Below are 72,089 nucleotides of genomic sequence, written 5' to 3'. Positions count from 1 at the left end.
GCTTTAGTGTTACACGTGTAGAGGTCAATCTTGGAGTTGAACGCCAGTTTGTAACGTATTTCTGGCGTTCAACTCTGGCTTGTGATGTATTTCTGGCGTTTAACTCCAGATAGCAGCGTAGAACTGGCGTTCAATGCCCTTTTATGTCGTCTAAAATCGGCCAAAGTATAGACTATTATATATTGCTGGAAAGCCCTAGATGTCTACTTTCCAACGCAATTGGAAGCGCGCCATGTTGAGTTCTGTAGCTCCAGAAAATCCACTTTGAGTGCAGGGAGGTCAGAATCCAACAGCATCAGCAGTCTTTCTTCAACCTCTGAATCTGATTTTTGCTCAAGTCCCTCAATTTCAGCCAGAAAATACCTGAAATCACAGAAAAGCACACAAACTCATAGTAAAGTCTAGAAATGTGAATTTAACATAAAAACTAATGAAAACATCCCTAAAAGTAACTAGATTCTACTAAAAACATACTAAAAACAATGCCAAAAAGCGTATAAATTATCCGCTCATCAAAGTGGAATGTTCACCAGTCTCTCTGTGAGAATACACCAAACAAGCAAAGCGAGATCCACCGTGAAGGATGACTTGTGGGTGCTAGGTAGCACATAGTGGGAAAGGATCTGGGCCCAAGCTCTAGCTTCTACAATGAGGAAGCGAGCGTCAATGCCCTTGGGCCTCATCCTGAATCGACCATGGGTCCAAAATGTCTCTGGTTCAGCAATGACTCGGAGGATCGAGTCCCAATCAAATCCAAACTTTTCTCGCTAACGTAAGACCTCTTGGTAGCCATCCGTGTTACTTGGTACTGGTAAGACATTAAGCACATGCTGAATAGCCTCTTCTGAAACTGAGACTTGCTTCCGGCGCACGTATACCGATTGAAGAGAGGGAAGATGGTAGTTAGTGTAGAATTCTACCACCCACGAGAGGCTGACCTCTTATGGTTTTCTCAGAAGAAACTCCCATCCTCGTCGTTCAATGCGGGGTAGAATACAAGGAGCAACCTTGTCCGGCGGAGCGAGTAGATGCTCAGCATGATAGTTCCTCTCAACCATGGCGGGGAACACAAGTTCACAGAAGCGGTTGGGGGAACTTTGAAGAATCCCTTGCCAGTTTGCTCTTCTCGTTTTCATCAATAGGAGTGGGTGTCTTCGTCTTCTTAGATAAGGGTTTGGCTCCTAACGAAGAGTGTGTTTTAGGGTTTGACCTTTGGGATGCCCTCTTTGCGGCCGGTTTCCTTGAAGCTTTCTCCTTGCCTTTCTTGGTGGCCATCCTAAAAAAGGAAGGGAAAAAGGAAAGTATTAAACCCAAAGAATCATCTCAACAAAAACATGCAAGTGAAAGATAGTGCCCGAAAGAAATATTGCAACAAAGTAATCATAGAAACATGGGTCACAACACTTGGCATGGGATGCAAGAGGGAGTGAAGCATGCAATATGGCATGAGAAGAATAATCTCAAGCATCCATAACAAAGAGCAAGTCATGTTCAATGAGTATCTAATTAGCAAGTATGAAGCAAAGTGGATTCAATGCACTTAGAAGAGGGTAAGTGAATGAGGAGGAAGCACCAAATTGAAGATACATGATTAAAGTAAACCAAAATGGCATTCGTGCATTTCCTCGAACACTTGGTATGCAACTATCAAGCAATGAGCAATAATGAGATACTCAACCAATTTGAATCCCAAAATGAAAGAACAATCATCACACAACATCACTTACATGACAAAGACAATGAAAGACAACAAGAAGATCTATTAAAGCAAATTAAAACTCAAATTCAACATCCATGGAAAAATGAAAAAAAGGAAAAGTAAACAAACAAAAAGCAAGTGGTATAATCATGTAACTAAAAGAGAAAATAAGTAAATCAACAAGAAAAATCTAACCAGAAGAAGAGATTATGCAAATAAAGTAATAGATGAGATATGGAAGAAGTAGAACCTTGAGAAGTGTAAAAGAATAAAGTAAAGTTCTCTCCTTGGGAAAATGAGAAGGAGAGAAGAGGTGTAGGGCCACCAGAAGTGGTGGTGGTCACCGGTAAGTAGCCGAAGACGGTGGTGGTAGATTGTGGAAGAGAAAGAAGAGAAGAGAGGTGATGGAGAAGGAAGAAGAAAGAAATAAGAAAGAAGGTGGGATAGGGGTAGAAGTAGGGCGCGCAGCTTTAAAACTAGTTCGCGCGACCGGCGCGCGCGTGCACGATGCACTGGCGTGTTGGTGAAGGTGGAGCGAGGGCCACGTACGTGTCATCGGTGCGTACGCGTGAATACAGCTGTGTCCCTGGCACAGGATTGGCACAAAGTTGGCTTAAGTCTCGGGTAATTTGTACCAGAGTTGGCATGCAGCACAGGTGCGCAGACGCGCACAGTGCACGGATGCGTGCATGAGTGGATTGGCGACCGGCGCGGGCACGCGCAGTGCGCGGACGCATCGGTGTGGGCACAGGCTAGGCACAAGTGTGGCACAACTCTCTGGTTTTTGTACCAGAGAGTTCATATAGCGCCATCGGCGCGCGCAGGCGGCACGTACGCTGGAGCGTGGGTGCCTAGCACGAAATAGGCACAAAGTGGGCATGAATCTCGGGTTTTTGGCCCAAGAGTATGAAATGCACTACCGGCGTGCGCGCACAGTGCGCTCGTGCGCGGATGTCCTTTTTCCTTGCTTTTTTTTTTTGAACACAATATAGAAAAAGCTATTCTAACAATTTTTGGCAGGTGTTCAAGCTAGTAGTCAAGAGAACACACTCAAATTCATGCACTATTTAAAACATAGCATTCTCTTTACTTCAACAATTTATCTATGCCAAAATGAGAAAAACTATATGAACATCCTAATTATCCAACAAGATCAACAAAACTAGCAATCCTATGCAATCAACAACATCAAGAAGTCACAAAATTCACAAGAATATAAAGCTAAAAACAAGAAGGTATACACAAGGAAGATCTTACCACGGTGGGGTGCTTCCCACCAAGCACTTTCCTTTAACGTCCTTAAGTTGGACGGTCCTTTGCTTAAGCTTCCTCTCCCTTTGGTGCATCCTCAAGTAGGATTACTTCCACTTCTCTTGGTGACTTGTAGCCATGGTACTTCTTCAGTCTATGTCCATTCACTTTGAAAATTGTGTCACTTTGATGGTCAAACAATTCTACCACTCCATAGGGTTTTATCTCCTTCACCTTGAAGGGTCCTTCCCATCTAGAACGGAGCTTGCCAGGCATAAATTGCAGCCTCGAGTTGTAGAGGAGAACCTCATCACCTTCTTGAAGATCCTTCTTCCGGATGTGGTGATCATGAAAGACTTTAGTCTTCTCCTTGTATATCCGGGCATTCTCATATGCCTCCATCCTCAAGCACTCGAGCTCCTCTAGTTGTAATTTTCTGGCTACACCCGCCTTGGTTGGATCCATGTTGCACTGCTTTACCGCCCAATAGGCTCTATGCTCAATTTCCACCAGAAGGTGGCATACCTTACCATAGATGATCCGGAAGGGACTCATCCCTAACGGAGTCTTGTAGGCCGTCCTATACGCACACAGTGCATCTCCTAATCGGAGGCTCCAATCCTTCCTTTGTGGATTGACCACTTTCTCCAAGATTCTCTTAATCTCCCGTTTGGACACTTCTGCTTGTCCATTGGTTTGCGGATGATAAGCAGTGGCAACCTTATTCAATACCCCATAGCGCTTGAGCAGTGCCTCTACTTTCCTGTTACAAAAGTGGGATCCTTGGTCGCTCACGATTGCTCGTGGCGACCCATAACGGCATTGATGAGCGAAAAATTTATACGCTTTTTGGCATTTTTTTTAGGTAGTTTTTAGTATGATTTATCTACTTTTTAGTATATTTTTATTAGTTTTCAAGCAAAATTCACATTTCTGGACTTTACTATGAGTTTGTGTGTTTTTCTGTGATTTCAGGTATTTTCTGGCTGAAATTGAGGGACCTGAGCAAAAATTTGATTCAGAGGCTGAAAAAAGACTGCAGATGCTGTTGGATTCTAACCTCCCTACACTCGAAATGGATTTTCTGGAGCTACAGAAACCCAATTTGGCGCGCTCTCAATTGCGTTGGAAAGTAGACATCCTGGCTTTCCAGCAAAATATAATAGTCCATACTTTGCTCGAGTTTTGATAACGCAAACTGGCGTTTGAACGCCCACTTTCTACCCTATTCTGGCGTTAAACGCCAGAACTGGCATAAAAGCTGGAGTTAAACGCCCAAACTAGCACCAGAGCTGGCGTTTAACTCCAAGAAAAGTCTCTACATGTGAAAGCTTCAATGCTCAGCCCAAGTACACACCAAGTGGGCCCGGAAGTGGATTTTTGCACTATCTGCACTTAGTTACTTATTTTCCGTAACCCTAGCTACTAGTTTAGTATAAAAACTACTTTTAGTGATTTATTTTATATCCTTGATCATTTTTATCTTATTGAGAGATCATATTGTACACGTTTGGGGGCTGGCCATTCGGCCATGCCTAGACCTTTCACTTATGTATTTTCAATGATGGAGTTTCTACACCCCATAGTTTAAGGTGTGGAGCTCTGTTGTTCCTCAGGATTTAATACAAAATACTATTATTTTTCTATTCAACTCAAGCTTATTCTTATTCTAAGATATTCACTCCCACTTCAACTTGATGAATGTGATGATCCGTGACACTCATCATCATTCTCACCTAGGAACGCGTGCCTGACAACCACTTCCGTTCTATTTGTACTAGCTTGAGTGTGTATCTCTTAGCCTCCTGGTTCACAATCAGAGTCTTCGTGGAATAGGCTAGAATTATTGGCGGCCATTCTTGAGTTCCGAAAAGTCTAAACCTTGTCTGTGGTATTCCAAGTAGGATCTGAGAAGGGATGACTGTGACGAGCTTCAAACTCGCGAGTGTTGGGCGTAGTGACAGACGCAAAAGTATCAATGGATCCTATTCCAACATGAGTGAGAACCGACAGATGATTAGCCATGCGGTGACAGCGCATTTGGACCATTTTCACTGAGAGGACGGACGGTAGCCATTGACAACGGTGATCCCCCAACATACAGCTTGCCATGGAAAGGAGTATGAATGATTGAATGAAGACAGTAGGAAAGCAGAGGTTCAGAAGGAACAAAGCGTCTTCATACGCTTATCTGAAATCCCACCAATGAATTACATAAGTATTTCTATCTTATTTTATATTTTATTTATATTTTAAATTCTCAAAACTTTATAACCATTTGAATCTGCGTGACTGAGATTTACAAGGATGACCATAGCTTGCTTCAAGCCGACAATCTCCGTGGGATCGACCCTTACTTATGTAAGGTTTATTACTTGGACGACCCAGTGCACTTGCTGGTTAGTTGTGCGGAGTTGTGAAAAAGAGTTGAGATTAAGATCGTGCGTACCAAGTTTTTGGCGCCGTTTCAGAGATCATAATTTCATGCACCAAGTTTTTGGCATCGTTGCCGGGGATTATTCAAGTTTGGACAACTGACGGTTTATCTTGTTGCTCAGATTAGGTAATTTTATTTTAATTTTAAGCTTTTTGTTTTTATTTTTATTTTCAAAAAAATTTAAAAGAAAAATTATTCTATATCTTCAGAATTTTTAAGAACAAATTCTAGAGTTTCATGATGATTTGTTGAGGTCTGGCTGGTTGTGAAACCATGTCTAAACTTTTGGACCGAGGTTTCAACTTATCATCACAAGAGCTTGTTGATTTCTATCAATCTTGCTGTTGAATGTAATGATCTGCTAAAGCTTGGCTGGCCATTGGCCATATCTAGTGTTTTGGACCGGAGCTTTCACTGAAAGCTTGGCTGGCTAGTAAGCCATGTCTAATTCCTGGACCGGAGTTCTAGACTAACATTGCATGATTCCTGGAATTCTTATTAAGAATTTTGAATTCCCTATTTTCTTTTTCCAATTAATTTTTGAAAAATACAAAATTTTTTTTTATAAAACCATAAAATCAAAAATAATTTGTGTTTCTTGTTTGAGTCTAGTGTCAGATTTTAAGTTTGGTGTCAATTGCATGTTTTTCTTTCTTTTGCATCTTTCGAAATCTCATGCATTATGTTCTTTGTTGATCTTCAAGTTGTTCTTGATAATTTTCGTTGTTCTGATCTTTAAACTATTCTATTTGGTGTCTTTTGTTGTTTCTCATATGCATTTTCAAATTGTTATTATCCCTAGTATACAAACTTCTAAGTTTGGTGTCTTGCATGCATTATTTGTTTTGATCTTGATTTTCTATGTTTAATTTCATTTTGTTGTTTTTCATCATTAAAAATTCAAAAAAATTTTCAAAATTTTTGTCTTTTCAAGTCAATAATACAGAGAATTAAAGATTCAGAACATACAGTAGAGGAATCACAGAGAAAAAGCTGGGCGTTCAAAACGCCCAATGAAGAAGGAAAACTGGCATTTAAACGCCAGCCAGGGTACCTGGCTGGGCGTTTAACGCCAGGATGGCACAAGAGGGGAGATTTTGTTTTCAATTCAAATCTTTTTCAAATCTTCAAAATTTTTCAAAATCAAATCTTTTCCAAATCATATTTTTTTATCATATCTTTTTCAAACTCAAATCCTTTCCATTTTTCTCCCGCTATTTTTGAAAATCCTTGCTACCAATTAATAGTTTGATTCAAAAATTTCAAGTTTGTTACTTCTTTGTTAAGAAAGGTTCAATATTTGAATTTTAGAATCATATCTTTTAAATTTATTGTTAGCCAAGTCATTAATTTTAAAAATCAAATCTTTTTAAATTGTTTTTCAATCATATCTTCTCAATCACATCTTTTTCAAAATAAATTTCAATCATATCTTTTTTATTGCCAATTTCAAAATCTTTTTCAAAATCACTTAACCACTTTCTCACTTTTAATTTCCGAAAACCATCATCCACTTTTTCAAAATTCTTTTTAATTATTTTAAAATTTTTAGTTTTATTTAAAAATTTATTTTTGAATATTTTTCCCTCCTCACCTTTTTCTATTTAAGACTAACACTTCTCCTTCATTAGCAATTCGGAATCACTCCCTCTCTATAAGTTCGAATTCTCCTCTCTACCTTATTCTTCTATTCTTCTTTTCCTCTGACACCTCATGGAATCTCTATACTGTGACATAGAGGATTCTATACTTTCTTTGTCTTCTTCTCTATCATATGAGCAGGAATAAAGATAAAGGCATTCTTGTTGAAACTGATCCTGAACCTGAAAGGACCTTGAAGAGAAAGCTAAGAGAAGCTAAAGCACAAAACTCTGAAGAAGACCTGACAAAAATTTTCGAAAAGGAAGCAGACAAAACAAACATGGCCGAACCCAACAACAATGGTGGAGATGCAAGGAAGATGCTTGGTGACTTTATTGCACCCTCTTCTGACTTCTGTGGAAGGAGCATCTCCTGCAATTGGAGCAAACAACTTTGAGCTTAAGCCTCAATTAGTTTCTCTAATGCAGCAGAATTGCAAGTATCATGGACTTCCAATGGAAGATCCTCATCAGTTTTTAGCTGAGTTCTTGCAAATCTATGACACTGTTAAGACTCATGGGGTTGACCCTGAGATCTACAAACTTATGCTTTTCCCTTTTGCTGTAAGAGACAGAGCTAGGACATGGTTGGACTCACAACCTAAGGACAGCCTGAACTCTTGGGAAAAACTGGTCAATGCCTTCTTGGCAAAGTTCTTTCCACCTCAAAAATTGAGTAAGCTTAGAGTAGAAGTCCAGACCTTCAGACAGAAGAAAGGCGAATCCCTCTATGAAGCTTGGGAAGGATATAAGCAGTTGATCAGAAGATGTCCTTCTGGTATGCTTTCAGACTGGAGCATCATATGCATATTCTATGATGGTCTGTCTGAACTGTCACTACAAAAAAATTGGTTAAAATGGCATTTATATTACGCGGTTCCAAAAAATTGCCATAATATTCGGGTATTATGGCATTGTATCTTAGTGCCATAATTAACTTGTATAAAATGGCAGTTTTAAGAGATTTTGGCGGTTCTAAACCGCCATTATCTGTGCTCATTATTTAAAACTGATTCAACCCTAGAATTACATACCAAAACAAAAATGACGCTGCCACTGTGTTAGTGTTAGAGGAAGGACGAAAACGATGTTGTCACTGTGATCTGCTCCGGCGACGATCTGCTCCAACGCCGATCTTCTCAACGGTGTTCTCCTCTGACTTGAATCTCCTCTCCATCGAGATTCTGTGTTGTGAACCAAAACTCTCTCCGTATCTCCTTTAGTGACGATCTCTCCAACGATAATCTCCTATGGCGATGTTCTCCTCTGGCGGTGTGTTCTCCTCCTCCGTCAAGATTTTCTCCAGATCTGTGAGCTTCTCCTCCTTTTTCGAGCTTCTGCTCTGCTAGCTTCTCCTCATGCATTAAGGTGCCTTCTCCTCCTCGATCTATTTCTCAGTTTACGTTCTAACTTCTCACTTCTAGATCTGTAACTAAATTCACATCCTCTTGTTTTAATTACTTTAATGATTGCAGGAATGATGCATAGGATAGATCAATGGTGGCGTGAATTTGATTCACAAACATTTAGTAATAATGTACTGATTGCACTCTATGTGTTTGTTATTTTACTTCTTAGAAATTGCTTCTTAGTTTTTCTTTTTATTTCTCCCTTTTTCATTTCCTAATGACATTCCCGGAGTGTTAAACTCGTCAAAGAATAGATCAAGATATAAGCACCTACTTTTTGATATAATTTATGTTCACATTGTAGTGTTATTAAACTAAATTAATTCCTCGTGATCTCTATTCTTTAGATTTGTGAAAAAGAGTTGAATACTGCTGCATCCTTGTTCTCTAGTCCAATGGTGAACTTCTTTTTGGATCTTGTAGCTTGTTGCGGGGCATAAATAAAATTATGCAAGGATCAGGAATGTTTATACACAGGCGCATTTTCTAAATTGATTAATATGCACTGATTAATGGTAATTAATATTAGTTGCTAGAATTGGAATTAGCATGGTATATGTAGCAGCGAACTATAGGTTTTTGCAAAATTCATAGTTTTCTTTTTGATACAATTTACAACTGTAAAGAGAGAACTATTTGGATCTGAAATTCCTGTGTTGACTAAAAGTTGCTAATGGATCAGGGGAGGAAACAACATACACACAACATATCTGAAAAGTTTTGTCGTTCAAATGATTACATTATTTTCAAGGTTTTACAATATGATGATAACTGGCATAAGGAATGGTGAGTTTAAAAGATTTTTACATGATTAAGGACCTAAAAAGCATGTTTTCACACTTAAGCACAAATTAGGAGACAATCATGAAATATGCTATTTCATTGAATAAATATAGGTAAAAGGTCATAAAGTTCCCTAAATTAAGCACAAGATAAACCCTAAAAATGGGGTTTATCAACCTCCCCACACTTAAACCATAGCATGTCCTCATGCTTAAACCAAGAGAGAGACAAGGGTATAACATTTATTAAAATGTAAACTAACTAAATACAACTACCTATATGCAACTATCTAGATGAATGCAATTGCTTGGTCAAAATAAATCAATTCCCAAGAGAACATATATAGGCACAAGGGCTAATAGCCATAGCAAATCTAATCCACAATTGAATTGAGTTATTAAATATTTTTATAAACTTGCAAGAAAAGTAATGATCATAGGTAAGGACATGTAATTGAGCAATCGAACCCTCACCGGAAGTGTTTGCACTCTAGTCGCTAAAGTGTTTAAGGTCGATTCTCTCAATTCTCCCCTAATCATGCTTTCCAAGATTTGTTTGTCATCTAACAATCAACATTTATTTTATGCATGCATACAATTATCATGAGGTCTTTTCATAGGTTGTAATGGGGCTAGGGTCAAGGTAGGATGCATATTTGGTCAAGTGAGCTTGAAATTTGAATCTTTGATTAACTTAAACTTCCCACCTAACCTATGACAACCTATACAATTCAAAACTAACCTAAGTATCCATTTTTCACTTTTTCACATACTCATGCATTTTTTTTCCTTTTGGTTACAACACATATACATTGATTATTATGAGCTTCACTTGGGGTATTTTGTCCCATTTTTATTACTTTTTTTTTCTTTTTCTTTTCTTTCTATTTTTTTCCTTTTTTTTTTTCTTTTGATATCTACATATATTTTTTTCTTTCTTTTTATTTTCTCATTTTTTTCTTTTGCAATAAAGTATATACAATAGCATCAATGCATATGGTTTTACATTTAATTAACACATGAGCATGTACCCAATTTCCAAATATAGAAATACAAAACAAAAACACCCTTTTCTCACAACCAATGTCCCAAGTTTTCCACACTTGAATGACACACACACACTACACTACAAGAAAAAGGCGCATTTGTAACAAAAAATATTGTTATAAAACGTCGAAATTTTGATACAAAAGTTTTTTGTAACAAAAAAAGGATCCATTGCAGTAAGTCCCGTTACAAAAAGTTTTTGTAACGAAAAATGGAATTGTTACAATTCAATACCATATTTTGTAACAATTTTTTCTGATACAAAAAACCAGAAGCCGTTACAAAAGTGGTAACAAATTTTGATCTTGAAGGTATTTTTCGTGACAGTCAATTTTTTTCCTATCAAAAAATTTTGTTACAAAATGTAACATGATTTTGTAACATTTTTTTTCTTTAGTTACGAAAGCAAATTAATTATTTTGTAACAACTTTTTTTTATTACAAATTACATGCATAATTTACTAAATTATTTTTTAAATTAACTAATATATTAACGATTTTAATAAGCAAGTTTACATGTATATAATATGCAAAAACATACATAAGTCAAACAAGATCCTTTTAGCTAAAATTGTCTTGAAACAAAATAACATTAGCTAGTGAGTACACTGATTAGTTCAACCAAAACGTAAAAGTTCAACCAAAACATAAAAGTTCTAACATAGATTAGTGTCTCTATGCATCAAAACATTCTTGAGCCCTCAAGGTAGCATATGGTCACCATTTCAGCACTCCTGTAAATAAGAAAAATCGAAACAAAAAAGTTAGAAACAAGATATAACACTAACTATAATTTTTTCACTGAGTTTTATCCAAAATGTTTAGAAAATTTTTGACAAAACCTCCCCTAAAACTTGGATATTTCCACCATCCACGGTTCCAACAAACACAACCAATTCACAACTTATGTCTCACCCAAACCCAACCAAATTTATCAAACCAAATAATAGGACATTTATCATTTTTCAACCATGACACAAGTAAAATGTGATAAATAGATCCATATACAAATTAAAGTATACTAATATAAAATGGGAATCATCTACGAGTTCAAAACTTAGAAGTTAAAATCAACTAATTCCTTAAGAATATATTCTTAGAGTTCAAAACTAGCCAATCAAAAATGTAAATTATCAAGAATTAATAATTCAATATATAAACTTGGGCTAACTAATCACAATTCAATCACAACTTAGTGAAAAAATTTATTAAATTTACATAAGTATTAATTGTCAAACAATCAAATTTAGGACGCATATAACAGAGGGCGGCATAGTTGATGATCCATCAGTGTCAGCAAACTAAGATAAAGAAATCAGATGATGTGCAATAATGTTCAATTATTGAAGGAATACAATTAAAACACAATAAAGGCTCAAATAAGGCTTTTTTAAACCTGCTGAAGAAACTCTAAAAGATCAATATCATTTAAGTTGACACCTAAAATACAAGGTAACTACAAGCAATTACATAACACCACGCATCAGTAATATACTAATATGTAAAACATGGAATGCATTTAGCACTTCTTGCAAATTGAATTTAAATGAAGTTTATAATAATAAATGCATGGCTCGATGCAGTTCATTCTAAATAATTATTCAGTATTTTACCCAAACCAATGATATTGTTAAACCTTATATTCTAAATAATTTTTTAAAACAAAGTATGAGAATCACAAGTTCCCATGTACAAGCCATAATAAGTAATTAAACATGACTTGAAATATAAGCAGGAAACAAAAAATTCAGCAGCTAAGAAACAGAAGCGAAGTATATCATGAAGCTCTCTAGCAGAAAAGTAAGCAATGTTTGCCGAAATCAATATCCTACTTAGTCCATCAGTCGGAAGGGCAAAAGAAAATGTAAAATGTGAAATAGTAATGTGATACACTTATACACTCAAACTTCCATTATTGAAATGAAGGTACCTTTGAAAGCCTTTGTATACGCGACGCTGTAGCTTTGCGAACCACAACAGCATCAGATACCACTTCCAGTACATCCTCGACTAGCAAAGAGTAAGTACTCACCTAAAAGTATGGCAATCAAGAATTATAATTTGTAGACTAAACCCCTTAGGAGTCACAAATGATCAAAATGAAAGAATTATGACTTGGATTTGTTAACATAGGATGTAGACTTTCATTTCCAATTGGATTGGCAAAAATTGCATGCTATTTTGAGTTATGAACTTGGTTTTATTAACCTTACAAAGAGGCACTAACTTACCAAACTTGAAGGCATAATTGATAGTCCAAATGAATCAAGCTCAAGTTCTTCAACAGCACCTGAATTGAGGCTGAACGTGTATCTACGCACCTAAGAGTTTAGACTTCCCTTATCAAAGTTTAGACTTCAACAGCACCTGAATTTAGGTTTTATCCATTGAAGATGAAAGCAGAATTTGCATCAAGAGATATTATAGATCAGACTAACATTCAAACAAAACACATAAGAGAGACAAATATATGATGTCTAGTAGTATCATATCTAAAAAAGAAAATATTGTACAGGAGCTATCCTAAATGCATTTGCAGTTTATAAGATTATAATTATTCTTAGTCACATTAGAGGTGAACAAGTGCATTAGTACCTTAGAATAATACTCAATTGCATTTTTGAAGTCCTTGTCTCCAAATGCAATATCTCCAAACTTTTTTGTGTTCAACATATCTTGCACTTGTTGTGTCCACTCTTGAAAGAAAGCTGCAACAACATTCTCAGTTAATTGACAAGAGAAACCACAAAGAAGTTGGCAGAACAAGATATACAATTATAGTCTTGTGAGAAATTACTAAGGCTTTGTGCTAATCAACATCTCAGTACAAATAGAAGAAGAAAAAACAACAACCAACATAGAAAGTGGATCCAACCTTGTACACAAATTTATAGTCATTGAGAAAAGCAAACAAAACATATAACAAATTAATGGCTTAAGAAAAATGTGAAACGTTAAAACAAGAACAAAAAAAACTAAGACATGGAAATTGAACATTTTTGTACCCCCTCTCTCCCTCCGCGAGCTCGCACCGGTGACGGCCTCCTCGCGGCTCCATGATGGCGATGATGGAAAGCCTGCAGCAGACGCAATAGCAGCTCTCTCTCCCTCGGCGATCTCTGGCCTGACCCATGGCTTTTCTCTCCACGCATCTTATCCCGGCAAAATCGATGGCAATGGCGAGGCATGTGATAGCGGCTTCCGATGGTGACTGCAGCGGACATGAACGACGCTGGTGGCAGCTGGCTTGACGGTGACGACTTTTCTCCTCTGTTCGTGCTTCCAGTGGCGGCGGCAAGGACGGGTTCGACGTCAGAGACCCGACGAAGCTGGCAGCGTTGGCTTCCCCCATGCCCGCGAGCACAACGGCAGTAATTCGTGGTGAGGGCGAAGGCAAAACGGTGAGGCGACGAGGAAAGCTCCCTGCGTTCGACCTCTCTCTCTCCTCTTCGTCGACAACGCAACAACCTTGGCAGCGCGGCGGTGGTGTGCGACGGCGGCGGCGGCGGTGAGCTGCTCCCTCCCCTCTTCTCTCTCAACCCGCACTCTCTTTTCTTTTTCCTTTCTTTCTGTTCTTCTTTCTGTTCTTTGTGTGTGTGGGTGAGTTGTGTGTGTACCGTGGGTGAGGGTGAGTGTGAGAGATGAGTGTAGTGTTAGGGTTTAGGGTGGTGTGGGGTAGTTTAGGTATTTTTATTAAAAGTAGGGTTAGTAGTGTAATTTTATGAAATAATTAAAAAAATAAAATAATAATTAAAAATCAAATTAAATATAAAATTTTTATCTTAAAAATACTTTTCAAATTCAATTTGTAATTTATTTTCACTCAAATGCTAATTTAAAAAAAATATTAGATATAAGTAAATTAATTTTTCTTTATTTATAAAATAAGGTTAAAAATCTGAATATTTAAAATTAAGACATATAAAATATTCACTATTTTTCAATTATAAGAACTCTAAATAAAAAATAAGAGTTTACTCAACTTTTATATAAAAATCTCTGAAATACAGTCTTAAATAAATATAACGCATCATAAATAATTAATTAATAACTTTTAAAAATTTAGGGGTCTTACAGATTCTCTACTAGACCTTCAAAAACCTGTCATATACAAACATAACCTAGTCTTTTAGTTAAAACAACTTATACAACTTATCTCTCAAAGTAAGCCTCTAGGGAAACAGAGTATTTTCTTATTTTTCAATTACTAAAATTACGCAAAATATTCAATTATAATAAAATTACTTAAGAATCTTAATTGATTTATAATAAAATTATCTCCGAACCTATTTAATTATTTCTAATAAAATAATTTCTAAAATTATAAAGTTTAAATTTAATAAAATAAAATCACAATTTATTTATATTTAGATTTTCAAAAATGCAGGATGTTACAAAATAAAATTATTTTGAAAGAAATATATACACAATTTTTTTTACTCTTAAAGTGTTGAACATTTTGAAAAAAAATTGTTATAAAATATATTTATATTTTGTGACAAATTAATTTTTTGTTAGAAAATAATTAGAGTTTTTGAAACAAAAAGTTGTTTTGTTACAAAACAATTGGAGTTTTTGAAACAAAAAACAAAGTTTGTTACAAAATATTTTGAAATTTTGTAACCTTTTTTTTTTGTTACAAAATATTACAATATTTTGTAACAAAACACCATCTCGTTACAAAAACTAACATAATTTGTAACAAAATAAAACAAGTTGTTACAAAATATTATCATGTTTTGCAACAATTTGTAATGTTGTTGCAAAACATTATTCTTTTGTAATAATCATATATTATTATTACAAAATACTATTTTTTGTAATAATTTTAAATTTGATACAAATTTTTTGTTACAAATGTTCCATTTTCTTGTAGTGCTAGCCTAAGCTAATCAAAGATCCAAATTAAGGACATTTATTGTTTTTCGCTTCAAGGCTTGTAATGTGCTAAAATTAAGAACAAAGTGGGTTAATCGTAGGCTCAAATTGGCTAACAATGGAAGATAAAAGGTAAGGCTATTTGGGTGAGTGAGCTATTTGAAATGATGGCCTCAATCATATAAGTGCATGTCTACACAAAATAATGGACATAAAGAATTAAACAAATCAAAGATTACAATCATAGAAAGAGAACAATGCACACAAGAAGGAAGATAAGTGGTTATAAGATGTAACCACACCATTAGGCTCAAAACTCACATGGTTGTGTGTTCTTGGCTCAAAAATCATGTTCCACAATATATATATATTTCAAGCAAGTTCAATGAAAAGTTTTCACTCAAATCAATCGGGATGTCCTATAGATAAAAATCTTGAAAATTTTCATTATTTTGACTAAGCTTATTATGTATATATATGCAAAATTAAGAAAATGAAACTAAAAATCCTAAAAGACATAAAAATGAAATGTAAAAGTGTTGGGATTAAAAACTTGTCACCCGAAATGCTGACTGGTCGGACGACCTCCCCACACTTAAAAGTTTGCACCATCCTCGGTGCATTCAAAGATGAGCAAGGGGGTACGGCGACTCTCTGGATTGCTACCTTCAGCTGGTAGATCAACCGGTTGCTGCATGTAATGAGTCATCCTGAAAATAGGAGACAGGATAGTAAGAAAAGTAAATGCAAAAGCAAAAAAGCATACCTTGTTGGTATGAGATAAATCACTAGAATGGAGTGAGTGACCAAATGTGTGACATTAATGACAAATGGGTGTGTAAGTTCTAAGATGCATGCGGTCTAGAACACACACTATCATAAAAAGGCCCATGTCACAATTACACAAAAAGGAACATATACTTCACTCATCCTAGTGTGCTTGAGATGCTCTAAACTTGTGGGTTAAGACAATAAAGAAGCATGAAAGCATTCAAGCCAAAAACAACATATGGATACATATGATTATGAAACACAATGCATTGAGATAAATGCACAACATCCATCAAGAAATTGCCTAATCAAAGAAAAGAATTCAAATCACATGGTGGCCAAATCATGCAATTCAAAAGAATTAAGAAGCTTGAAAGGCAATTCTCATTCACTTGGTTAAGCATTAAAGAATCAAAACCAAGTAGAAAAATACAACCTCAACAATAGAATCCAACAACGAATGACAAAAATGATTATGCTAAAATAGCATTCAATTAGTAATAAGCAGCAGTATATATAGGAAATAGAATCAATAATCCAACACTTATCATGAAAAATGGAAAATTAAAATAATGGTTGATGGTGTATGGCAGTATTGGATGAGGTATAGGAGAAGGGAGGAAGAAAGGAGAAGAGAAGAAATGGAAAGATAATGAGAAAAAAAGATGGCTGAAATAAGGGCATCCACGCGTACGCGTACATCACGCGTGCGCGTGGGAATGGTGTAGTGGAAACGACGCGTACGCATATATCACGCGTGCGCGTCGATGGCTTATTTGGAGAGTGACGCGTACGCGTGAGTAACTTTCCGCCAAAGGCACAATGTTCGCGTGATGCAGGCACAACTCTCGGGAAAAATGGCTTGGAAAGTGAAATTTTGTATCCACGCATACGCGTGGGTGACGTGTGCGCGTGGGTTGGCTAAAAAGCTTGGGACACGCGTACGCGTGTAGCACGCGTACACGTGGGTTGGTGCTCTGTTTTTCAAAATTTTTCATGTTCTTGCACCAAACCAAGCATTCCAAACCTCCAAACAGCTACCAAAACACCATAAAACCTTATTCAACAAACTAAACTACCAAATAAACTCAACAAACTAATTAAACATGAAATTAAACTAATTTTACTAATATATAAAAAAGAGAAAAAAGAAGGATTTTACCAAGGTGGGGTGTCTCCCACCTAGCACTTTTGTTTATTGTCCTTAAGTTGGACTTTTGGGGAGCTCCTTATCATCAAGATGGCTTGTGCTTAAAGCTATCTTTGAACATCCACCAATGCTTGAGTCTCCAATAAGTTCCATTCTTCAAATTTAATGCCTTCAAGCTTTGATGGAGTTCTTCACAAACCATGAGCTCCCAAAGTCGATTTTTCTTGTGCGATCCGGGATCCCACACTTTGTTTTGACACATGTCTTCAAATTGATTATCATTATTCCATCCGGCTGGTGAGCAAGATGAATTCTCAATGAAGTGACCAAACACCCTTCTAGACCCATCTAGTTGAGCACTATTCCAACCTTTATATTTCATGTTTGATGTATCAACCATAATGAGCCTTGATTTGCAACGCCAACCACAAAACATTTTTCGCTTACGCTTCATCCCACAAAGTTCCCACTAAGACTTGATGCTTGATCTTCATCACCAAGGAAACTCAATTCTTGCTCTATCCCGTCCAATTCTTCATATAGAATATGCCTTGGAGGTTGTGCACATTCCCCCTTAGCATCAAATTCAATCATCTTGGAGGGGTTTTCTTCAACTCTAGGTTCCCATGGAGGTTCCGCATCTCCTAAGTCTTCAACCACATCTTCCTTGTCTTCATCAATCATAGGTTCCTCCATTTGTTCCAATACAAAACAACTTCCCTCATTTTCCACTGGAGTTCCCAATCTCTCCTTCATGCTATGCTCTGATTCTCCACATTTTGCCATGGGAGTTCCTTGAGTGTCCAAGCATTGGGAGGCTAATCAGTTTACTACCTCGGCCAAGACGGCCGTGAATTCTAGTACCTCCCTTTTCATCTCTTCTTGCCCTTGAACAAGAACATCAAGGATGTCATCCATTGGAGGTTGGGATGGATGGAAGGGTTCATCATTTTGGAAGAAAGACTCAAAGTAGGAAGGTGGTTCTTCTTGGTAGGGTTGTGGCGATTCAACACTCTCCACTTTTTTCACTTGTTGCACAACACGCTCCATGGTTGCTTGAAGTTGACCCAATGTTTTCTTGAGACGATCCCTTGACTCTTGTTCCGCTTGGATAACATGATTAGGATCATATGGCTCTTGGATTGATGGACATTAATATTCCTCCATGGAAGGTTGTGGTGTAAGGTAGAATTCATATTATGGTTGAAAACTTTCAAACATTGGAGGTGGTTCATCTTGATAATAGTATGGAGGGGGTGGTTCTTGGAATTGTTGAGGTTGGAATGGTGGTGGTTCTATGTATGGTTCATATGGCTCATATGGTTGTTGGTATGGTGGATATGGGTTAGGGTCATATAGAGGTGTTTGGTGGAAAGGGGCTCGTGAGTATGGTTGAGGGTTATGTTGAGGATAAGGTTCATAGGCACATGGTGGGGGTTCTTGAAAGTCACAAGGAATTTCACCATAGCCATTGGATTGATATGCATCATAGAATGGCTCTTGTTCATAGTGCATTGGTGGGGGTTGTTACCAATAAGATTGATCATATGCATATGGCTCCTCCCACCTTTGATTGTCCCATCCTTGATACACATCCTCATTGAAGCTTCCATTTCCTACAACATAGTTAAAACTAAACTCATAGCAAAAGTGAGAATTCATAATGAAAAGAGAAACTAGAAATAAAAGCTAATAAGAAATAATGAAACAAAGTCCTAAAGCTAGCAAAAACTAAGAAGCAATCCAAAAATCAAGCTATTCACATATATACAATAACCAATAACATAACACCATTGCAGTTCCCCGACAACGGTGCCATTTTAATGAATGGATTTTTGACGGTTTAGAATTTCAAAAATGAAATCTCGTTGCAAGTATAGTTTCTAAACCAACAATAATCCTTTCATACAAAATTTTGGTTGTCACAAGTAACAAACCTTTATAAGATAACCGAAGTATTCAAACCTCGGGTCGTTCTCCCTAGGAATTACAATAAAGTGTTCTTATTATTGGTTAGAAGTATGTTTTGGGGTTTTTGGGATAAGAAACAAGAAATATAAATGGCAAAGGAAATAAACTAACAACTAATAAAGCTCTTGACAAGGTATGAGAACTAGAAGTCCTATCCTATTTATCCTCCTCAATTGTGACCACAATTGCCCATTACTCCAACTTAGTTAACCACTAACCATGGAGGAAAGTCAAGTGGATGGATTAACTTGATTCCATAAGTCCTAGCCTAATCCTAAAGGAAAGACTAGCTTTAGTGGCATTCAAGTCAATTAGCAACTTCTAATTATCAATCAACAAAGGAATTAGATAAGTCAAGAGTCACTTACTCTACTAAAACCAAGAGGAGAAAAATTTATTCTACAATCCAACCAAGCATTTTATCAAACACTTGGAGTGCATAAAAGGAAAGTAAAAGGAATTAAAGCAAATCAACAATAAAGGAAATCAAAGCATGAATTGCGTTAAAAAGAAAATAGAAGAACAAAAATGCATCAACATAGAAGTAAAGAATTACAAGAATTAAATGCTAAACTATAGAGAGAAAAGGTAGAAGAAGAAGAATTACAAAAGAAAAAGTAAAGCAAAGCATGAATAAACCTAGATCTAATAAATCCTAATCTAGATCTAAGCTAATCCTAATTCTAGAGAGAGGTGAGAGCTTCTCGCTCTAGAAACTAACTTTTCCTCCAAAACTAAAATAAACTAAAACTAAATAGTTCAAAAGTTCCTAGATGATTGATTCCCCTTCAGTCCTTGGGTTAAATAGCATCAGAGAATAGTTGGATTTGGGCCTGGGAAGCCCAGAATTCGCCCCCAGCGGATTCACTTTAAGTGGGTCACGTGCGAACACCAACGCATACACGTACAGCACGCGTACGCGTCTCTTGACAAATTGTTATCCACACGTACGCGTCATGTGCATGTACGCGTCGCCATGCGACCTCATCGTTTCACGCGTGCGCGTCTGTTGCGCATGCGCATGGAGTGAATTTCTCCCAATCCTTGATTTTCCATGGTTTCTCCACTTTGCATGCTTTTCTCTTCATTCCTTTAATCCATTCCTAGCCTTTTCAACCTGTAATCACTAACAAACATATCAAGGCATCTAGTGGAATCAAAGGTGAATCAAAATTAGCAATTAAGGACCTAAAAAGCATGTTTTCACACTTAAGCACAAATTAGGAGACAATCATGAAACCATGCTATTTCATTGAATAAATGTGGGTAAAAGATCATAAAGTCCCCTAAATTAAGCACAAGATAAACCCTAAAAATGAGGTTTATTAACGCGGATGTGTGGGTGTCGCATACGCGTGACAAGTGCTAAAAACAGTGATGACACGTGTAAGAACCGCAATTAATCCACCGGTTAATTAAGTGATTATATTGCCCCAAATTAGAATTCGAAAAGTTAGAGTGAGAATTTGAGAATTTAAAGGTGATTTTTGGACTCAGTGGGTCTTTCTGAGTCCGAAAATGTGTTTTCTGCAAAAAACCGTGAAAAACCATGAACCGGTTCAAGTCTGCCAGGTACCACATGAGAAAAAGTAAAAACTAGCAAAAACCTTAGAAAAACGTTAGCAATGGAAGACCGGGCGTTAGTGTTAAAGGTTTGGCCCAAAGTTGGGCCGAACGGGCTAAAAACGCTAATGGGTTGGACCAAGCCCAAATTGGGTCCAAGTCCAACATATATAAGGGTTCGTTAATGAACCCTTCACCCATAAACACACACACACCAGCTGCAAAGAAGAGAGGAGAAGAGAGAAGAGCATTATTCACTTCTCCATTCAATCTACGATATCTTGAGCTACGGTGCTCTGATTCGCATGCCGTCAGTGGCTACTAGAAGTTCTCGCTAAGCCCGTCCTTTCTATCTAAGCACTGTGGTAAGTTTCTCGAGTTTCCCTGCCCAGTTTTTGTGTCTTTGAGAATTTCGAGTTTTAGGGTTCGGTTTTGAGTGAAATCTTGTGTCTTGGGTGTTTTAGGTACACTCTAGCACTTGATTGTTAGTGGTTTTGGCTTCCAAAACTGTTGGACATGGTAAGAGCTCTTGGAACCTTTGTTAGATTATGTTTATGTTGAGCCCTAGTTTGATTAGTGATGTTTGGTGTGTATATAGCTTGTTTGTTGTGAGTTTGGAGCTTGTGGGTGATTGATTGGAAGCTTGAATTGTGTTGGAAATCATGTCGGTGATCTTTGTAGTACTCGTTGTGAGCTAAAGGCATATTGGGAATCGGCCAAGGTATGGTTTCGGTTTCCTCTATATAGTATATAATATTCATGGACACTTAGGCTAGTAACCTATAGGATAGGTATGGATGATAATGGTTGATGAGTTGCGAATGTTGATTATGATGATTTATCATGAATTAGTGATGATATGGTGATGATGATTGATTGTGTGAATTTGATAAGTGAAATACTATGATAAAATGTGTGATGTTGGAATTGATGAATTGGTAAGTGGTTGGAAAATGTGAGAGAAGATTGATTAGAATGGGTATTATGTGATATATTGATGTTTAGTAGGAGGAGGATGATATGTGAAGGAAAATGTGGTAATGTTGGTGTATTAGGGCACAACAGGTTGATTTTGATGAAAGAAGGAGTTTTTGAATGTTTGGTATGAGTTGAAATGTGTTTGGTTAGAAGTTGTGTAAATTGTTAAGTTTGGTAAATTTGGGATTTTGATGAACTTTGTTCGATCATAATTTCTGCCTCGGTTTTCAAAACTGATTAAAATTTGTTTAGAATTAAAGATCTTTGAAAACTCTTTAAATCGACATAAAATTTGTGAAAATTGGAATTTGGTAGAGGAAGTTATGATCCTTCAAAGTTGGTGTTAAAAATCTGAAATTCTGCAAAGTTGCAGAATTTCATGATTTCTAATATGTGCAGGCGCACACCCTCGTGCGGACGCACACCCTGCAAATATTTTGACCTGTGCGGATGCACACATCTGTGCGCACGCACAGGCAGGGAAGTGCGCTCTGTTCGCAGTGCTAGCACAGCTTGTGCGCGCACATATCTAAGGAAAAACTTCAACCTGTGCGGATGCACAGGTCTGTGCGGACGTACATGTCAGGAAGGTCAGTCTGTTGGGGGCACTGGCACACGTTGTGTGAGTGAACGGATTCTGAAAATTTTGTCACCGGTACGTACGCACGCCCCTATGCGTACGCACACATTTTAAAATTTCCTGGGCGTGCGCACGCACACATCCCTGTGCAGCCGCACACGTCCTGTTTCTTAAATTTTTCTTGTTTTTCAACTATTCTACCTTCCCAATAAAGTTGTAAGCTTCTAAAACACCATTTTAAGACTTATGGGCTTAATTTTGAGTATTTGAACATGGGATATAACTTAAGGTGTCTACAACACGGTTTTATGATAAATTAGAAAACGGAGTCCTAGGTTTCTAGTGTACTAAGAATGGGTTGGGTGGAAATTAAAGAAGAATTGGTATATGAGATGAGAACTGACGAATTATGAGTTCGGAATGGAAATCATGAATTAAGGACAGTTGAGATGAGTCGAGGACTCGAAGAGAAATGATGATATTGATGAATATTGAGAATGGATAACTAAAAGTGATTTGAGACGAGGAATGGTAATGTCTGGTGATGATTTGATGAGGAGGAAATGATTGGATTTTATAAGAGTGTACGGAGCCTATATCTCTAGCGTAGCAGCTTGTTCTCCTGCATGGCTAGTTTTTATTGAGAGTGTACAGAGCCTATATCTCTAGCGTGGCGGATGGTTCTACTGCATGATTTGTTGGATGTTGAGAGTGTGCGGGGCTTATATCCCCGGCGTAGCAGATTGTTCTGCTGCATGATTTGTTGTGGATGGTTCTTTCTCTGCTGTAAGAAGTGTGCAGGGCCTATATCCCCAGTGTAGTAGACTCCTTATTACATGAGTGTGCAGGGCACTATATCCCTGACGTGATAGAAAAGGCTACATCCGGGAGAATGTGTCGGGTTGGCAATTACGGACTGACAAGTGATATCACGAGCCAATAGGATAGACATTCATCATATGCATCTCTTATGTGCTTGTTTGCTTTGATTACTTGAGTTTGCCTAAATGTATAATATGCTTACTTGCTTCTTGAATTACTTGTTATATATTTGAATATTACCTGTGTTTTACTTGCTTGTATTAGCTGGGTTTGTATGGACTTCGAGGAGGTTAGGTAGGTGGTGGCAATGGGATCGCACGCAAGGTAGGATAGCGAAGGTTGTGGGACAGCGATGAATAGTTTAGTTAGTAATCCCCTAAGATAGATTTCCCTCTATATGCTATTAAGGCTGTCAAGATAAGAATTATGTATATATATGCTTTATGGATCTAGTATGCTTTAAGATGAAACATTGTGATGGATATGGATCTTAGGATTGCCTTCGGTGTCCCGGGGTCTTATATCCTACATTAATGGGCACTGTTACCATACTTAGAACCCCCGGTTCTCATACCATATCTTTGTTGTGTTTTTCAGATGCAGAACGCAACCCACCTCGGTGAGTTGATTTGGATGGTGACAGATGCAGAGGATCTTGGATTCTTTTGGAGTCTTTTTGGTTTATCTTCTTTATATATTTCTCTTTTGTATTTTGTCGTTGCCTAGAGGCTTGTCTTATGAGAGAACAACTTATATAAGCTGCTTTTAAACTGTCAGGTTTCTGTATGGTTCTGTATATATGTATATGGCTAGCCGGCTTAAACTCCGCGAGTCGATGCTAGTTTTCTATGATATTATATACTTATATTTTGTTGTATCTTATCTGTTTCTTGTGCCTTAAGCTAGTAGCTTCGTTAGTACGTTTTGCGCTTTTGAAATCCTGTTTTTGAGCTATATCTTTCATCGGGCTTCTAGATTATACTATTATTTCTATATATTATACGTATGAGCTTTAGAATTGTCGTAATCTCTAATTAACCTTTGCTTTACAGCGCGAGGTAAGGCTTACGGTAATTAGGGTGTTACAACACGTACGCGTGAGTACATGAGTGCTACGCCCTCTTAAAAATGCTACGCTCTCCTGGGAGCAGAATTTTTCATGAACCAAAATGCCCACTTTGAAGAATTTTCAAGTACACCTGAAGAAGCAAGTACACTAGTATAAATGGGTGGCATCTTGAATTATTTGGGGCTTCGGCTGGATCTTCTTTTTCAGCTTCTTTTTCCTTTAGATCGTTTTGTACTTTTGCACTTTACTTTCTGCTAAGACTTTATATCACTTTCAGTTTTCACTTTTGATTTACAGTTTTCTTTTCTTTTCATTCTGATGCTTAGTTTAATTTCCAATTTTAGATTTCTATTTGTACTTTGAGCTATGAGTCACTAAACCCCATTTTCACTAGGGGGAGGAGCTCTCTTGGTTTTCAATGAATTAATACTTCTTCTTTTCTTCTCATTTCAAGTTGATTTATCTAGGAGGAGACTCTTGTTCTTCATAGATTCAATTACTATCGAGAGAGGGATTGAATCTATTTGAATTGTGTGATGAACTTGAGAAAGGAGTCATAGAATTTAGTTTGGAGTTTATCCTCACATAATTCTCTTGATTGATATATTCTGGGTAGGTAGTGAGATGTAACCACCCTGAATTGAAATCCTGGGAATTGTGTGGCATTTGGGATTAGCGATTAATCTTCACCTCTTCTCATGAGCAATTAGATCAAGAGATTGGCAATTGTTTGTGATAAGAGAAATTGAATCACCAAGAGATTGGGATTCAATTATTCACAATCCGCCATAGATCTATTCACATGATTAAGAAGGAATTGATCACCATTAATTCATGAGCTCTGATCCCTAGTGATCTCACCCATCATAATTCTTTACTTCTGTTCTTTTAAATTCATAATTACCCACTACCTAAATCCCTTGTTTACATTCCTGCAATTTAACATTTTTGCCATTTACATTTCAGCTTTTACTTTCTTGCAATTTATGCTTCTGCTATTTACATTTCAATTCTTACTTTCTTGCACTTTAAGTTTCTGTTATTACCAAGGTTCCAAAAACCGGACCGGTCATCAAACCGCTCTAGTCACTGGTTTATTGGTTTATTGGTCCAACCGGTTCAACCGAAAAAACTGTTTTAGAATAAAATAATATATAAATTATAAATAAACATCCTAAAATATCTTCCAAATTTAAAACACTACACAAAAAATCATCAACCAAAAAGGATTTCAGATTAACCAGATTAACTTTGTGATAAAGTATCAGAAATTTAATGAATTTCAGACTAATAACATTTATTTTTTCATCTTTACAGATGATATTAAATTCCGTATACATATACTATATATGGGTTTATTTTTTATTTTTTGGACCGAGTATTAGAAGCATTAATTATCACACACTGCACTCTTTTCCGCTACTGTTTATTGAGCTTAGCCAATAGCACTTTCAAGTTTCAATTTGTCTACCAATTAGCAGTGATTTTCTAATAACAAAGTCAAAAACCAATTAGTTGTTTTTGGTCTTTCATCATGTATGTAAGTATGTTAATTAACAGGGACAAAGCAAGGTTCTGAATAACAAAATTGTTAGCACAAAAATTAATAAAGATTAACAAAGATAAACATAAGATTGATTATAATGAATAAGTAATAGTTTCACAATTTTAACATGGCCTGAAATGATCTTAGTGGATGATCATGAACAAACTCTACTAAAAAATAGGATGAAAAACCAAAAAGAAAGGAAAACTTGGAATGCTAGAACACTGTAATTGCTATTTAGAAAATCAATATAGTAACAATGTTATTGAGTTTACACATATATGTTCAAGACTTATCCCAAGACTCCTTTTTAACAAAACTAATCTCAATTGATATACCAGATATATATATTTTCTATAACTAACAGAACTTAATTTTATTAAGTGATTTCACTATCTTTTGTACCCTTTGTCAATATAAATTAACTAATTTAGTTAATACATAGCTCCAAACACAGCAAGTAATATGCTTCATACACTCTTCAATAACAGTGAACTATGCTTCATAAAAAACTTAAATTCTCAAAATCATATTTCAAGAAATACATAATTTATCAAGCATGGCAAAGCTAAGTTCTCAAATAAAATTTTAATTGAACAGAGTATATCACAACATAACAGAGCACAAAATATAGCAGAGTATATCACAACAGCATTGAGCAAAGCTAATCAATAATCAATTAAACATTCAATAATCAATCAATCATTCAATAATCAATATAATATCTGAACAAAAAATAAAAACAAAAAGAAAAACAAGCATTAGCAGTGAGCAGAGAAGCCACTGCCTTCTTCGATCTGAGCAGTCTAGGCAGAGTATGAGGAAAAGTGGTTGAGCGCGATGGACGACTGTGACCAGGCGACAAGCACGATGACAGACGACGGCAAAAGCGTGGCTGAGCAGAGGTAGACCAGACGACGAACGTGGAGAATGAGGAAGAAGCTGTGATTGGTGAATGAGGAGATGAGTTGGAGACTTGGATCACGACGACAACGACCAGACAAGGACAGAAGCTCCTGAGCGCGACGGACGGCGGCGGAAGCTATTGTAAGCTAGGGTTTCTTTTTGGGGGAAGATAGCTTCGTTTAAGAGAGTGAGAGTTAAGAGGAGTTGGAGTGAACAGAGGTTGCAGAGCTCAAGAACGACGACGGCGCGACGGATGGCGGCAGTGTCTCCTTCCTTGCAGCGGCGGTGGAGCCTACTGCTAGGGTTTTGTTTTTTATTTGAGTGAGTTTGAGAGGAGGAGGAGACTGAAGGCCGAACGCTTTTCCTTGTTGTTTTTATCCGAAACCCAAAACGGCACCGTTTCAGCAAAACCGGCCAGGTCCCAGTTCGGTCTGATTGGCCGGTTCTCGACCGGTTCAACGGTTTTTAGGCGGTTTTTAAATTAACGGTCTTATAAGTTAAACCAAACCGTAATGAGTCCCGGTTTGCGGTTCAACCGGTTGGACAGGCCGGTCTGGTCCGGTTTTTAGAACCTTGGTTATTACATTTCCAGTCATTTAATTCATTCTCTTTTACTTTCAGTCAATTTCTTGTCATTTATAATTCTGCACTTTACTTTCATGTTGAATATATCAAGAAATCATAAATTGTTTGCCTAACTAGAGTGTCATTTAACTAAAATTGCTTAATCCACCAATCTCCGTGGGATCGACCTCACTCTTGTGAGTCTTACTACTTGATACGATCTGGTATACTTGCCGGTAATTACGTGAAATTAAATTTTTTCGTATCAAGTTTTTGGCACCGTTGCCGGGGATTGGTAAATATTGACAATGATTAAGTTAGTGGTAGTCTAGATTAGGTATTTTTCTTTCATTTTGTTTAAAGCACTCTAACTATTTGACACTTTGTGTCATCTAACCCTCTAACAGCACTCTAGCATTAGAGTGTCCATTTTTTAATTGGTTTGTTTGTGATTGTGCATGCCAGGAGGAAGGAGAGGACCTTCTACTTCCTTTGATTCTGAGCCTGAAAGAACCTTCCTAAGACTTAGAAGAGAGGCAAGGGGGAAGGGTGTAGTTGGTGAAGAAGACTCAGAAGAAGCAGATCATGTTATGGAGGACAATATGCATAACCCACCTGAGGATGTTGCTAATAACAATTGACCACCTAGAAGGGTGTTGGCTTCATATACCATTCCTAACCCAAGAAACTGTGGAAGCAACATACTCACTCCAAATGTCCATACCAATAACTTTGAGTTGAAGCCTCAACTCATCACTTTGGTGCAGAACAATTGCTCTTATGGAGGGGGTCCTCTTGAAGACCCTAATCAACACCTGTCTGTCTTCCTGAGAATATGCGAAACAGTTAAGACAAATGGTGTCCACCCAAACATATACAAGTTGCTATTGTTTCCATTTTCTCTGAGGGATAAGGCATTTCAATGGATAGAGATATTTCCCAAAGAAAGCATCAATAACTAGGATGATTTGATGAGCAAATTTCTAGCTAAGTTTTACCCACCTCAAAGAATCATTAAGTTGAAAACAGAGGTGCAAACCTTCACACAAATGAATGGAGAGTCACTCTATGAGGCATGGGAGAGATACAAAGCTTTGATAAGGAAGTGCCCATCTAACATGTTCAGTGAGTGGGTAAAACTCCAGAACTTCTATGAGGGCCTAACTTTAAAAGCATAAGAGGCTTTGGATTACTCTGCAGGAGGCTCACTCCAGTTGATGAAAATAGCCGAAAAAGCCCAAGATCTCATAGACATTGTAGCCAACAATCAATACTCCTATTCTTCTCAAAGGCAACGCAACCCAGTTCCAAGGAAGGGTGTATTAGAACTTGAGGGTGTAGATATAATTTTGGCACAGAAGAAAGTAATGCATCAACAAATCCAACAGCAAATAAAAATGATGGTAAAAAGAATAGATGGACTCCAGCTAGCTGTAGTGAGCACAGCAAGCCAACCTTCAAATGGGTGGGGCCAATGTGAAGAAGGTTTTGAGAAATGCAATAATGAGCAGCAACCTGAGCAGGTTCAATACATGCATAACACCTCAAGTTCGTCTCAAAATGATTTCCATGGTAATACATACAATTCATCATGGAGGAATCAACCTAACTTGAGGTGGGGGTGATAATCAAAATCAATGGCAGAGGAACCACATCTCCAATAATTCCCGCAATACAAACAACCAAAATCACTCATCCAATAACACTAACCAATACAAAAACCCACAAAACACATATCATCAATCCCACAATAACTCACAAGCCCACTAGAATAACTTATCCACACCCACATTCTACCCACAGAATATCCCTGCAAATAACTCAAACAACTTCCAGCAACAACCACCGCATTTCGCACAACCACTACCAAATCTAGAATCTCAGAGAATCTCTAGCCTAGAGATAATGATGGAAAAACTTATCAAAAATCAGGAGATGACCAAACAAGATCAAGCCATGGCAAGCAAAAACCAAGAGGCCTCAATCAGAAACCTTGAAAGATAAATGGGACAAATGGCTAAACAAATCACAGAGATAGGTGAGAAGCGAGCAAATGCCTTCCCTAGTGACACTGAGAACAACCCAAGAGACATAGAAAAAGCCATAAAATGGGAGGAGTGTAAAGTAATCACTTTGAGAAGTGGAAAGAAGGTGGAGAAAGAAGCCATAACTTAGGACGAGCACAACAAAAAAGGCTTAAAAGAAGAAGTGAAGGAGCAAAAGCAGGAGCAAAATATTTCTACACAGAGTGATAATTCAACCAAGAAGGAGGCAGTGAAAGCATACCAACTAATGATACCATATCCTTAAAGGTTCAAGGGAGAAAACAAAGAGAAGCAGTACTCTAAATTTTTGGAAACATTCAAGACACTGCACATCAACATCCCCTTCATAGAAGCACTTGAACAGATGCCACTATATGCTAAGTTCATGAAGGAATTGTTGACAAAGAAAAGATCCTTGAAAGAAGGACAAATGGTTGTTATGACCAAGGAGCGTAGTGCCATCATCCAGAGAGAATTGCCAAGGAAGAGAAAGGACCCAGGGAGCTTTCATATCCCCTGCACTATAGGCAACATGATAATTGAGAGAGCATTTTGTGACCTTGGTGCAAGTATAAGTCTGATGCCTCTATCCTTGATGAAAAAGCTCCAAATCCATGAATTGAAACACACACAAATAGCCCTCTAAATGGCTAACAAATTCATTAAGCAAGCACTTGGAGTTGTAGAGAATGTATTGGTAAAAGTGGGAAAAATTTTTCTCCCAGTTGACCTCGTCATTCTAGACATGGAAGAAGATCATAACACTCCCATCATTCTAGGGAGACTGATAAACCACTATTTTATGGTTTATCTTGTGCTAATTTGAGTGGTTTCTATCAAGTCTTCGCACACTTATTCATACAAATTGCATGATTTTACAAATCCTTCCTATTTCTGTGATATAATTGAAAACTTACTTCCTAAGCCTTTAAATTGTGTATTTTATTTCCCCTTTATACCATTCGATGTCGTGATCTGTGTGTTAAGTGTTTTCAGGCTATATAAGAAAAGAATGGCTTAGAGTATGAAGAGAAAGCTTGCAAAAATGGAAGGAGCACAAGAAATAAAGGAGATAAATAGCGAGGAGCGACGCGCATGCATGGCTCACGCGTGCGTATTAATTGGATATTTGCACAGCGACGCGTGCGCGTACCTGACGCGTACGCGTGACACGCAAAAAAGACCAGCGACACGTACGCGTGGCTGACGCGTACGCGTGACATGCGCCACGTGCAGAAAGCGCAGAAGACGCTGGGGGCGATTTTGGGCTGAGTTTGGACCCAGTTTTCGGCCCAGAAACACAGACTAGAGCCAGGGGACAAGCAGAGACTCAACACACATTCTCATTCGCATAGTTTTTAGTTTTAGTTTTGAATCTTAGAGAGAAATCACTACTTCCTCTAGGTTTTTCTTCACATTCATAGTTTTAGAGTTTATGTTTTTGATTTGGATATTGAGGAGAGTTACTACTTCCGTAGAAGTTGCCATTATTCTAGTTTGTTTCCTTATTCCTTTACTCTTTTTTATCACCCATTAACCCTGTTCAGATACGTGTGTTTATGATTTTGGGATTTATTAATGCAAAGAACTATTTTTATCTTTAACTGATTTTCAGTTATTATTTTATTTAGTTTATCATGTCTTCTTTTCTTCCCCTTTTATCATTTATGAAAATTGTATTCATGTCAATGGAGTAGACTCCCAACTTGACTTGGGAGTTGATTAAAAAGAGACCCTTGAGTTGGAATACTCAAGTGTCAATTGGGAATTGGAAGTTGTTGGATGACTCTCTAGTCTCTAACTCTAATCCTTCCTTAGGAGAGGATTAGGAATTGGGAATCAGAGTTGGTTAGTTGCTTGACTTTCTTTTATTCAGTAGAGGATAACTAAGTAGAAACAACACACTTGGAAAAATTCAACAAGGATAGAAATTTCAATTAATCTTCTCCCAGTCAAGGCTTTTTATTTTGATTATATAAATTCTCTTGCTAATTTTCATTGCTTTAAATTTACAATCACTTATTTTTCTATTCTCCAACCCTTGAATTTTCTCGGAAAACTCCTGACTAATAAAATAGCACTCTCTTGTCAACTCGTTGGGAGACGACCTGTGATTTCTACTCCCAGTATTTTTATTCTAAATTTGTGACAACTCTTTTAAATTGATAAGCGGATTTTCGTCGGTTAAGAACTGTACTTGCAACCCTGTTCTATATTAAAATTCTTAATCGGCAGAGACCCTTCTTAGCTACGGGCAGAGCATTGATAGATGTTAAAAAAGGAGAATTGATGCTAAGAGTGCACGAAGAGCATATAGTGTTTCATATCTTCAAGAGTTTGCAAGATCCCAATCAAGAAGAAGAGTGTATGAAGATTGATTTGAGAGATCCAAACTTGAAAAAGGCACCTGATGAGTCACTCCCAATGCACTTAAACTCATGCTGGAAAGGAAGGGAAGAGGTAGAAGTAATGCAACAAGCTCAAGGAATCGAGAAGAAACTACAACCAAAGCCTCCATTTGAGATTCTCAGCAAGAACCTTCCAAATATTGAGACCCCAAAACATGAACCACCTCCTGGAAAAGAAAAGAGTCCCAAAAAGAAAGTGCCAAAAGGGTGGAGAAACAAAAAAATTCCCACTGAAGGCTTCATACTAGGGGATAAAGTGATGCTAAATTACCAACCAATGGAAACATCTCTACATTCCTCTGGATACTACACAGTGAATAAAATCCTCTCACTTGAACATATGAAAATCATCAAGAAGGATACTAGAAGAAAGCTCACGGTGAGAGGGGAAGGGCTAAGGCACTATGTTCATCATCCTCCCTAACAAGGGACAACTGTCAAGCTAGTGACGATAAAAGAATGCTTGTTGGGAGGCAACCCAACCTTAGGTAACTCTTTCATACTCTTCTCAGAATAAATGGTTTGTTAAATTTCTATGTATTGCAAGGAATTAAGTTTGGTGTTCCACACTAATGTGATTGTATCAACAGAGAAACAAAATCAAGGGTGAATGTATGGTACTAAGTTTGGTGGTCCACCATTGGCATCAATTGAGCACAAAGTAACCCTTGAAACAATCATGAAAGGTCACAAATTCCAAACAATCATAGAAATTGACTAAACTTGCATTTCACTTGTTTACCTTTTAGTTCCGTAAGTTCATCTCCTCATAGGTTTCAAGCACATGATGCAGTATACATGTATGAAAGATGCACTCTGATTTGGCATATAGAAGTAAGCAAGAAACTAAGTTTGGTGTTCAGACACCACTTTTAGTTCAATAATTCATAAGCATACATGCATGATAACTATCTTTCAAGTGCTTAGGGACAAGCAACTTTCAAAGTTCATTATAGGCAATCACTTCAGTTTTTGAAAGAACTATGCATCATCAACTAAAGAGACAAAGAGGGATACAAAGACCAACAATGATGATGATAAGGAGTAAAGCAAGTGAACACCAAGAGGTTGTATTGTTAAGTGATTGTCTTGTATTCAAATTGATATGATTGAAATTGATATTGTGCCCCTGTTTGTTTGCTTAGAATAGTTTCCTTGTGGGTTAATAACCATGATGCTAGATATCTCATAGCACCATACTCTTAAAAAATTGCTTGCACTCAATATCTCTAGGAATGCAATAGAGAACATTTCTTTGAAAAGAAGGATTGAGGAATCTTAAAAATGTTGAGACAAGCAAAAGATTAAGAGAAATGGTGGTTCTGATTGTATGATTGTGTATTGAGGTTGCATGTTTGTGAAAACCTGCATGGGAGCTCATAGACAGGAAATGAAGTTTAGAGAAGTATTGTGGAAATTCTCAAACATCTATTGATCCAAGAAGCAGCAACAAAAGAAAACAAAAGAAATAGAAAAAAAAACAAGGTCCAAGGCTCTGAGTATCAATTACTAGGAAGAAAAAGAAAAAAAAAAACAAGAACTCAAAAAGTTATTATCCTAGTTAAATGCTTGTGGTAGATTTGTGTCAAAGAGAGAGGCATGACCAAGTAAATCCTAAGGGGGTGCTTCAACACCTAATACCTTAGACCAACTGGTTTGGGAGTACTAATTGAAAGCTTATTCATCACATCAGAAATGGGCCTAGAGACCCCTAAAATACGAGTGCACGTGCATTTTTAATGAAGGCACGCACTGGGACCTGTGCGGACGCACAGACGTGTGCGTCCGCACACCTCACTGAATTTCCACTTGTGCGTACGTGACGATCTGAATTAACTGTTAGTAAAGAATTTTATAAAAATAATTGCGTTGTAAGTATAGTTTCTAAACCAACAGAGAATCCTTTCATACAAAATTTTGTTTGTCACAAGTAACAAAACCCAATAAAATTTATAATCGAAGTATTTAAACCTCGGGTCGTCTTCTCAAGGAATTGCAGGGAGATATGATTTATTATTGGTTATGAAAAAAGTATATTTTGTTTTGGGTTTTTAAAATAAGGAACAAGTAATTTAAATGACGAGAAAAATAAATTAATAATTGGAAAAACTCTTGGCAGGGTATGAGAACTGGAAATCCTATCCTAGTTATCCTTACCAGGTATGATGAGAACTGCATTTTGCTCCCACTTAGTTAACCCTTACTAAATAAAGGAAAGTCAAGTGGACTAATTAACTTGATCCCTCAAGTCCTAGTCAACTCCTATGGAAAGACTAACTTTAGAGGGATCCAAATCAATCAGCAATCCCAATTTCCAATCAACTGCTGAGTTTGATAACTCAAGTGTCACCAATTACTCAACCAAAGCCAAAAGGAAAGAAAATCTACTCGAATAAAAATGCCTTCAGATTGGGAGCAGCAGTAACATAAATAAAAGAAAGAAATCTTAAATCTGAAATACCTCGAATTGTATTAATTAAGAAAATCAATCCTAACATGGAGTTCATAAACCAAATTGAAAAGATAAATAACAATTAAAGTAATAGAATAAATAAAAGTATAAAATAAATTAAAGGAACATTGAACCTGTGATTGAAGAGAAGTAGCCTAATCATAATAGAAATCATAAATCTAAATCCTAATCCTAAATCCTAAGAGAGAGGAGAGAGCCTCTCTCTCTAAAAGCTACATCTAAACCTAAAATTGTGAATTATAAATGTTGTATATGTTGTATGAATGAATAGATTGATTCCCCCACTTTATAGCCTCTAATCTGTGTTTTCTGGGCCGAAAACTGGGCCAGAAACAGCCTAGAAATCGCTGGGAATGAATTTTGCCACGCTGATTTTCTGCAGAACGACGCGTCTGCGTGATTCACGCGTGCGCGTCATTTTTCTGTATGGAAACCATAACGAATTATATATCATTTTGAAGCCCCGAATGTTAGCTTTCCAATGCAACTGAAACTGCATCATTTAGATCTCTGTAACTCAAGTTATGGTCGATTGAGTGCGAAGAGGTCAAGCTGGACAGCTTAGCAATTTCTTCAACTTCTTGTATTCCTTCCACTTTTGCATGCTTCCTTTCCATCCTCTAAGCCATTCCTGCCCTATAATCTCTAAAAACACTTAACACACATATCAAGGCATCAAATGGCAATAAGACAGGATTAAACATAGGAAATTTAAGACCAAAGAAACATGTTTCCAATCATAGCACAAAATCAGGAAGAAAAAATGTAAACTCATGCAATTAGTATGAATAAGTGAGTAAAGAATTGATATAAACCACTCAATTGAGCATAAGATAAACCATAAAATAGTATTTTATCAATCTCCCCACACTTAAACATTAGCATGTCCTCATGCTAAACTCAAGAGAAGCTATAAAAGTGAAGAGGAATGGTAGAGAGTATGAAATGCAACCTATCTATGTGAATGCACCTACATGCAAAATGTTTCTACCTACTTGGTTAAAAGTAAACAAATATTTTAAGAACAAATATGAACTGGATTTCACTAATTCAAATCACAAAATAAAGTACAAGTAAACTTGCAGAAGAAAATAGCTCATGAAAGCCGGGAACAAAGAATCGAGCATTGAACCCTCACTGGAAGTGTATGCACTCTAATTGCTCAGGTGTTTAAGGTTCGATCTCTCAATTCTCTACTAATCTTACTTTTTAAGGCTTGCTCTTCATCTAACAATCAACAAAAATTTAATGCATAAATACACATATCAAGAGGTCTTTTAAGGGTTGTAATGGGGTTAGGGTCAAGGTAGGATTGTATTTGGCCAAGTGGACTAAAATCTGCATCCTTAATTAACTTAAACTTTTCACCTAACTTTAGACAATCCACGTAATCATGATACAACATCTAGCTGTCCATTAACCATGTTTTCCACATATTCATGCATCCTAATTTCAAGTACAGTACATATGCATTGCTTTCACCACTTACTTTGGGGCATTTTGTCCCCTTTTTGTTATTTACTCTTTTTCTTTTCTTTTTCTCTTTTTTTTTCTTTTCCTTTTTTTATATCTATATTATTTTTTTTCATTTGTTTTTCTCAATGCATATGATTAAATTATTGAATGCATGAACATGTCCTAAACATTTCTTTCACATTTTCAGAAAATTCTAACATACTTAATTCTCAAACCAAATATTTCCAAACCCAATTTCCCCACACTTAAATCATGAGCACTCTCACTAGTCTAAGCTAACCAAGGATTCAAATTAAGGATATTATTGTTTTCCGCTTAGAGTTAATGATGTGCTAAAGTAAAGAATAAAAGGGGTAAAATAGGCTCAAATTGGTTGTAAAGGATAATGAAAGGTTAAGGCCATATGGGTATGTAAGCTAAGTGAAACAAGGCCTCAATCATATAAGTGCATGCATACATCAAACAATGGAAATATGGAATTAAGCAAGACAAAAATCACAATTTTAGAGAGAAAAACTCACTAAAAATATTGGTTGATAAAATGCAACTAATCAAATAGGTTCAAAATCTCACTGGTTTTATGTGTTTGAGCTCTAAACCATGTTCCAGTATAATATTACTTCAACCAAGTGGTAAAATATGCACAAAATCAAACAAATATGCAATCAAACATGCATATGCAACAATGAACTACAAAGAAAGTTAAACAATGGTGTTGAGACAGGAAGGTACTAACCCACGGAGATCGGTATCGACCTCCCCACACTTAAAGATTGCACCGTCTTCGGTGCATGCTGAGATGCGCAAGTGGGCAGGTTGTTCCAACTGATGCTCTTTCTTTAGTGGATTTTGTAGATGGAACTTGTTTATAGCCTATGTAAAGGTTTTCCGTTTTCCTTTCTCGGTGGCCATCCTAAAAGAAGAGGAAAAAGAAGAAAAGTAACCCAGGAATAAAGAGAAGATAATAAATAAAGTATGGGTGGGTTAATGCCAAATAATAGGGGTCACAATTACATGGTAGCTACAACATGCAAATGAGAAAACAATAGAAGCACATGGCATACTAGTGGTGTAAAATTTGGAACAAAGGGGAGGAGTGTGGGTTATGAAAGACAGTGTAAGTTCATATCAATACAAGAGGAGTACAAGTATCATAAAAGATTAGCATTGATTTAAATAATATTACCCAATCAGAATAAAACAAGTCATGAAGCATCAGGATAATTGATGAGTCCAAATTCACACCCCATTCAAAATTGGTAAATTAGTTCTTTTGGAAAGTACACCAAAATTATCGTCAAGTAATAACCCACAGTGGAGTGGGATCGTATCCACAGAGATTGGCAAATTCGAGCAGTTTTAATCAATTGATGAATTAGTCAAGCGGATCAATAGGATTGTGAAGTGCGGAATTGTAAATGACATAAATGTAAATGACTAGAATATAAAAAAAAGCAATAAAGTACAGAAATATAAATGGCAGAATGTAAAGTGCAGAATCATAAATGACTTGAATGTAAATGGGAATGGGGAATTGCTGAATGTAAAAGTAAGCTGTAAAGAAATGGATAGATAAGAATGGGAAAATTCATTGAGATTAGGAGATGTTGTCTCTTTGGATCAAATCTAGCTTATATCCTCTTCAATCATGCAACTTATTGACCTCTTGGCAATCATGATTGATTGAGCCCCAATCCCTTGGTGACTCAATCTCTCAGATCTTGATCAATAGCCAATTCCTTGGTCTAATTGCTCATGAAGAGAGATATGCTCGGTCCCTGATTATACCACACACTATTATAGGTCCAAGTAGAGGGAGGATTATATGTCACATATTCAAACACCAAAACCCAGATTCTACTCAAGTGTGAGAAGGGATTTCAAGCATGGTTTCATGTTTTCTTTCCCAAGGTTCCCATGAAACCCAATTGCAATCAATCTCTTTCCCAAGATAATTGAATACTAAGCATTAAGAACGAAATTCCTTCTAGCAAATCAAAGAGAAGATGAAGAGAAGAAGAATTTTACTATTATCAATCCATCAAGTACAACAGAGCTCCAATGAGAGGGAAATTAGCTACTCATAGCTCAAGAAGTACTCAAAAGTGAAGTGTAAAAGTGGATCTAAAACTGACTGCTTAACCCCCTTCTTCAGTACTCCTTGGGGGTATTTATACTACTCCTAGTAAAATAAAAGAATTACAAAAGTGAAAAAGGAAAATTATATTTTGGAGGGAAAAGAAAACACTCAATAAGCGTGACTTCTCAGCTGGCGTATGGCTGGCGCTTTTCTGGCTTGTCACGTGCCCTTCATCTCCAGCTTGGCATGCCACGCTCAATCCTTCAAGTGGCACGCTCATCCCTCTAACAACCTTGGCGTGCCACGCCTTCGAACTTAAGTGGCACACCATAGTGGAATTCTTTTGTTGGCGTGCCACGCCTTCGAACTCAAGTGGCTCGCCCCTTGCCTTTCTCACTTCTCTTTGCCTCTGGAAACTTGAACTGGCATGCCACGCCCAAGGTCTGGCGTGTCACGCCCTTGCTCTATGCTTGGCTAGGCTTCTCTAGAAAGTTGAACTAGCGTGGCACGCCCAGGGTCTGGCGTGCCACGCCCCTTTTGTGAGTGAGTGGTTCCTCTGTTTGGCATGCCACGCCACAAACTCAAGTGGCACGCCCCAATGCTTCTTTGCTCTCTGAATAACACTGGCGTGCCACGCCTTCGATACCAAGTGGCACGCCCCATGTAATTGGCCTCCTGATGTCTGAGAATCGTTGTCGGTAAGGAATTTCACAAAATATTTACGTTGCAAGTATAGCTCCAAACCAACAAACAACTCTCGCAATCAAATTAAGATATGGTTTTGTCACATGTACAAACCCCAATGAATTTATAACCGAAGTATTTGGACTCCGGGTCATCTCCCTAGGATAACAATGTAATGCTTAGTTATTGGCTATGAAGGGGTAAAGGGGGTTTTGGTTCATGAGATGGCAAGAAAGTAAATTTAGCAAGTAAGTAAAGAAAGCAAGATAAAGAACTCTTGGCTAAGATTTGGGTAATTGAGATCATCATCATCGTCAACAAACCGAATATTGATAATCATGAGAGGCCAACCTATTAAGTCTACTTCCCAAAAGCTTTAAGTACATAACGTTTACTCCTAAGCTTGAAGTACGTCAAATAGATTTGATCACATCCACCCTTAATTCCTAACCTACCTACTAATTAACTTAGTAGTGGGTTAGCGTCAATGGGTGTGAAATTGATCACCATGGGTTCTCAAATCACCAAATCTATCATACCCAATGACTCAAGGTTATCCAATTCCCTTGGCTTAGGCCAAGAGTTGACAAAACCACTCAAAAATTAAAGAGAGCATTTCATTAAACACATAGAGTGCAATAAAAGTAAGCATCATAAATTGCAAGAATAATAAAATCTAACAACTATTAAATGCAAGAAAAGTAAGATCACAACTCAATTCATCAATAAAAAGAACATCAACACTAAATTGCATTAAAAACAAATCAAATCCAACATGAGTTCATCATCACAAAAGAGTGTAAAACGAGAAATTAACATCACAATTAAGAAAACCAAGATGTAGGAATGAGAAATTATAAAAGAGACAAGATGAGATCAAGTAATTGAACTTGAATTAAAGATAATCTACCCTAATCCTAACCTAATTCCAGAGAGAAGAGGGAGCTTCTCTCTAGAAAACTAACTAAAGGCTCATGTTGGCTAAACTAATTGCTCCCCTTTTGCTTGGACTTCAATTCTACATGAAATACACTCAGAAATCGCCCCCAGCGTTTTTCCTTCAAGTGGGCCATGTAAGAATATTGGCGCGTGCGCCAAGTGCGTGTGCGCGTCGATTGGTAATTTCTCCATCCGCGTGGAAGCGGCATGTGCACATGCGCGTCTTTGGGCGAGATCACTTTTGCGCGTGTGCGCCTTGTGCGCGTGCGCGTCCTTTGATGCACTTCCAATCTTTGTTTCTTCATGTATTCTCCCCTTTGTATGCTTTTCTACTCACTTATCCCATCCAATACTTGCCTTATAACCTGAAATTACTCAACACACACATCAAGGCATCGAATGGAATTAAAGTGAATCAAAATTACCAATTTAGGGCCTAAAATGCATGTTTTTTACACTTAAGCGAAAATCAAGGGAGAATCATAAAACCATGCTATTTCATTGAATAAATATGGAAAAAGGTGATAAAATCTCCCAAAATAAGCACAAGATAAATCACGAAATCGGGATTTATCAAATCTCCCCACACTTAAACTAAGCATGTCCTCATGCTAAAATCAAGAAGAAGCAAAGGGTATTAACATTTATTCAATGCAACTACTAAATGCAATCTATCTATATGCAATCTATTTACATGATGTAATGGCTTAGTCAAAATAAATCAATCTCCAAGAATACACACAAGCATAAGGGCCAAGATATTAGCAATCATGCAAACCACAATTGGATTGAATCATTGAAAGAGTTCACAAACTTGCAAGAAAAGATGATCATGAGTGGAAACATGTAATTGAGCAATCGAACCCTCACCGGATGTGTATCCGCTCTAGTCACTCAAGTGTATGGGGTTGATTCACTCAATTCTCCCCTAATCATGTTTCCCAAGATTTGTTTTTCATCTAACAATCAACAATTATTTCATGCATGCATACAAATATCAAGAGGACTTCCCATAGGTTGTAATGGGGCTAGGGTCAAGGTAGGATGCATATGGTCAAGTGAGCTTGAAATTTGAATCTTTGATTAACTTAAACTTCCCACCTAACCTATGACAACCTATACAATTCTAATCAATCCTAGCTATCCATTTCTCACTTTTTCACATACTCATGCATTTTCTTTTTGATTACCATACATATGTATTGAATTTATGAAAACTTAAACTTTGGGACCCTTTGTTCCCTTTTTGCTGCAAAAAAAATATTTTTTTAAATATATACAAGAACATCAATGCATATGGTTTACATCTGATTAATACATGAGTATGCATCCATTTCCTAAATATTTTCAATAAAAACATAAATACACTTTTATCTCTACCCAATGTACCCAACCTTCCCAAAATCAAGTAATGAACACTCTCACTAGCCTAAGCTAATCAAAGATCCAAACAAGGGACATTTGTTATTTTTCAGCTAAGCTTGTAATGTGCTACAATTTTGAACAAATGGGTTAAGCATAGGCTCAAAATTGGTTAACAATGGAAGATAAAAGGTAGGCTATTTGGATAAGTGAGCTATTTGAACAATGACCTCAATCATATAAATGCATGTATACACAAAGTAATGGACATAAAGAATCAAACAAATCAAAGATTACAATCATAGGAAGAGAGTGATGCACACAAGAATGAAATTAAGTGGTCATAGGATGTAACCACACAATTAGGCTCAAATCTCACATGCTTGTGTTCTTCGCTCAAGACATGATCCACAAGTATATAATTCAAGCAAGTTCTAAAAAAAATTTTCAACCAATTGGATGGTACCCTAAAAATGAATTTCTTGAAAATTCTCATCATATTGACTAAGCTTATTCTAATGCAATGTTGTGATTTAGAAAATTTTTAAAAAAAATTTTCCTAGTTTATCCTTTTTTCAATCAAAACACAATTCTTATATAAAAAGGGTCAACTAGATTTTTAACAATCCAAAACACTTTTCTAATCACAATCAGAAACTAAGATTAGAAAATTTTTAAAAATTTTTCCTAGTTTATCCCTTTTTTAATAAAAACACAATTCTTATATAAAAACGGTCAACTAGATTTTAACAATCCAAAACACTTTTCTAATCACAATATATATATATATATATATATATATACACTAAAAGTGTGCAACTATCAAAACAAGAACATCTACAATAGCAAATATATACAGTCATCCCAAAATGATCTAAAATATGATCTAAAATATAAAGTGCAAAATAAAATAAGGTAGCAGAAAACATAAATAAATGTCCGAAAGTTCACCACATCAATGTAAACACCGGTCACGAACGGTGACCTCCCCACACTTTAGAATCAAGCATCGTCCTCGATGCTACTGCTGAAGCTCGGGATGGGGGTCAACAATCGCGCCAGGCTCTTCAAGCTCAGGCTGTGGAACTGGAACTGGTTGCGGCTCTGGATGTGGCTGTGGATCCGCAGGGGGCTGCTGGACCTTAGTGGTGGTTTGTGTCTCTGGAGGTGTATCTAGATGGATCGGCTCCTCAACCAGCTCCTCCTCCTGATCCTGCTCGTCGGAAGCTGGAGAGTCTGGGAGACGCTCGAAGCGCTCCATGAAGCAAAGAAGGTGATGCACCAACAGATAAGTCGGCTCAGGTACTAGTGGTGGTGGTGGTAAGGATGCTGCGACTGCTAAAGTAGAAGGGGGTCCTGCGACTGCTGCTGACGATGAGGGCTGAGCTGCCTCCTCCACTGCTCTGGCTCGTGAACGACGTTTGGGTGAGGGCTTCTCATGCACCCACCCACCCTATGGAATGGTGGTCTCCTTGTCATCGTTATCTGGGGGTGGTGGTGTCACATCATCATCCTTCCACGGGACACCTGCCAGCTCAATCATGCTGGTGACTAATGTAGGGAAGGGTAGCAAGCCGCAAATATGAGCTCTCCACATACTATGTCTGACCAGTCGGGGGAAATTTACCTCCTTCCCTTCCATCACACACCCAATCAAAACCAGTATATCCATTGGGATCTCTGAAAAGTGAGTGGTGGGAAAGACATAGTGGGCGAAGATATGCTGCCAAGTCTTGGCCTCCCTCGTCAGATAAGCAAAGCGCATCCCCTTAGGTTTCTTATTGTTCGAATCCATCACCCAGGGAGCGTCAGGAGTAGCAATCACGCGCTTAAGCGCCTCATAGTCAAAGGTCATAGAGAGGATAGCTACCTCTGCCTGCCTATAGGCGCAGGTCTCATTAGGACGATGGTGGCAAAGCAGTGCATCTCCAATAGCATCCTCAGTGATCATAATCTCTCTACCTCTCAGCTGAACTGAATCAATATTGGCTCGGAAGAAGTTGCAATAAAATTCTCTCACACATGAAGTGTTCACCCTCCCCAAATCTCTATCAACAAAGTCCAATCCTAACTCCAGAATTTGGGTGTTAATGGCATGCCTCACATCATTGGGAAGAAGCAGTTTCTTCTCAATGTTCAGATTTTTCTTCCGGAAGTCGGAGAAGCGAAGCTTACAATAGAAGTTTGGGAATTTGACTTGGTCAGTGGATGGTAGCAACTGGTTTTTTCTATCCACCTCATTCAGCGGATTCTTAGCATAATTTGCATAGGGAGAGGGGGTAGAGGCCTTAGAGCGCTTCCTCTTTTTGGAAGTAGTGGCTATAGCCTTTTCTTTGTCCGACATCCTGAAAAACAGAGATGATACAATACAAGCAGATAGCCAAATAGATACAAAGTACTCAAAGCAAAGCATACTCATGAAGTGAATAAAGAAAGGAGATTTCTTGGAATGCAAGCAAACAGAATTTAGAATGCGGGTTAAACTTCAGACCAAGAATTCAAACCATATTTTGCACATTACTTGTTCATCAAGCTTAGGAAACACCATATCTGAAATAATGATAAAAAGAGTTAGGTTAAAAACTGAAGAACGGAAGATTGATGATTTAGAAGTTATAGTAAACTCTCGTTACAAGTATAGTTACTAAACCAAGCAATCAACCTTTCTTACAAACGTTTTGGTTGTCACAAGTAACAAACCCCTTAAAAATTGATAACCGAGTATTTAAACCTCGGGTCGTCTTCTCAAGGAATTGCAGGGAGGTATGTTCTTATTATTGGTTATGAGTCTTGTAAATTGGGGGGTTTTTAAAGTAAGGAAGCAGTATGTTGAATGATAATAAGAATAAAATAAATAACTATAAAATAGACTCTTGGCAAGGTATGAAAACTGGAAGTCCTATCCTGGCTATCCTTATCAATTGTAATGAGAATTGGATTTTTCTCCCACTTTGTTAACCTCTAATTATGAAGGTAAGTTAAGTGGATGAATTAATTCTGATTCCACAAGTCCTAGTCTTTCCTTGGGAAAAGTTAGAGTTATTGGAACCCGAATTAATTCTGGAAGAATTCCAATTTTCAATCAACCATGAGTTTGATAACTTAAGTGTCTCCAATGACTCAACCAAAGCCAAAAGGGAAAAATCTAAATTATTTATATAAATAAAAGAAAGCAATCATAATTATGAAATACCTCAAATTATATTAAATAAAGAAATCAATTCTAACATGGAGTTCATAAGCCAATTAGGCAACATAACTAATACAAGCATTAAAGCATCTGAAAGTAAAAGAGAAATATAAAATAAAAGGAATATTGAACCTGTGACTGAAGATGAGTTGAACTAAACTAATAGAAATCCTAAAATCTTAATCCTAAGAGAGAGGAGAGAACCTCTCTCTCTAAAAACTACATTTAAATCCTAAAATTGTGAATATGAAAGCTCGTTTATGAATGGAGCATTCCTCCACTTTATAGCCTCTAATCTGTGTGTTCTGGGCTGAAAACTGGGTCAAAAACAGCCCAGAAATTTCCCCCTGCGATTTCTGTTACGTTCAGGTCGCGGGAAAGTGAGGCGGAGGCGTCGTCCACGCGTCCGCGCGGATTGAAGTTCGCAGATGCGATGCGGGCACGTCATTCACGCGTTTGCGTCGCCTAACTTCGGGGCAGCTATGACAAATTATATATCAAATTGAAGCCCCGGACGTTAGCTTTCCAACGCAACTGGAACCGCATCGTTTGGACATCTGTAGCTAAAGTTATAGCCGTTTGAGTGCAAAGAGGTCAGGCTAGATAGCTTAGCAATTTCTCCAACTTCTTGTATTCCTTCCACTTTTGCATGCTTCCTTTCCATTCTCTGAGCTATTCCTGCCCTGTAATCTCTGAAATCACTTAACACACATATCAAGGCATCTAATGGTAATAAGAGAGAATTAATATTAGCAATTTAAAGGCCTAGGAAACATGTTTTCAATCAAAGCACATAATTAGGAAGGCAAATGTAAAACCATGCAAATAGTATGAATAAGTGGGTAAAGAGTTGATAAAAACCACTCAATTGAGCACAAGATAAACCATAAAATAGTGGTTTATTAAAAACCAAAAGAAGTTAGTTGGTTAAACAAGTTAAAGTTAGAGATCAGTTTGAAAATCAGTGGTATGGTGGTTACTAGTTCAATTCAAAAGAGAATGCATAACATAAGAATATAAACATGTTCACAATCATGAAATGCAATAAGTCATTGATGATAAAATATGGTATAGCTAGAAAGCAATTAATATGAAACAGTCTATCAATCAATGTAATGATCACTAGAGTCAAATGAACTTGTGTTGGTGAAGTCAAATAAAAAAAATCAATTAAGAATTATTTAACACTAAATTCAATAATGCATAAAGTTACAAGCTAAGAAAAGGGTAAAAAAACCTTATGGTCTATGTGGCTTAATGTCAATTATGCATGAACATGTGAATCAATTAGCCTCATAGATTAAAAACTTTCAACTTGTATGTTTATGCAAAAGAGGTCTGACATTTTAAGGAAGTCACAAGTTATGGTCAATCAGAAAATTCATTCAAACTATTCAATGTCTATGCACAAATCAGCATGCATAACAAGCAAAGAGTATAAGCAAGACCAAAACTTGTTCTTGAGGATTTTCCAAGACCATTTAGGTAACAAAGTGCTAATTGAAACAGAAATCATCAACTAGAGTTTGCTACACCAATCAAAGCATCGTTAGTTCATGGAATATGGTTAAGAAAAATCCGGCAGCATCTCAGCAGTAAATTGGCTATTTCCAAGTTTAAACAGCAAATCAAGTTCCATATGAGTTCATCAATACTTGAAAACACAAAGCCATATATATGAATTCATATGGATGGAACAAACAGCCAATAATGCAGCAGTAAATCCAATAATACAAAGAACAGCAGCAGTTGCTTCATCAATCAAACACAAGCAAGTAGCATCACCTATCAAATGAACACAGAACAACCCAAGAGAACAGAGCAATTCAATGAAACAGAACAAATTCACACAGCAGCAAAGATTTCAATTAATCCTAAATCCACTACTCAGCCCAGATTCGCTAACCATCTAAATTAAACTAAACTAACTAACTAAGCTAATCTAACTAAGCTAACGAAATTAACATAAAGCGGTAAAAAGGGAAGCAGAAAAAGGGAAACAGAAACCTGTAAGCTAAGCGGAAGCAGAATTGGGAAGAAGGCATGGAGAGGGCAATAATGTGGGGTTGCCAACGGTGATACCCGCTCCGGTGACGACGGTGCAGCGGCTGTGCTCGTGGTGGAGCAGGGTGCTGTTATGCTATGAGAAAGCAGAAACAGAGAGGGTTAAGTGAAAGAGAGGGAGAGCGAGGAAGAGGGGCGTTGGAGCGCGCGGCGACGGCGGTGGTGGACGCCGGAGTGCTCGCCGATTATGGAGAGGGGAGGTGGTTATGGAGGAGGGAGAAGAGGGAAAGACGTTAGAGAAGAGAGGGATCTGGGGGCACGTCTGCGCTAGGGCTTTCGTGTCCCTGGTTAAATGGGATTTTTAAATCCACGCGGGCGCGCACCGTGCGCATCCGCGTGGGTGACAGAAATAGGGAAGTGGCACGGAGGCGCCATACGCGCCTACGCGTAGATGGGAGAATTGGGGATCGGCGCGAATGCGTATAGTGCGTGTCCGCACGGGTATGCTGGGCCAGAGGCACAAAAGAGGCCCAGAGTTAGCACAACTCTTGAGTCCTTTGGCCTGGGTGATGCTAAAACGCATCGACGCGCGCGCCCTGTGCGCTTGCGCGTGGATAGCTTGAACTTGTGGAATGGACGCGGAGGCGTCAAGTACGCCAACGCGTGAGTAGTGAAACAAGGAGTGGCGCGAACACGTACAGCGTGCGTCCACGTGGGTCGAGACATAGAGTTGGCCCAGAGTGTCGAAATGCGTAGCCGACGCGCGCACGCGCTTTGCGCTTGCGCTTGGTTTTGGTTTTTTTTTTCGATGAGCATCAAAGAGGGCTTATAACCTTCCTATCCTCCTCTAAAATTTTAAAACTAGCTAAGGTGCAAAATTAAACACAATTTGAGAAATAGGGAATTTTTCAAACAAATTGAGGAAACTTGCAAGCCAAGCAAAAACTCAAATCCAAAGAATCATCCCTAATTAAAGCATAAAATGTATAGACACCTTAACAAGCAAAGCGAAATGTACCAAGAAGCAAGGGATTTATATACAATGGAACTCAATTCATTCATTCGTTATATCTACAAGGAATGAAAAGAGTTTACCATGGTGGGATGTCTCCCACCAAGCACTTTTGGTTTAGGTTCTTAAGTTGGACATTTGGGAGGCTTCTTGTCAAGGACCAGAGAGTTGTGCCCATCCTTGAACCTCCAAGAGTGCTTGTCCTCCAATCGGTTGTCAGAAGTTCCAACCATCTTCAATAAGCTTTGGTGAGGTCCTCTCTAAGACACGATTTCCCAAAATTGATTTTCATAAGCTAATCCAGGATCCCATATCTTGTCCTCGCACCCATCTTCTAATTGATTGCCTTGACTTTGTCCGGGTGACGAGAAAGCAGAATTCTCATGGAAGCACTAAACTACTCTCCTTGACCTATTTAATTAAGCATTACACCAATTCATGTTCTTCAATTTTTAACTTTCAACCATAATGAGTCTAGATTTACAACGCCAACCACTAAACATCCTTCTCTTTTGCTTAATTCCACAAAGCGCCCTAAGTTGGCCATCCGTCTCAAACAAACCATACTCAAGTGGGATAATAAAGCTGAGAGTTAGAAGTTTTACCCACTCAAGCGAAGGATTGGATGACGAACTAGGTGAAGGAGTTCCCAAGGGTCTTGATAAAGCATGCTCTACTCCCATCCATCCTCTTCTGAGAAGTTCCACCATTTGGCAAGGTTCTTCAAGTCTCTCCTCATTCCAAGCTTCCTCAAGTTCACATTCTTTTTCACCAATTTTTTCTTTCTCCTCCCCATCGCTCTCATCATAGATAGGAGGTCTAGTGAAGTCTATCTCCTCATCAAGTGCAAGCATTTTGGGGAAGGACTCTTCAAACTCGAAAGGATCATATGTTGACGCGGAATCATCATAGATAGGAGGGCTTGTTGCTTGGAACACTTCTTCCAGTTCTTCACTTACAATGGGTTTTGAAGGCTGTACATCCTTCTCAACCTTGCTTTCCAATCCACTGGGAGAGAGCTCAACAAGATCGTCAAGGGGGTTGATCAATGTGGACAAAAAATACTAGTGATGGAAACCACTTCTTGATCATTTTCCTTCAACTCTCCATTTACTTTTTCAACTTCACTTTCCTTTTTAACATCCTTTATGAGCTCAACATATCCCAAACATCTATCCACTACTTCCTTTTGCTCGCTAATCTCTATCTTCTCCTCTTGTTGTATTTCTTGCTTCAACTTTTCTTCCTCACCTTGGAGCTTTAAGATTATTCCCTCGCTAAGCTCTTTAATAGTTTCTCCGCATTCAACAATGCGAGTGCTCAGGGTACATGAACCTAGGTGAGATGTTAGGTGATTCACGGCTTCTACCATGCTAGCTACCATTACTCTTAGCTCCTTAAACTTAGCTTCATCCTCCACTTGTCGCCTTAGGATGTGAGATTCAAGATCTCTTAGTTCTAATATGAAGGCTTCGTCGATAGGTGGTGGTGAAAGATAGGGTTTAGTGTTTGAGGGAAGATTGTCAATGTTGGAAGGTGGTTCATATTGGGGAATTCTTGAGGTGGTGTATACAGAATTTGTGGTTCTTAGGAGTATTGGTATGGGGATGGTGGTTGTTCTAGATGTGATTCAAATGGTGGTTGATATGGTGTGTGTGAGTTATGGTCATATGGAGTTGAATGGTGATGTGAGGCTTGTGAGTATGGTGTGTGGCTATATTGAGGAATGGGATCACATGCATATGATGATTGTGGTTGACAACCACAATGAGGGTCATCACACACATTGGATTGATACACATTAGGATCAGGATTATACCATAGGAGTTCGTAGGAGGTTGTTGCCATGAAGGTTGTTCATAAGCTTGAGGTTCCTCCCATCCTTGAATTCCAAACCCTTGATGCATATTCTCATTGGAGCTTTCATTTCCTACAACATAGTTTGAACTACACTAATAGCCAAAAGGATGAGAATTCATAGTGAAAGAGAAAATAAAAACAAAGAACAATAAGAAACAAAGAAGATAAAATCCTAACTAGTAAAAACTAGCAAACAAACCAAAATTCAAGCTATTCACAATATATACAATAGCCAATAACATAGCACCATTGTGTTCCCCGATAGCGGCGCCATTAATTTGATGTCTGAGAATCATTGTCGGTAAGGAATTTCACAAAATATTTACGTTGCAAGTATAGCTCCAAACCAACAAACAACTCTCGCAATCAAATTAAGATATGGTTTTGTCACATGTACAAATTCCAATGAATTTATAACCGAAGTATTTGGACTCCGGGTCGTCTCCCTAGGATAACAATGTAATGCTTAGTTATTGGCTATGAAGGGATAAAGGGGGGTTTTGGTTCATGAGATGGCAAGAAAGTAAATTTAGCAAGTAAGTAAAGAAAGCAAGATAAAGAACTCTTGGCTAAGATTTGGGTAATTGAGATCACCATCCTCGTCAACGAACCGAATATTGATAATCATGAGAGGCCAATCTATTAAGTCTACTTCCCAAAATCTTTAAGTACGTAACGTTTACTCCTAAACTTGAAGTACGTCAAATAGATTTGATCACATCCACCCTTAAGTCCTAACCTACCTACTAATTAACTTAGTAGTGGGTTAGCGTCAATGGGTGTCAAATTGATCACCATGGGTTCTCAAATCACCAAATCTATCATACCCAATGACTCAAGGTTACCCAATTCCCTTGGCTTAGGCCAAGAGTTGACAAAACTACTCAAAAATTAAAAAGAGCATTTCATCAAACACATAGAGTGCAATAAAAGTAAGCATCATAAATTGCAAGAATAATAAAATCTAACAACTATTAAATGCAACAAAAGTAAGATCACAACTCAATTCATCAATAAAAAGAACATCAACACTAAATTGCATTAAAAACAAATCAAATCCAACATGAGTTCATCATCACAAAAGAGAGCAAAACGAGAAATTAACATCACAATTAAGAAAACCAAGATGTAGGAATGAGAAATTATAAAAGATACAAGAGGAGATCAAGTAATTGAACTTGAATTTAAGATAATCTACCCTAATCCTAACCTAATTCTAGAGAGAAGAGGGAGCTTCTCTCTCTAGAAAACTAACTAAAGGCTCATGTTGGCTAAACTAATTGCTCCCCCTTTGCTTGGACTTTAATTCTGCATGAAATACACTCAGAAACAAGTTGGACTTGGGCCTGGGCAGCTCAGAAATCGCCCCCAGCGTTTTGTCTTCAAGTGGGCCTTGTAAGAATATTGGCGCGTGCGCGCCAAGTGCGCGTGCGCGTCGATTGGCAATTTCTCCATCCGCGCGGAAGCGGCATGTGCGCATGCACGTCTATGGGCGAGATCACTTTTGCACGTGCGCACCTTGTGCGTGTGCGCGTCCTTTGATGCACTCCCAATCTTTGTTTCTTCATGCATTCTCCCCTTTGTATGCTTTTCTACTCACTTCTCCCATCCAATACTTGCCTTATAACCTAAAATTACTCAACACACACATCAAGACATCGAATGGAATTAAAGTGAATCAAAATTACCAATTTAGGGCCTAAAAAGCATGTTTTTACACTTAAGCAAAAATCAAGGGAGAATCAAAAAACCATGCTATTTCATTGAATAAATGTGAAAAAAGGTGATAAAATCCCCCAAATTAAGAACAAGATAAATCACGAAATCGGGATTTATCACCTCCTTCATCCTCTCTGGAAACTTATACCAGCGTGCCACGCCTAAAGGCTGGCGTGCCACACCCATGATCTTATCTTGGTTCCAGTAGTTGAAGTGCCACGACTCAGCCTTCAAGTGGCACGCCATAGTAAAATGCTAAGGTTGGCGTGCCACGCCTTCAATACCAAGTGGCACGCCCAGTCTTCAATTGCCTTCAGCCCCTTCTCTGGATTGTTGTACCAGCGTGCCACGCCATGCTGCTCAAGTGGCACGCCCATGGATTTGTGAACTCTTCAAGGTTGGCGTGCCACGCCTGGGTTCTCAAGTGGCACACCCAAGTGACTTCTTGGGACTGGCGTGCCACGCCTTCGATACCAAGTGGCACGCCATAGTGGAGGTTCTTCTTGGAATGGTGAATTGGCATGCCACACCTCTTTGCTCAAGTGGCACGCCCATAGTAGTTGATGGTTCAGGCGTGCCACGCCCAAACCTAGCGTGCCACGCCCCTTTTGTGTCCTCCATTTTGCTCTCTAGAATTTTGTACTAGCGTGCCACGCCCAGTTCCTGGCGTGCCACGCCCATATGCATGCTTGGACTTCTTCTCTGGACTTTAGTACTGGCGTGCCATGCCAGTGCATTTTTGTGGCGTTTGCTTCAAGTGGCACGCCAGTTTCACACACCCAGCTTTTTGTTTGTCTTCTACCCATTTTTTGATGCTTTTTTCACCTGAAATTCAGCACAACTCATCTCAAAGTAGTGTACCATAATATTCATCAAATAATGCATGAATTGTACTGATCAAATGAGATTTATGCTCTTTTATGGTCTTCTTTATGCAAGAAAGAAGGGTAGATGATGCAAGTCATCACAACACCAAACTTAAGTTTTGCTTGTCCCAAGCAAATTAATGTGAGTAAGCCTTTATAACTTGAGGCCTTGGCTTTGAGTGATTGCAATACAACTAAGAGTAAGACTAAGTGTTCAACACATGTATGAATGTTTTAATGTCATGGGAAGCTCTTGGATCCTTGAGGGTTCTTTCAGGTATAGGCTTTAAGGGTCCTTTCTATTGATTGTCACCTTGAAGTAGTAAGGGTTGTTTTGCTTTCTTGACCACGACTCTAAGTGTTTTGTCTCAAGACAACCCTTTAATTAAGCTTTCAATTAGCACTCCCAAACCAGTTGGTTTTAGGGTACTAGGTGTTGAGACACCCCTAAGAATTTACTTACCCAGGTCTCTTCTTGACACATCTTCACCACAAGCATCTACTAAGATTTTTAATTCTTTTTGAGCTTTTTAATGTTTCTTTTTCTATCCCAGTAGTTGATGCTCAGAGCCTTGGGTCTTTATTGCTTACTACCTTTTGGTTCTATGGATATCCAAGGAACACCCTTTGGCCTTCCCTGGTTATACCTTCTAGGACTAGTTGCTCTCCATGACTCATTTTTTTCTTAGTTCATCCAAGGTTCTACACTTAGTTTCTTATTTCTTAGTTTGTTTGATAATCCATCTTGGCCTTGGTCTCTCTCATTGTTTTTGCACAACTCACAGTGACTCTTATGGAGATAAACTCTACTTTTATTTATGTTGAAATGAAGACTTGAAATACATGGCATTTTCTTTCTTAAAAAAAAAACTCATAAAGACTTCAAACAGGAATTAAAACTAAGCATAAAGCATAAACTATCCTAGCATGATTATTTATTCAAAAAGTAAATAAAGAAAAAACTTAAATAATATTTTAGAAATTAGAAAGTGTCAACCATGGGACTCAACAACCTTGAGCAGCTTCATCTTTAGTTCATTGGCCCCTTCCCTTTGTCCTTTTTCTTGGAGGGGGAGGAGCCACCTTCATCTGGCTTGGAGGAACCTTCTTGTGCTTTGGCATCCTTGGGCTTCCAAAATCCTAGCCTCCTCATGTAGGATTTCACATTCTCCTTGTGTTGGTACGCTATTTCTTCTTGCCTTGAGCTGAGTTCCTCTAATTTCTGCATATAGGTGGGGTAATTAGGGTTCATATTAGCTACTGCGTTGCATAGGTAGCTCAACTTTGTTTGTGCATAGCAATCATATTCCCCTCTGGCTACAGTTCTTGCTTCATAAAGGTGTCTGAATTCAGCAAGGCTCTCTATTTGTTGTAATTGCCGTCTCAAAATCACTCCTAAATTGCCATGCATTTCTCCCCAATTAATTTGATCTTGCTGCTCCTTGAGATCCTCAAAACTCCCTTGGAGTTGTTGAATGTTTTGGTTGACTTGGCTCTATTGTTGTTGTTGAGTTTCTTTGAGTTGATTGACATCTTTCCTCAAGTGGTGTAGATCTCCCTTCATTTGGTGTACATCTCCTTGCAATTGCTCCCAGTTGAATCCCTCTGGAAATTGCTGATATTGGTATTGTGGCGGTGGTTGAAGTGCCAGGAATTGAGGTTGTTCTTCTGCCTCTTCTTCTTCTTGTTGTTGTTGTGGTTCATGGGCATGAGCTCTTCGTTCTCTGGCCCTGTTGAGTGGGTAAACAGCTACCACCTTGGCCATCTTTTTGGCAGTTATGAACTTGTCTTGCTTCACAAGCACTTCATCAATGATCTTTTCAACTCCAGCCTCATCACATAGCCTCTGTATAATGCTGGAGAATGCCAACCTTGGGTTGTCACTGGTGCTTTTTAGCACTTTGTTGATGTTGTTGGCAATCATCTCCCCCACGTTGATGTTCTCTCCTTTCAGGATGCTGTAGATGAGTACAGCTCTCTCCTTGGTCACCTCTAAGGTGTTGGATGTAGGGATTAGGGACCTCCTCACAAATTCTAGCCACCCTCTAGCTTGGGGCTCAAATCTCTTCTCCTCAATTGATTTGGTATCCCATCCTTATCAGTTATCCAACGCACATGCATCACACAAATTTCATTCAGGATCTCATCAAACCCAGGGTCTTGCTGCTTCATTCTTTCTTCAAAGCTCCGAGTGGAGCATGTCTTCTTCACCATTAGCATTCTTTCTATGCTAGAGGGACTGTAGTCAATGGACTTCCCCCTTACATAGCTAATGTAGCTATAGTGTTGCCTTGGTTGAGGCACTGCGTTGGCATAAAATTCCCTCACCAAGCTTGCTATCACTTTCCTTGGTTGGTTGCATAGAAGTGACCAACCTCTATTATTGATCTCAATGTTGATTTCAATGTGCTCGTTCCTCCCTAGTTGAAACCCAACTTCTGGAATGATCTCCCTCTCACTCACCTAACCATAGAATTAATTTTAGTTGAATGTGGAGAGGAACTTGTAGTCATTAAAGGAGCTTGAGGATCCAGAGGTTGGTTCCTTGATTTTTCTTTTCTTTGAGGCTGAGCTTTTTGGTGGTGCCATGAGGTTGAGAGAGTGTGTTTGAGAGTGAAAAAAATTGGGGATTGCAGGAAAGAGTAAGCAAAACAAGGTTTTGCTCCAACACCAAACTTAGGACTTGATTGTCCCAATCAAGAAAAAGAAAGAAAGAAAGTAGGGGAAGAGATGGTAAAAGATGAAAAGAGAAAGGAAGGTGAGGGGTGTATGTTCTTCGTGTGTGATTGGAGGTTGTTGAAGTGGGACAGGAGATGGGGAAGTGAGGCTTTTATAGTATGTGAATGTTATGGTGGGAATTAAAAAGGGTTAAATGTTTTCCCACTTGGGGAGTGGCGCCTAGCGTGGGAAGAGGCGCCAACTCTTTTCTCACTGTGTCTTCTACGTGTGTTGAGTTCCAAAGTGCAAGTACACTTTGACTTCCTTGCTTTGTGAGTTGTTTACCATGTGGGCCCCATCTTCTCTCCTAAAATGAAACTGAACCCATTAGTAATGACAAAAGAACCCCTTCACATTCCTTCACATCAAGAGTGAATTGGATTGCAACTAATGGGTGTCCCTTGGGATACCAAACTTAATTCTTTGGAATCTTAATAAATTGGTTTCATCATTGTGTATTTAATATGTTCATAAGAGTGGAATAACATCAATATTTTCATTTTCTTTTGATTTCAATTTCTCTGAACTCATTAAACCACATTCATGTTCTTACCCAAAGCATTAAGTGCTTTCAAATAAGGTGACTTGGGCTGCTAGGTGATTCTTGGTGGTGGCCACACCAAACTTAATCTTTGGGCTTACTCTTCAAGATTAGGCTATTAATTGTCTGTAAGCCTAGATTAAGTGGGTGGAAGGCCACACCAAACTTAGCAGTTTAGCTAGTTCTCAGCCCATTCACTCATCATGATTTATGCCTTCATCAAGTTGCAATTCCGGAATAGAAAAAAAATGTAAAGAAAATCTAGCTACCAAAGCTAAAATCAAACCTTCTAATATGCAATTGTAAACTAATCCTAATATGGTAATGTAAGATAAATGTGAGACTAAAAATTAAACTACCTAATGCAATAAATTTTAAACTACTTCTAAGAAAAGTAACTAAATCAAAAAGGATAAAGTATTGGGGTGCCTCCCAACTAGCGCTTCTTTATTGTCATTAGCTTGACATTCCTTCATCTTCAGTTGAACCTGTAGCTCACTCTCTGCTCCTCTAAGGAGCCTCCCAAATAGTGTTTGAGTCTATGGCCATTGACAGTAAAAGTTCTATGAGTCTTGTCCTCCATGAGCTCCACATGACCATAGAAAAACACCTTGAGTATGGTGAAAGGTCCTGACCATCTAGACTTCAGTTTTCCAGGGAAGAACTTGAGTCTTGAGTTGTAGAGTAACACCTTCTATCCTTCAGTGAACTCCCTTCTTGTTATCTTTTGGTCATGCCACCTTTTTGTGTTCTCTTTGTAGATTTTTGCATTCTCATATGCTTGATTTCTAAACTCCTCCAGCTTATTGAGTTGCATTAATCTCTTTTCTCCAGCAGCTTGTTCATCATAGTTTAACATCTTTAGAGCCCAAAATGCTCTATGCTCAAGTTTAACTGGTAAGTGTCAAGCCTTGCCATATACCAGTTGGTATGAAGACATCCCAATGGGAGTCTTATAGGCTGTTCTGTAGGCCCATAGTGCATCATCCAGCTTCTTAGACTAATCCTTCCTTGAGCTCCCAATAGTTTTTTCAAGGATTCTTTTTAGCTCTCTGTTGGAAATTTCAGCTTGCCTATTGGTTTGTGGGTGGTATGGAGTTGCCACTTTGTGCTTTACTCCATATCTGAGAAGGAGTGTCTCGAGTTGTTTGTTGCAGAAGTGTGTCCCTCCATCACTAATGAGAGCTCTGGGCACTCCAAATCTGCTGAAGATGTTCCTTCTCAAGAAGCTTATCACAACCTTGTTGTCATTTGTTGCAGTGGCTATGGCTTCTACCCATCTTGAGACATAATCAACAGCCACCAATATGTAGTTATTTGAGTAGGAGGTTGGGAAGGGTCCCATGAAATCAATCCCCATACATCAAATAGCTCCAACTCTAGTATGAATTGCTGTGGCATTTCATTTCTCTTGGTTTGATTACTAGCTCTTTGGCATTCATCACACCTTGACACCATTTCCTTGGCATCCTTAAACATTGTTGGCCAGTAAAATCCGGATTGAAGCACTTTTGCTGCTGTCCTTTCTCCACTGAAGTGACCTCCATATGCAGATCCATGGCACTGCCATAATACTTTATGCCCTTCTTCATGGGATATACACCTTCTTAGGATTCCATCAGCATACTTTTTGAACAAATAAGAGTCATCTCAGATGTAGTGTTTGGCATCCTTGATTAGATTCCTCCTCATGTGCTTATTGATGTTAGTTGGTAGCTCCCCAATAGCCTTGAAGTTGGCTATGTCTGCAAACCAAGGGGCTACTTGAATCATCATCAATTGTTCATCATGAAAGCTTTCATTGACTGCTACTTGCTGCATCTCTTCTTCTTGTGGGATCCTTAAGAGGTGGTCAGCTACCTTGTTCTCTGCTCCACTCCTATCTTTAATCTCAATATCAAATTCTTGGAGCAGCAAAATCCACCTTATTAGTCTGGGCTTAGATTCTTGTTTGGTAAGCAAGTATTTGAGTACTGCATGATCAGTGAACACAATTACTTTTGAGCTAATGAGATATGATCTAAACTTGTCAAAAGCAAAAACTATGGCTAAAAGTTCTTTCTCCGTGGTGGTATAGTTCCTTTGATTCTCATTAAGAACCTTGCTAGCATAGTAAATAACATGTACTAGCTTGTCTTTCTTCTGTCCTAGAATAGCACCAACAGCAAAATCAGATGCATCACACATTAGTTCAAAGGGAAGATCCGAGCTTCGTGGTGCTATAATAGGTACAGAGGAGAGTTTCTTCTTAAGTTCATCAAAGGCTACCATGCACTCTCTATCAAAAATAAAGGGAGTATTTGAGACAAGTAGGTTGCTAAGGGGTTTTGCAATCTTTGAAAAATCTTTGATAAACCTCCTATAGAACCCAGCGTGTCCCAAAAAACTTCTGATTGCTTTGACATTGTAAGGTGGAGGTAATTTTTCAATTACTTCCACTTTTGCCTTGTCTACTTTTATGCCATCTTTTGAAATCTTGTGACCAAGAACCACCCCTTCAGTCACCATAAAATGACACTTCTCCTAGTTTAAAACTAGGTTGGTTTCTTGACACCCTTTTAGCACAAGATCAAGATGGTATAGGCAATCAGAATATGAGTTCCCAAATACAGAGAAGTCATCCATGAATACTTCTATGAACTTCTCAATCATGTTTGAAAAAATGGAGAGCATGCATCTTTGGAATATTGCAGGTGCATTGCACAATCCAAAGGGCATTCTCCTATAAGCAAAGACACCATATGGACAAGTAAATGAAGTTTTTTCCTGATCTTTGGGGTCTACAACAATTTGATTGTAGCCCAAATACCCATCTAGGAAGCAATAGTACTCATGTCCTGCCAGTCTTTCAAGCATCTGGTCTATGAAAGGTAGGGGGAAGTGATCTTTCCGCGTGGCTTCATTAAGTTTCCGGTAGTCAATGCACATACGCCATCCGGTCACTGTCCTTGTGGGTATCAATTCATTCTTCTCATTTTCCACAACAGTGATCCCTCCCTTCTTAGGGACTACTTGCACCGAGATTACCCAAGGGCTGTCTGAGATGGGGTAGATCACCCCTGCTTGCCACAATTTTAGCACTTCTTTCTGAACCACTTCATTCATAGTTGGGTTCAGCCTCCTTTGTTGTTGTCTTGAAAGTTTGGCATCCTCTTCAAGTAAGATTTTATGCATACACATTGAAGGACTGATCCCTTTTAAATCTGCAAGTGTCCAGCCTATGGCATCCTTGTGTTGTCTCAGCACTTGGATGAGCTCCTCTTCTTGTTCCTTACTCAGACTTGAATTTATGATCACTGGGTGAGTGTTGTTGGCACCCAGATATGCATATTTTAAGCTGGGTGGTAATACTTTCAGCTCTAGTTTTGGTGACTCTGCATCTTTGTTGCTTGTAGTGGTTGGCAAGATTAAGTTTCCCATGGTTGCTTGTGGTGATTCTCCATCTGGTGCTTGTTCCAGCTCTATGGTTCCTCCACATTGTTCTTCTTCCAAGACTTCTTGAACTATTTGTTCCATGGTGTCTACCAGCATGCATTTTCCTATGGATTCCTTGGGGTAACTCATTGCTTTGAAGACATTGAAGACCATTTTCTCTTCATGCAACCTCAAGACCAGTTCCCCTTTTTGCACATCGATGATGGCTCCAGCAATATCTAGGAATGGTCTTCCTAGGATAATTGACGTGCTGGCCTCTTCTTCCATGTACAGCACAACGAAATCAGCAGGGAAAATGAACTCTCCTACTTTCACTAGTAAGTCTTCCACCACCCCATGTGGAAACTTAAATGTTCTGTCAGCTAATTGGAGTGCCATTCTTGTTGGCTTGGCTTCCTCAATCTTCATCCTTCTCATCATGGTCAGTGACATAAGATTTATGCTAGCTCCCAAATCACACAAAGCTTTCTCAATGGTGATGTCTCCTATGATACAGGGAATTTGGAAACTCCCTGGGTCTTTCAGCTTTTGAGGCAGCTTCTTCTGTATGATGGCGCTGCATTCTTCAGTCAAGATTATGGTTTCTTTTGCTTCCCAGTTCCTCTTTTTGGTTATAAGCTCCTTCAAAAATTTAGCACAGAGTGGCATTTATTCTAATGCCTCAGCAAATGGTATGTTAATTTGGAGCCTCTTGAAGATCTCTAGGAACTTAGAAAACTGGCCATCCTTCCCATCTTTTCACAGTCTTTATGGGTATGGTGCCTTTGGCACGTAAGGCTTCAAGACTGGTTTTGGTGGAGGTGGAGCAGGGATTTCTTCTTCATCCTTGTTCCCATGCTTTGCTGCAGCTTCTTCATGTTTGTCTTTGCTTGGGGTTCCTTCCTCTACAACCTTCCCACTTCTTAGAGTAACGGCTTTGCATTCCCCTCTTGGGGTAGCCATGGTATCACTAGAATATATGTGTGTAGGAAGTGGGATTTGCTTGGATAAAATCCCCACTTGTGCTTCCAACTTTGAGATTACTGCGCCTTTATTTTTCAGGTTTGACCTGTATTCTTCTTGATTAGCGTCTATCCTTCTTTCAGTTTGTGCTTGTCTATCCATGAGGGTGGAGACTGCTCCTGTAATTTGTGAGGACAGTTGTGCTATTGCAGCTTCCATCCTCTCAAAGTTGCTCTTGATTTCACATGGTTGCATAGTTGAGGATGGCGCATCGCGATTGAGGTTGTTGTGTATGGGTTGGTTACTATGGTATGATGTGTTTTGTGAGTTATGGTAGGGTCTATGGTTTCCTGTTTGATGGTTGGGGTTGTGGTTGAAATGCTGATTTGATGAATAAGGCTTGTTGTGGTCCTGGTTGTGGTTTTGTTGATTTCCCCACCCAAAGTTTGGGTGGTTCTTCCAACCTGGGTTGTATGTCTTAGAGTGTGGGTCATATGGTGGTCTGGATGAATTGTTCACATAATTGGCTTGTTCCCAGTCACCTTCAGATTCTGGTGCATTTCCTTCTTGTTGGGGAGTTTGGTCTTGAATGACTGAGGCTTGGTTGGCCTCCATCCTTTTGGTTAGAGCTGCTATTTGAGCTGCAATTGCTTTGTTCTGAGCTAACAAAGCATCTAGCACTCCCTTCTTCTGAGTCCTTTCTGAAGCATAGAAATATTCATTTTCAGCTACAGTCTCAATGACATCTATGGCCTCTTCAATGGTTTTCTTCTTTTTTAGTGAGCCTCTTGAAGAATGATCCACAGCCTTCTTTGCTTCATAGGATAGTCCCTCATAAAAGATGTGTAGTTGTACCCATTCATTGAACATTTCTGGTGGGCATTTTCTTGTCAGATCTTTGAATCTCTCCCAGGCCTCATAAAGTGTTTCTCCATCTTGTTGTCTGAAAGTTTGCACCTCAGCTCTCAGCCTATTGATTCTTTGTGAAGGGTAAAATCTTGCAAGGAATCTGTTTACGACCTCCTCCCATGTAGTTAGGCTATCCTTGAGGAATGATTCCAGCCACTTTGCTGCCTTATCTCTGAGTGAGAAAGGGAACAAGAGTAGTTTGTAGATGTCGGGGTGTACCCCGTTGGACTTTACAGTATCACATATCCTCAAGAATGTGCTGAGATGTTGATTAGGGTCTTCTTGGGCACTTCCTCCATATGAGCAATTGTTCTGAACAAGTGTGATGAGCTGAGGTTTCAGCTCAAAATTATTAGCATGAATTGTTGGCTTTAGGATGCTGCTGCCACAATTTCCTGGGTTTAGGTTGATGTAGGAGCCTAAGACTCTCCTTTCTTGCCCAACGTGATTTACTGGGCCTCCTCTAGCATTATGAGCTTCTTCTTCATGGTGGTTCTCCATGTTCTCCTCCATGTTTGTTTCAAAATACTCTTCCTCTTCCTTAGCATCAACGACTCCTTTCCCTCTTGCTTCCCTCCTTAATCTAAGGAAGGTCCTCTCAGGTTCAGAATCAAAGAAAGTTGAAGCACCGCTTCTTCTACCTGTCATACAACCAACAAGGCAAAAAGCAAGAAAGAGGATGAATGAAGAAATTACTCTTGTTAGAGTGGTTGTTAGTGTGAGTGGTGCAATTAATCAAACAGTTAGAAGAGTGGAAATATGGATGATAAAAATAATCAAAGAAGAAAGAAATAGAACTCAAAATAAAAGAAAATAAAAAGGTTCTAAATAAAATAACAAGGAATTTAAATTGCTTAATCTAGCTCTCCAATCAATTTAATCACTGTCGAATTTAAGCCAATCCCTGGCAACGACGCCATAAAACTTGAGGAGTCCAAATTCACACCCCATTCAAAATTGGTGAATTAGTTTTTTGGCAAGCACACCAAAATTATCGTCAAGTAATAACCCACAGTGGAGTGGGATCGTATCCACAGAGATTGGAAAATTCGAGCAGTTTTAATCAATTGATGAATTAGTCAAGCGGATCAATAGGATTGTGAAGTGCGGAATTGTAAATGACATAAATGTAAATGACTATAGTATAAAGAAAAGCAATAAAGTGCAGGAATATAAATGGCAAAATGTAAAGTGCAGAATCATAAATGACTTGAATGTAAATGGGAATGGGGAATTGCTGAATGTAAAAGTAAGCTGTAAAAAAATGGATAGATAAGAATGGAGAAATTCATTGAGATTGGGAGATGTTGTCTATTTGGATCAAATCTAGCTTATATCCTCTTCAATCATGCAACCCATTGACCTCTTGGAAATCATGATTGATTGAGCCCCAATCCCTTGGTGACTCAATCTCTCAGATCTTGATCAATAGCCAATTCCTTGGTCTAATTGCTCATGAAGAGAGATATGCTTGGTCCCTGATTATACCACACACCATTATAGGTCCAAGTAGAGGGAGGATTATATGTCACATATCCAAACACCAAAACCCAGATTCTACTCAAGTGTGAGAAGGGATTTCAAGCATGGTTTCATGTTTCCTTTCCCAAGGTTCCCATGAAACCCAATTGCATTCAATCTCTTTCCCAAGATAATTGAATACTAAGCATTAAGAACAAAATTCCTTCTAGCAAATCAAAGAGAAGATGAAGAGAAGAATAATTTCACTATTATCAATCCATCAAGTACAACAGAGCTCCCACTCTCAATGAAAGGGAAATTAGCTACTCATAGCTCAAAAAGTACTCAAAAGTGAAGTGTAAAAGTGGATCTAAAACTAACTACTTAACCCCCTTCTTCGGTACTCCTTGGGGGTATTTATACTACTCCTAGTAAAATAAAAGAATTACAAAAGTGAAAAAGGAAAATTACATTTTGGAGGGAAAAGAAAACACTCAATAAGCATGACTTCTCAGCTGGCGTGTGGCTGGCGCTTTTCTGGTGTGTCACGTTCCCTTCATTTCCAGCTTGGCGTGCCACGCCCAATCCTTCAAGTGGCACGCTCGTCCCTCTAACAACCTTGGCGTGCCACGCCTTCGAACTCAAGTGGTACGCCATAGTGGAATTCTTGTGTTGGCGTGCCACGCCTTCGAACTCAAGTGGCACGCCCCTTGCCTTTCTCACTTCTCTTTGCCTCTGGAAGCTTGAACTGGCGTGCCACGCCCAAGATCTGGCGTGTCACGCCTTTGCTCTATGCTTGGCTAGGCTTCTCTCGAAAGTTGAACTAGCGTGCACGCACAGGGTCTGGCGTGCCACGCCCCTTTTGTGAGTGAGTGGTTCCTCTGTTTGGCATGCCACACCACAAACTCAAGTGGCACGCCCCAATGCTTCTTTGCTCTCTGAATGACACTGGCGTGCCATGCCTGGTTGCTCAAGTGGCACGCCTAAATGAAGAATGGTGAGTGGCGTGCCACGCCTTCGATAACAAGTGGTACGCCCCATGTAATTGGCCTCCTTCATCCTCTCTGAAACTTATACCAGTGTACCACGCCCATGATCTTATCTTGGTTCCAGTAGTTGGCGTGCCACGCCTCAACCTTCAAGTGACACGCCATAGTGAAATGCTAAGGTTGGCGTGCCACACCTTCGATACCAAGTGGCACGCCCAGTCTTCAATTGCCTTCAGCCCCTTCTCTGGATTATTGTACCAGCGTGCCACGCCATGCTACTCAAGTGACACGCCCATGGATTTGTGAACTCTTCAAGCTTGGCATGCCACGCCTGGGTTCTCAAGTGGTATGCCCAAGTGACTTCTTAGGGCTGGCGTGCCATGCCTTCAATACCAAGTGGCACGCCATAGTGGAGGTTCTTCTTGGAATGGTAAGTTGGCGTGCCATGCCTCTTTGCTCAAGTGGCACGGCCATAGTAGTTGATGGTTCACGCGTGCCACGCCCAACCTGGCGTGCCACACCCCTTTTGTGTCCTCCATTTTGCTCTCTGGAATTTTGTACTAGCGTGCCACGCCCAGTTCCTGGCGTGCCATGCCCATATGCATGCTTGGACTTCTTCTCTGGACTTTAGTACTGGCGTGCCACGCCCAGCTCCTGGCGTGCCATGTTAGAGCATTTTTGTGGCATTTTCTTCAAGTGGCACGCCAGTTTCACACTCCCAACTTCTTGTTTGTCTTCTACCCATTTTTTTATGCTTTTCTCACCTGAAATTCAACACAACTCATCTCAAAGTAATGTACCATAATATTCATCAAATAATGCATGAATTGTACTGATCAAATGAGATTTATGCCCTTTTATGGTCTTCTTTATGCAAGAAAGAATGGTAGATGATGCAAGTCATCAATAATGCAAGAGAAGATGCAACAGTTAAATAAGAAAATTTAACACCAATGGAAAAATAATAAATTTAGAAAAGAAAATAAAAATATGCACAAAATTAAAATGCAATGAATGAAAGTATACAAATGCAATAGGAAAAATAGAATGAAAGAGAATAATTATGAGAAGGTAAATAAACGAAGAAAAAGAAAGTAAGAAAGGAGGAAGAAAGAATAAGAAAAGATAGAAGAAAGAAGAAAGAATGATAATAGAAAGATAAGTAGGATTGGAGAAGAAAAGATAGGAATTCTGGCGCTGATCTGGATAAACTGTGCGTCGCATGCGACGCGGACACGTGGGTCACGTGATCGCGTGGTGTGTGATAAGTTCAGGTGACGCGGACGCATGGGTCACGCGATCGTGTGGCCTGATTTGTGCTATTGGCGCGAGTGCAGCCGTGCGTTCGCGCAACTCTCTGTTTTAAATGCATTTTGCCAAAATTTAGGGTGACTCGTTCGCGTGGGTGACGCGGTCGCGTGAATGGCCATATTTTGAAAATGACGCGGACGCGTGGGGCACGCGTTCGCGTGATAGGGCTTGTGCTTCTAGCACGATTTCAGCCCAGCTCCATCATAACTCTCTGTCATACACCTCTTTACGTCAATTTTGTAGGGCCACGCGTTCGCGTGGGTGACGCGGACGCGTGGGAGGCTCTTTTTCAGAATGACGCGGATGCGTCATTGACGCAGTCGCGTGGGCATGTTTGTGCCTAAGGCACGCCTCCAGCCACGCTTTCGCGTGACTTTTTGTTTCGTTTTCCCTTGCATCGCATGCACATATGACGCGGACGCGTCAGCGACGCTTGCGCGTCACGTGCGAAATTTTTTTTTTATGCAGTATGCAAATGCAAATGCAGGCTATATGCAGCTATATGCAAAGATTATGAGAAGAGTCATTAACAAAATTAAAAATAGAATAAATTAAAATAAAACTAAGACTGAAAAAAGAACGATCATACAATAGTGGGTTGTCTCCCACCTAGCACTTTTAGTTAAAGTCCTTAAGTTGGACATTTGATGAGCTCCCTGTTATGGTAGCTTGTGCTTGAACTCATCCATGAATCCCCACCAATGTTTGCAATTCCAATATCCTCCGGGATCCCACACTAGTTGCATAAATCCTTCAAGCAAGTTAAAGCAAGTGACAAGGCCCCAAAAGTGTTGATTGCCAAAATGAATTTCGGGGTCCCAAACCTTGCTTTTGCACTCGTCTTCTTGTTGATCATCATTTTTCCACTTGGGTGGTGAACAGTCGGAATTGTTACCGAGACATCCAAACAGTTTTCTAGACCCATTCAATTGAGAATTATACCAACCCTTATACTTCAATTGGGAGCATGCAACCATATTGTACCTTGCATGACAATTCTTACCACTAACCATCTCCCTCTTACTCTTATAGCCACAAAGAGCTCTAAGTTGCCCATCCGTCTCAAGCAAAGCATATTCAAGTGAGCTAATTAAGCTTAGAGAGGAGAGATTTACCCACTTGAATGAAAGAATGGGCGGTGATGGCTTTGGGGGAGAGGTCTCCAACAACTTTGGCAAGGTGATTTCCAGCTCCATTCCCTTGAGCTCCTCTTTGACAACTTCCACCTCTTTGCAAGCTTCTTCAATATCAACCTCTTCCTCTTGGTAGCTTTCTTTCAATTCGATCTCTTCTTCATTGTTCACCAAGGATATGGGAGGTTGTGCTTCTTCTTCTTTAATCTCCATGTCAAGTCCAATGGGAGAGGATTCAAATATAGATAAGAATTCATCAATGATTGAATCCATCTCTTGATCATCCCCTTCAAAGTCTTCAACCATGATATGCCTTGGAGGTTGTACACCCTCCTCAACATCAATTTCAAATGTCTTGGAAGGAGGCTCTAGGACTTGACTTTCCCATGGAGGTTCAGCATTTCCTAAGTCTGCAACCACTTCTTCCTCTTCAATAATTACGGCTTCTTCCAGTTGTTCTAGTACAAAATCAAACTTCTCCTTGATGTCTTCCTCTTCATGACAACTTTTCTCAAGGGTCTCTATTATCTCTACCTTTTGGGTCTCCTCTTGAAATATGGCTGCGTGAAGCCGATCCATTACGTCCCTAAGACGATCCCTTCTCTCTTGCTCCATGTCAATAGCATAGTTGGTATTATCTTGCTCTTGGATTGGTGGGCATGGATGTTCTTCCATAGAGGATGGTGGTGCACCAAAGCTTGAGAGCTGAGTATTCGAAGTAGAGGATTGGTCCATGCGGGATATAAGTGCTTGAAGAGTAGAGGTGAGACTAATGATAGAGGCAAGTGTGGTATGAAACTCTGTTTGTCCTTGGTGAATAACACTAATGGTGTTGTCATCCAGTGGAGGTTGGGGTGGATATGGGTTAGGGTCATATGGAGGTGAATGCTGTAAAAGGGCTTGTGAGTATGGTGGTTCAAAGGTGTGTTGGGGAGGTGGTTCATAAGCATATAATGGGGCTTGTTGGTAACTACAAGGGGGTCAACCATATCTATCATCTTGGTATGCACCTCGGAATGGCTCTTGACCATAGTAATTTGGTGGAGGTGGTTTGTCACAAAAGGGTCCACCATAACTAATGTCTGGGCATGCATTGTAGGATGGTCATTGTCCATGGTATATTGGAAGGTGTTGTTGCCGAAAGGGTTGATCAGATCCTCGTGGCTCCTTCCAACTTTGATTGTTCTGACCTTGATGCATGTTTCTGTTATAGCTTCCCTTCCTTCCAACAATATTAGAACCAAACTTGAAACCAGAGGTGTGAGAATTCATAGTAGCAAAAGAAAATAAAAACAAAAACTTAATAAAAAATTAATGAAAATAAACTCCTAAAACTAGAAACACTGACAACAATATAAGATAAAGATTTGAAAAAATGTTTAAATTTTGAAAATGCTTGATTTTTAAAATTTTAAATTTAAATTTTTTAAATTTGAATTTAGAATTTTGGAATTTAAATATTGAAATTTGAAATTTGATTTTGAAATAAGATAAGATAAGATTTTGAAAAAGATATGATTTTTGAAAAAGATTTGAATTTTGAAATTTAAAACTAAGATAAGATAAGATAAAAATTTTAAAATAAAAATCTGAAATATTTTTTTTGTAATTTTTGAAAAAATCAATTAAAATAAAGAGAAAAGATATTTTTGAATTTAATGAGGAAAGAGAAAAACAATAAAATGACACCAAACTTAAAATTTTTAGATCAAAACGAAGAAAACAACCAAGAAAAACTTGAAGGTCAAGATGAACACGAAGAACAACTTGAAAATCAAGAAAGAACAAGGAACATTATTTTCGAAAATTTTAATAACTAAATAAAAACCAATAACCTCTTAATTTACGAAAAAGCAAAAATAAAAACAAAAATAAAAACAAATAAACAAGCAAAAAGAAAATATTTACAATAACCAATAATAAGGCACATGTTTGCAATTCTCCGGCAACGGCGCCATTTTGACGATCTGAATTAACTGTTAATAAAGAATTTTATAAAAATAATCACGTTGTAAGTATAGTTTCTAAACCAACAGAGAATCCTTTCGTACAAAAATTTGGTTGTCACAAGTAACAAAACCCAATAAAATTTAAAACCGAAGTATTTAAACCTCAGGTCGTCTTCTCAAGGAATTGTAGGGAGGTATGATTTATTACTGGTTATGGAAAAAGTATATTTTTTTTTTGGATTTTTAAAATAAGGAACAAGTAATTTAAATGACGAGAAAAATAAATTAATAATTGGAAAAACTCTTGGCAGGATATGAGAACTGGAAATCGTATCCTAGTTATCCTTATCAGGTGTGATGAGAATTGGATTTTGCTCCCACTTAGTTAACCCTTACTAAATAAAGAAAATTCAAGTGGACTAATTAACTTGATTCATCAAGTCCTAGTCAACTTCTATGGAAAGACTAGCTTTAGAGGGATCCAAATCAATCAGCAATCCCAATTTTCAATCAACTGCTGAGTTTGATAACTCAAGTGTCACCAATTACTCAACCAAAGCCAAAAGGAAAGAAAATCTACTCGAATAAAATGCCTTCAGATTGGAAGCAGCAGTAACATAAATAAAAGAAAGAAATCTTAAATCTGAAATACCTCGAATTGTATTAATTAAGAAAATCAATCCTAACATGGAGTTCATAAACCAAATTGAAAAGATAAATAATAATAAAATTAATAGAATAAATAAAAGTAGAAAATAAATTAAAGGAACATTGAACTTGTGATTGAAGAGAAGTAGCCTAATCATAATAGAAATCCTAAATCTAAATCATAATCCTAAATTCTAAGAGAGAGGAGAGAGCCTCTCTCTCTAAAAGCTACATCTAAACCTAAAATTGTGAATTATGAATGTTTTATATGTTGTATGAATGAATGGATTGATTCCCCCACTTTATAGCCTCTAATATGTGTTTTCTAGGCCGAAAACTAGGCCAGAAATCGCTGGGAACAAATTCTGCGACGCTGATTTTTTGCAAAACGACGCGTCTGTGTGATTCACGCGTGCGCATCGTTTTTATGTAAGGACACTCTGGCGAATTATATATCATTTTAAAGCCCCGGACGTTAGCTTTCCAACGCAACTAGAACCGCATCATTTGGATCTCTGTAACTCAAGTTATGGTCGATTGAGTGCGAAGAGGTCAGGCTGGACAGCTTAGCAATTTCTTCAACTTCTTGTATTCCTTCCACTTTTGCATGCTTCCTTTCCATCCTCTAAGCCATTCCTGCCCTATAATCTCTGAAAATACTTAACACACATATCAATGCATCGAGTAGTAATAAGAGAGGATTAAACATAGGAAATTTAAGACCATAGAAACATGTTTCCAATCATAGCATAAAATCAGGAAGGAAAAATGTAAACTCATGCAATTAGTATGAATAAGTGAGTAAAGAATTGATATAAACTACTCAATTGAGCATAAGATAAACCATAAATTAGTGGTTTATCAGTACGCATAGAGGTTTGTGTGCACGCACACTTCGCGATGCTCTGGACTCGCTCCACTTGGGTTCTTATGCGTACGCACAGGTGGTTGTGTGCACGCATGCATGTTGATGTCCTTCTTGTGCGTACGCACGCATCCTTGTGCGCACGCACGCATGGCTGAGCTCTCCTCCTTTATTTTCTTCATGCTTTTTCCCTTTTGCATGCTCCTCTTCCATTCCCACCAAGCCATTCCTACCTTATTCATCTGAAATCACTCACAAATAACATCAAGGTATCGAATGGAAGGTAATTGGAATAAAATTAGTCAAAATAAGCACAAAAGAGCATGTTCTCATAATCAAGCACAATTTAGGGAGAAAATACAAAATCTTGATATTTTAGTGAATAAGTGTGAGTTTTTGTGATGAAATCCATTCGAATCAAACCAAAATACATCGTCAAATATGGATTCATCAACTCCCCCACACTTAAACAATAGCATGTCCTCATGATAAACACATACAAAGGAGACGAATAAAAGGGAAACAACTTATTGAATGCACTATCTATATGCATGTATCTATGCTATATACTATCTATATATATCTATCTATAATGTCCTATTGATTTGGTGTAAACAAACAAGAGAATTCCAATCAATCCAAGATAAGACCTTAGGGCAAGGTAAGGAAATATAACAATATAACCAAAATCTAAAGACTTGAATTGAGATTTTCAAACCAACAACCAAACAACTTGCAAGAAGATACGATATAAGGAATAAGAACATAGAATTTAGCGATCAAACCCCTCACTGGATGTGTTTACACTCTAATCACTTAGTGTTAGGGTTTAATCACTCAATTCTACTTTAATTATATTTTTCAAAGATTTGCAAGTCATCTAACAATCAACTAATATTTGATGCATGAAAAGCAAATATCATGAGGTCTTTTGAGGGTTGTAATGGGGCTAGGGTCCAGGTAAGGTCAATATGGTCAAGTGGACTTAGTAAATTACATCTTTGATTAGATCAAGTGTCCACCTAATCCTATATCATCCTATGTACACATAACAAAACAACCTAGCTATCCATTTGTGTCCTCATTCTAAACCAACAAGAAAAATGATCAAAAAGGGGTAATCAACTTATTGAATGCAACTATCTATATATATATATATATAATGTCCTATTGATTTGGTGCAAACAAACAAGAAAATTTCCAAGCAAGTATATAAACTTATAGGGCTAAGCAAAGAAGTAATTCAATGCAATCAAAAATCTAGAGAATTGATTCATTCATAAAAAGAAGCAACTTGCAAGAATGCATGATAAGAGAGGTGGAAACATAGAATTGAGCAATTGAAGCCTCACTAGGAGTGTATGCACTCTAATAGCTCGGTGTTTAGGGTCAATCCACTCAAATCTCCTCTAATCATGCTTTCAAGGATTTGCTTTTCATCTAACAATCAACAAATGTGTGATGCATGAATGCAAGTATCATGAGGTCTTTAGAAGGTTGTAATGGGGTTGGGGTAAGGGTGGGATGAGTATATGGCTAAGTGGACTAAAAGATTGAATCTTTGATTAACTTAAGTATCCCACTCAACCTATATCAATCAAATCACAACAATGCATCCTTGCCATCCATTACTTCTTTTCACACACACATTCATGCCTTAGTTCTATTCAAAACACATATGCATCTCTTATTCATTTTTTTTCTTTTTCTTTGGGATAACTTTTGTCCCATCTTGTTACTATATTTTTTTTTCTTTCATTTCATTTTTTTTATTTTCTATTTCATTTTTTTTCTTTTTCTATGACAAATGCATATGGTTAAAGCAAATTGATACATGAATGTGCACCCATTTTTAAAATTTTTCTTTCAATGCATACCCAATACAAACTTTTTCATTCACTACCAATGTTTTCCAAAATTTCTCCCACACTTAAATGACACACACACTTCAACCTAAGCTAATCAAAGATGCAATTCAAGGTCATTTCATTATTTTATGCTTAGGGATTTGATGTGGTTATGTTAAAAATAATGGGGTAAATAAAGCTCAAAATGGGTTAACAATGGTAGATGCAAAGGATAAGTCCATATGGTTGAGTGAGTTTAATATCAAAAACGGCCTCAATCATGCTCAATGCATTCAAACATCAAACAATGGAAATAAAGAATCAAGCAAAACCAATATTACAATCATAGAAGGAGTATAGCACACAATGAACAAAATTGTGGCTAAAATGTGTAACCACTCATTAAGGCTCAACAACTCACAAGGTTGTTTTGTTCTATCACCCTTCTATGTGATGGGTATTTTTGTGGAAAAATGAATTTTCCAAACACCTAAAACTCACCGGCAAGTGTACCGGGTCGTATCAAGTAGTAAAACTCACTTAGAGTGAGGTCGATCCCACAGGGATTGATGGATCAAGCAACTTTAGTGGGTGATTAGTTTAGTCAAGCTAACATTGAGTGAATTGTGTGAAATGTAGCCAACAGAAAGTAAATTGCAAGGAATTTAAAAGATGCAGAAAGTAAAATCGCAAGTAACTTAAAGAACAAGAAAGTAAAATAGATGAAACATAAATTGCAAGAAATGTAAATTGCATTAAATGTAAAGGGGAGTGGGTGCTGGAAATTAAAGAAAGCAATAGATCAAGCAACTAGAAATTTAAAGTGCAGGAAATATAAAAGGAACTGGGTGCTGGGAGCAATGTAAACAGAGAAGCAAAATTTCAGTGAATAAGAATTTAGAGCAATTGCAAGAATTGTAAATTGCAGGAAATATAAATCAAGCTCACAGCAAGCATCAAATGTAAAGTGCAGAATGCAGGAGAAGGAATTGAAGAGGAATGAAACAGAAAGTAAAAATGCTTGAAGAATTAAAAACAGAAAATGACTGGTGCTAAATTGCAGCAATTAAAAGAATGTTGAAGATCTCAGGAGTGGAAGAGACTAGAAAACAAGTCTAGATCTCAAATCCTTCCTTGATCCAACAAGAACAATTGCAAAATAAAAATGGAAAAGTAAATTGCAGAAGAAGAACAAGAGAAGTTGCAGATAGAGAATGAAAACAGAATTTCTTCCACTCTCAATCCAAGATTTAAAACAGAAATGAAAATTAAAGAGAGAGTTCTCTAATCCTACTACTCCCCTAGTGGAGCTCCCCTAATGAAATGGAATTAATGCCTTTATATAGGCTTTACAAAGTGAAAATGAAAATGAAATTGAAATTTTAAACAAATTACAATTAAAATAAATTCCTAAGCTAACTAATCCTTGTGCCATTGAGTGATGATGTGGGCTTTGCTTGCTTTGGATTTGAGGAGAAATGGGTTTGGTTGGCCTTGATTCAATTAATGAAGAATTGTGTTCAAAGGGAATTTTAATTGAATTTTGGCCCATGTGAAAATTGCTCCCAGGAGGATGCTCAGCTCAAGTGGTGAGCTGAGCATTGGCTTGTGTGTGCCAAGTCTTGTGCGTGCCTTGCCTCCTCTGTCCGTGTCATGATGCTTGTGTGCACCAAGGAGTAGCGCTCTACTCTCCTTGTGAAAGCATTTGGAGAAAAGATTTTCCTTTAATTTTTATGAAGAGAGCACGACAATGCTCTCCAAGTGAGCGCTGTGCTCTCCAAGTGAGCGCTATTAGAAGCGCCTCTTTGCCTTGGAGTGAGGCTCCCTCTTCGAATCTTGGTGGTTGCACTTTGGTTTATTTTTGCTTGTTTTTGGTCTTTAAAGATGTATTTCGTTCGTGCCTTAATTTCATGCCAAATATGGATTGTCATACATCATTAGAAAGCTCTGAATGTCAGCTTTCCAACGCAACTAGAAGCACATCAATCGGAGATCTGTAGCTCAAGTTATAGCCCTTTGAAGAAGGCATAGTCATGCTGTGAGCGCCCAGATTTTGACTTAGCCAAAATTTTGCTTCCAAGCTCATCTTTGCATCAGGTTAATGCTCAGCTCTTGGCATGAGCGGAGCATTGTATGCTGATTGCTTATTCTCATTTAATT

Source organism: Arachis ipaensis, chromosome B06 (assembly GCF_000816755.2).
Source record: "Arachis ipaensis cultivar K30076 chromosome B06, Araip1.1, whole genome shotgun sequence".
Taxonomy (NCBI): Eukaryota; Viridiplantae; Streptophyta; class Magnoliopsida; order Fabales; family Fabaceae; genus Arachis; species Arachis ipaensis.
This window is presented reverse-complemented; position numbering follows the sequence as displayed.